This window comes from Cyprinus carpio, chromosome A23 (genome assembly GCF_018340385.1).
Source record: "Cyprinus carpio isolate SPL01 chromosome A23, ASM1834038v1, whole genome shotgun sequence".
NCBI classification, from domain to species: Eukaryota; Metazoa; Chordata; class Actinopteri; order Cypriniformes; family Cyprinidae; genus Cyprinus; species Cyprinus carpio.
Genome location: NC_056594.1, coordinates 20,456,337 through 20,520,075, shown reverse-complemented (window position 1 = coordinate 20,520,075; position 63,739 = coordinate 20,456,337). Strand labels below are relative to the sequence as shown.

General features: G+C 40.6%; 4 protein-coding genes across 4 annotated transcripts in view; 2 read left to right on the top strand and 2 right to left on the bottom strand.

Moving 5' to 3' along the window:
• Window positions 1-6,002: 6,002 nt before the first annotated feature.
• coro2ab (coronin 2Ab) lies at window positions 6,003-14,173 on the bottom strand. Its single transcript, XM_042713944.1, has 10 exons — window positions 13,376-14,173; window positions 9,744-9,860; window positions 9,515-9,664; window positions 8,872-9,039; window positions 8,683-8,799; window positions 8,504-8,608; window positions 8,247-8,343; window positions 8,059-8,171; window positions 7,152-7,245; window positions 6,003-6,274 (listed from the first exon to the last, which is right to left on the bottom strand). The coding sequence occupies exons 1-10, from the start codon at window positions 13,595-13,597 to the stop codon at window positions 6,003-6,005; spliced, it is 1,455 nt and encodes a 484-aa protein (XP_042569878.1). The 5' UTR covers window positions 13,598-14,173.
• A 1,258-nt stretch (window positions 14,174-15,431) lies between these two features.
• On the bottom strand, window positions 15,432-35,821 carry tec (tec protein tyrosine kinase). The gene is made up of 18 exons (XM_042713853.1): window positions 35,701-35,821; window positions 32,663-32,836; window positions 32,481-32,585; window positions 32,291-32,372; window positions 31,243-31,371; window positions 30,042-30,088; window positions 29,764-29,960; window positions 28,989-29,054; window positions 28,506-28,560; window positions 28,348-28,427; window positions 24,512-24,645; window positions 24,257-24,331; window positions 20,717-20,888; window positions 20,422-20,638; window positions 19,762-19,826; window positions 18,680-18,798; window positions 17,456-17,613; window positions 15,432-15,766 (listed from the first exon to the last, which is right to left on the bottom strand). Exons 2-18 carry the CDS (start codon window positions 32,798-32,800, stop codon window positions 15,686-15,688), a joined length of 1,920 nt encoding a protein of 639 aa, XP_042569787.1. The 5' UTR covers window positions 32,801-32,836; window positions 35,701-35,821; the 3' UTR covers window positions 15,432-15,685.
• Window positions 35,822-48,950: 13,129 nt separating this feature from the next.
• txk (TXK tyrosine kinase) lies at window positions 48,951-60,624 on the top strand. The gene is made up of 15 exons (XM_042713883.1): window positions 48,951-48,994; window positions 51,142-51,193; window positions 51,701-51,755; window positions 51,837-52,024; window positions 52,524-52,583; window positions 52,750-52,804; window positions 52,919-52,992; window positions 53,103-53,230; window positions 53,302-53,376; window positions 57,189-57,360; window positions 58,250-58,466; window positions 58,967-59,031; window positions 59,845-59,963; window positions 60,049-60,206; window positions 60,339-60,624. Exons 1-15 carry the CDS (start codon window positions 48,982-48,984, stop codon window positions 60,414-60,416), a joined length of 1,509 nt encoding a protein of 502 aa, XP_042569817.1. The 5' UTR covers window positions 48,951-48,981; the 3' UTR covers window positions 60,417-60,624.
• Window positions 60,625-62,254: 1,630 nt separating this feature from the next.
• g3bp2b (G3BP stress granule assembly factor 2b) overlaps window positions 62,255-63,739 on the top strand; it is an 8,963-nt gene continuing 7,478 nt past the window's right edge. Inside the window, 2 exon segments of the mRNA XM_042713943.1 lie at window positions 62,255-62,461; window positions 63,609-63,739. The exon segment at window positions 63,609-63,739 is cut by the window's right edge and continues 10 nt beyond it. Coding sequence (XP_042569877.1) covers window positions 63,655-63,739 — 85 coding nt within the window. The 5' untranslated portion in view covers window positions 62,255-62,461; window positions 63,609-63,654.

Here is a 63,739-nt window from a genome sequence, read left to right as displayed (position 1 = left end):
ACAGTAACTTAAACAACACTCGTACTCTTTCTGCTACTGTTGAGAGACTGACAACCCCCCAAGTCAGATTCCCAGTGAAATGCTCTCAAACAGCAAATGCAATGAGTTTGCTTCCTTCTTTTCTGAGAAGATCATTAATATCAGGAAGGAGATTAGCACATCCTCAAGCAATGCAGCGGTCAGACAGATCTGGACACAATATCAAAAAGATACTATGTCTATTTTTGAAGCAATTGATAGCAAAATTTTGGAAGAAATAGTGGAGCACCTAAAATCGTCAACCTGCTATCTTGACACACTTCCCACATCTTTTTTCAAAAGTGTGCTGAACTGTTTAGAAGCAGATCTCTTAGAAGTGGTGAACGCCTCACTTCTTTCTGGGACATTTCCAAACTCCTTGTTAGGCCCTCCTGAAAAAGAGCAATCTTGATAACACCATTTTGAGCAACTATAGACCAGTATCAACTCTTCCTTTTATAGGCAAAATTATATATAAAATGTGTTAAATGATATCCATATGGTAACTGACCAGGGTGATAGTATTGTATTGGTGCTGTTAGACCTTACTGCTGCATTTGACATGATAGATCACAATATTCTTATTGCCCGACTCGAGTCCTATGTGGGCTTGACGGGAACCGTTTTAAATTGTTTAGTTCCTATTTTAAGGACCGGAGGCTCTCAGTTCGACCAGGCACCCACATGTCACCAGCTGCTAACCTTCCATGGGGGGTCCCACAGGGATCAATACTTGCACCAACACTTTTTTCTCTGTACATACTCCCTTTGGGCTCTATTTTCAGGAAGCATGGAGTCTCGTTTCACTTCTACGCTGATGATACCCAGATTAATGGCCCACATAAACGCTCTGATAGCAACACCTTTGACACTTGGTTGGCTTGTATGAAGGATATCAAAATCTGGATGTCATCAAATTTTCTCAACATTAATGAAAAGAAAACTGAAATGATACTTTTTGGTCCCCCTAGTGACATTCCCTTAAAATATCTCAGTAATCACTTTGTTACATCCCAAGCCAAAATCTTTGTTAAAAACGTAGGTGTTTTGCTTGACAGTGAGCTGAAACTTGATAGTCAAGTAAATTCGGTGGTTAAATCTTGTTACTTTAACTCCCTGTATTGTGGAATGAATATCACTACCTTGGCCTGTCTCCAGTTGGTCCAAAATGCATTAGCAAGACTCTAAATGGGCCTACGTAAATTTACCCATATCACTCCTGTCTTAGCTTCTCTGCATTGGCTGCCTGTGCGTTTTAGAGTGGAGTTTTAAATTCTTGTTTTTGTCTTTAAGTCTTTAAACAACTTAGCTCCCTTATATTTATCTGAACTGCTTTCCTTACATAACCCCTCTCGAGCTCTTAGATCTAGTAATCTTAGATTGCTCACTGTTCCTAGAGTTAAATTAAAGAAAAGGGGTGAACGTGCTTTCACTGTTGTAGGCCCTAAACTCTGGAATAGTCTACCAGTTCATATTAGATCTGCTGCTACTTTACAGGTTTTTAAATCTCTACTCAAAACATTACTTCTCCATCGCTTACAATGTCCCTTGATGTTCCATCTCTGTACTCGATTTCAGATGACAATTCTGGTTTTATTTCTTCGATTTTGTTATATATTTTAAATGTAGATAAAATGTTGGTTTTTAGCTGTGAATTTATTTATTTATTTATTTATTTTTTGATGCTTTATTTACTGTTTATTTTATTTTGATTGCTTTAAAGCACATTGGTCAGCTGCTGCCGTTGAAAATGGTGCTATATAAATAAATTAAACTTGAAACTTGAAACTTGAAACTTGGCCGAATGCCTCAAGCGTGTGACGGAAATGTTACGCCTCTTAACATATTGTGATGCCTTATTGGCCGGAGACCCAGAGTGAGCCGCGGCCGGCTTGAGTGAGCGAAGGCGAGCGGCTTGAGAACGGTGCAGCAGGCGGATTCTACAAAGGAACGTACCTTGGTCTTGCAGCAACACATGTGATGACCCCGGGCTGGACTCTGCTTCGTCCACAGTGAAAGCCGATCCGGTGATCCACAGTGCAAAGTTGATGTATTTCCTCAGCGACCAGCACGGATCGGCTCCTGCATGACGAAGCGGATATCGTCCTCTTTTGGAAGGCCAAACTAAGTAGTTTCTCTTTCACAGTGAAACACACAGCATCTATACAACATGGTGGCGGTGGCGGCAACAACAATACTACAACGAGAATAAAAGGTACGCCTTCTTTCTTTGCATGAACATCTGGGCGGCGTTATGCAAATCTTCCCACACAGTGACGTAGAGATGTGGGGGCGTGTTAGAGCGAGCCGTTTCAGGGGGGCGTGGACGAGTCTCAACTTTTATAAAGAATATCTCTTTGGAATTGAGACTTTAGTCTTTGCAACTTCACAGATCTTATTTATTCACCAAGAGATCATAACACTACAAATATAAAGGAAATTAAAGTAAAATTAAATAAGCAGCTAACTAAACTCAAATAGATACCTGGACAATTTTCAGTCTGGTTTCCGACCGCATCACAGCAGAGAGACAGCGCTCATTAAGATAATAAATGATATTTGCTTAAATTCTGATTCTGGTAAAATATCAGTGCTGGTATTGCTAGATCTCAGTGCTGTGTTTGACACTGTTGATCATAACATACTTCTACAGAGACTGGAAAACTGGGTCTGGCTTTCTGGGATGGTACTCAAATGGTTCAGGTCATACTTAGAAGGGAGAGGTTATTATGTGAGTCTAGGAGAGCATAAGTCTAAGTGGACGTCCATGACATGTGGAGTCCCACAAGGCTCAATTCTTGCACCGCTCTTGTTTAGCCTGTATAATGCTCCCACTAAGTCAAAATAATGAGAAAGAACCAAATTGCCTATCACAGCTATGCTGATGATACCCAGATTTACCTAGCCTTATCGCCAAATGACTACAGCCCCACAGACTCCCTCTGCCAATGTATTGATGTAATTAACAGATGGATGTGCCAGAACTTTTCTTCAGTTAAACAAGGAAAAAACTGAAGTTATTGCATTTGGAAACAAAGATGAAGTTTTCAGGGTGAATGCATACCTTGACTCAAGGGGACAAACAACTAAAAATCAAGTCAGGAATCTTGGTGTGATTCTGGAGACAGACCTTAGTTTCAGTAGTCATGTCAAAGCAATAACTAAATCAGCATACTATCATCTAAAAAACATTGCAAGAATTAGATGTTTTGTTTCCAGTCAAGACTTAGAGAAACTTGTTCATGTCTTTATCACCAGCAGGGTGGACTACTGTAATGGTCTCCTCACCGGCCTTCCCAAGAAGAGCATTAGACAGCTGCAGCTCATCCAGAACACTACTGCCAGGATTCTGACTAGAACCAGAAAATCTGAGCATATCACACCAGTCCTCAGGTCCTTACACTGGCTTCCAGTTACATTTAGGATTGATTTTAAAGTACTTTTACTTGTTTATAAATCACTCAATGATCTAGGACCGATATATATTGCAGATATGTTCACTGAATATAAACCTAACAGAACACTCAGATCATTAGGATCGAGTCAGTTAGAAATACCAAGGGTTCACATAAAACAAGGGTAGTCTGCCTTTAGTTATTATGCCCCCCGCAGCTGGAATCAGCTTCCAGAAGAGATCAGATGTGCTAAAACATTAGCCACTTTTAAAAACTCATCTGTTTAGCTGTGCATTTATTCAATGAGCACTGTGCGATGTCCGAACTGATTGCACTGTATTTTACTTTATTACACTGTATTTGGGGGAAGTCGTGGCCTAGTGGTTAGAGAGTTTGACTCCTAACCCTAAGGTTGTGGGTTGAGCAAGACACCGAACCCCCAACTGCTCCCCGGGCGCCGCAGCATAAATGATACCCACTGCTCCGGGTGTGTGTTCACGGTGTGTGTGTGTGTGTTCACGGTGTGTGTGTGCACTTTGGATGGGTTAAATGCAGAGCACCAGTTCTGAGTATGGGTCACCATACTTGGCTGTATGTCACGTCACTTTATTTTGCATTGTGACATTAGTATTGCCCTAAAACACAATTAGTTTAAATTCTTATTACAGTAGCGTGACAAAAACAATGATCTATTATTTAGTATTTATATGACACAATTTGATGTTTAAATGTGCAGAAAATCTGAAAACTGGCTTCCTTTTCGTCATGCTAAATATGATTTGTTTGTTTTTGTCTTTTGATTTTGGGGTGAAACTTGTTTTCTCTGCACACATGAATGAACTTTTGGCCGGTTCAAGCACAAGAGTGATGCTTCCATATGAGAATCACATGACCTTTAGCAGGACGAGCACTTTGATGTGTCCAAACTTCCTGTTTCAATAGGAAATACGTCACCACAGGAAAGAAACTGTGGGCAGCTATGAAAACAAACGAAAACCACCCACACACACACACACACACACACACACACACACACACACACACACACACACACATACACTGTCTGATACTGTGACAAACCTCTGAGATGCTTTAAAAAGCAACAGGAAGTTCTCAGAACAGTACAGATTTCCTCAGAACCTTTTTTGACACCGCAAAGGCTCATGGGAAACCACTGCACAGAGCTAATCTGAGCGACAGAGACAAGTCGTACCTCTGACGGTGATGAAGTGTAGAGTTTACAGTCCTCCTCAGGGTATCAAGGTCAAAGGTCAAGCTTTGATTGGCACTGCCATCTTTAAACCAAACAGCAAGAGAGGTCATATCAAAGACACGACCCAGAATGCACTGCAGCTGACGGCTTTGGTTCTCCACTAGTCTTCCACACAACAAAGAGCTTATGCATTGCTGGACAGAACAATTAGCATGTTCAGATAAATTCTATTGCAATTCTGTTTTCTATCTTTTGATGTGACACTGTGAGACGTGATGAAATTTCTTCGTCAATCCCCAGCCAGTTCAAACCCTGCGAGACTCAATCGACCAGTCACTGACCAATCCACCAGTCAATCGACCAGTCACTGACCAATCCACCGGTTTCACCTGATGTGTGTTTAGGTTCAGCTGTGGTTGAAGCCGCTGGGTTCAGACCGAACATTACGAGCACTAACACAGATCCAGAGAGCTGAAGCACAGACAGAATCACCGCACTGTCAGCGTGATCATGTGATCGTTTAGTGTTACGACTCCTTTAATAAACTTATTCAAATATAAAGTGTTCTTGCTTATTGCTAAGTTTATCATTAACACTTGTGCATCCCTTTTTTAAATTGTAATTTTAATATTTCACCTTCATTATCTTTCATAAATCTATTTTCTAGATAGATTACAAAAAAATAGACATTCAGGACCTTCAGGACAAAAATATCCTCCGTAATATTTAATCCCAGTGCCATTTAAGCAATAAATCATGCATTCGTTGTTAATAAGCTTTCATTATGTTGATTTTTTTTTAAATCTGACGCTGCAAAAAATTAATGTTGTTGCTGATCATTGACTGCAATAATCCAAAAGCAATTCTGCTTAGTATTTATTATTGAAAATAATCGTTTTTTTCCCATTAAAAACAACATTGGAATTATGTAAACAAACATTTGAAAGGAAAAATCCTGGAAATTAATTAACTTTTTGTAGTTATGATCAGGAGCAATGTTGGTAAAAAAAAAATTAAATCATCAGTGAAAGCGGAAAAATATAATATGATCATTTTAGTTCAATTTTTTTAATGAACTATATTAGCGTCCACAGCAGTGATATGACTGGTCTGTCGTTATCGTTATAGCTGTGGTGTGGACTGTTCTCATAGACTCGTAGAGCGATTATTTAAACTGTTTGGTTAGAATCGTTGTCCTTGCTGGGAAAGAAGAGTAGTTCAGCCCAAAAATAAATCTCTTGAAACCAAATACCACTGAACTCTATAAATCAGAAGGAATCATATTTCCAGGCTCACAGTCATGATCTCGTCTGTGGTTGTGTGTGTTCATCAGCTCCAGCTGCCGGATTCTCTCGTCTCTGCTTCAGCTGTGAGAGTCACACGCAGAGCGTCACGACCTCTGACCCCTGAGTAAACCCATGACTGAGACCAGCGCTGACGTCCGTCTCCGGCGCCGAGGCTTCTCTGCGGCTCAGACTGACGCCTGACGAGATCCAGTCGTGGCTCTGCGTGTCGTCCTCCGTCCAGTCCCGCAGGTCAGCGATGAGGTCAGGAGGCGGTTCTGCGTGCTGATTGGCTGGTGTCTCTGGTTCAGTCGGCCAGGTGTCGAGCGCTTTGGCTGCAGGTCTCAGAGACATCAGCAGCGGCCCTACAGGAGGAAATACATGATCCTAACCATTTCATCCAAGTCTCCTGGACAGACTTGATCTAAATCAGGATTTTATAACAATTCTGTTTGTACTTAGGAACGAGTGTGAATAAATGATGACAGGACTAACCTCATGACAGCAGTTACTTGACCACTTTTCATGGGCAGGTACTCTGTCTATGTCCATCACACAAAATGTTGTAATTATAGTCTATCATCAGGCAAAAAATCAGAAAGCACAAGCTTGTGTATCTGGTTATGCTGAAATGCTAAATATAATGGAATATGGAATAAGGGACATGGAATGTTCTGAAGACACAAACGGGTGTAAATAATGTGCTTTTTGTCTTAAAATAAAGATAACTTTGTCTGCAGTCCATTCAGCATGCTGCTGTTTTTCAAAATAATCCACACATAATATAGAATCAGCAGACAGCATTTGCAGCTGTAGAAGTGAACCAGATATCCTCCTCTAATTTTAAGATGATGAAGAATTCTGCCATATTAAACTTCATGTATCTGCCTAAACTAGATCTAGGGTTAACGAGAAGCGCTCAAACACAGTCTTTGTGTTTACCGTTGAAAACATCGCAGAAGTGTAAAAAGAACGAAGGTCAATGTCGTAAAGAAGGACAGGTCTGACCCAACGCTTGTGTTTTTTGAGATTACATGCTGATTTCAGGAACCAAACAAACTCTGGATGCCTAGTATCCAAATGACTTGTGCCACAACAACACGATTTTACTATAATTAAGGGAATTTGCCAAAAAAGGAGGTTTGTATCTGACAGATCAGTAAAGCTTCACAGATAGAAACAAGGATTCTTTGATTGGCTCTTTGGACCCTCAGTCATTCACCTCAGTCCAGTTTGACTCACCTTTATTCTGTCCCATCAGCCACTCAGCTGCGGTCATGGCCGGCTCATTGGCTGCGGTCAGGGGGTAAATATCCTCATGAAAACCCTCAGACTGCTGTCAGAAACAAAACACATCACAATCCACCACAACCTCATTGATATCCTGGGAAAGCTACAGTTACACAGAAGCTACTCCTATATATATATAGTCACCTACTACACATGTCCTTCCCACACACAAGCTCCTCCCATACATACGAGCGCTTCTGATACGCACAGACTCCTCATAAATAGGCCCCTCCCACACATACAGGTTCCTCCAGCACCCTGGCTCCTCCCATACAGCCCCTCAATCCCCTACACAGACTCCTCCCACACACAAACTCCTCCCACACACAAGCTCCTCCCATACATACGAGTGCTTCTGATACACACAGACTCCTCATAAACAGGCCCCTCCCACACATACAGGTTCCTCCAGCACCCTGGCTCCTCCCATACAGCCCCTCAATCCCCTACACAGACTCCTCCCACACACAAACTCCTCCCACACACACAAGCTCCCTCCCATACATACGAGCGCTTCTGATACGCACAGACTCCTCATAAATAGGCCCCTCCCACACATACAGGTTCCTCCAGCACCCTGGCTCCTCCCATACAGCCCCTCAATCCTCTACACAGACTCCTCCCACACACAGGCTCCACCCAGACACAGGCTCCTCCCACACACAAGCTCCTCCCATACATACGAGCGCTTCTGATACACACAGACTCCTCATAAACAGGCCCCTCCCACACTACAGGTTCCTCCAGCACCCTGGCTCCTCCCATACAGCCCCTCAATCCTCTACACAAACTCCTCCCACACACAGGCTCCTCCCACACACCTGCTCCTCCCCTTCCAGTCGTCTCAGTCGGCTCTCACCTTGCGTGGCACACAGAAGCTCAGCGGCTCCAGCAGGTCTCTGACGGCCACCAGCCGGTAGAATCTGAAGATCTCGCAGGCGCTGGTGTTCAGGCCACGCTTGGGCATCACACCTAAACACATGAAGCATTGACTCTCCAGCCTGAGCACAGCAGCTCACGCCAACATCACGCTATATGAGTGTGTACCCAAGCCTCTCTGAGGGGATGCGGAGCGGTATTCAGACAGGAAGTGAGCATAGGGCTTCACCGCACTGACCGTGTAACAGCGGATGTTGCCGTCGCCCTGCGACACAGACAGAGAGTAACTATCTTCTGGATCTGAACATCTCATGGATCATCCAACAGAAAACAGACATCTTGATAAAACATCTTTTGCAAACACATGCATGTATGTAGGTGTGATCTAAGTGGCACACTGAGACAGAGAGTGAGACGTTCAACACCTTCCCAGCCAGATACAGCATGTGTGTGTCAGCGTCATAAAAGGGGAAAATCACTCCTGAGCCTCCATCCAGATCCTCCTCCAGTAACGGCTCAGACAGATCCTCCTGCAGACACACACACCCACCATATAACTCACCCGCTGAGTGTGTGTGTGTGTGTGTGTGCGCGCGTGCGTTACCAGATCCCACAGGACAAACTGTCTCTGGTTCCAGCAGGAGCTTCCTGTGGACACCAACATCTTCAGATCCCACAGGAACAGGATCCTGGACACTTTATGAGAGTGACAGCGAGACTCCTGGGCACAGATGAAGCTCAGGGCTTTATCATTAGAGATCATAAACACACACACACACACACACACACATACCTGCAGGAGCCGCCCAGTCCGTGGCTCGATGATTCGGATCTTCTTGTCTTTGCAGGCCGTGGCCAAAAGACTTCCATCTGCATTAAAACTCAAACACAGCACCAGCTCAGAGTGTGTGTTTATCACACACACCGGCACCTCAGCTGAGTCCAAACGCCACACCAGCACCTACAACACACACACACACAACAACACACACACACACACACACACTGATGATTTCAAGCGCTCTACACAAACAAGCGTGTCAGAAATATGATCCATATCCACCGCATCAGTACATCTGCCTGCATTCTCACAAGGGCTTTTTCTAGTTTTTTTCTACTTACACTAACTACTAGCAATTGGGCTGGTTTTGTTACGAAGACCTGGCAACCCTGCCGTCATCCTCAGCATTAAACCTCACTCTATGGTAAAGCACTACAGACATTATCACTTTTTTGTGTACTGTTGTGTACTGTGAAAAGCACAATATAGATACATTGACTTGACTTTGTTTGTCGCAAAGCATTGTGGGATTGCCTTCAGCATGAAGAGTGCGTGCAGGGCTTTGAATCTGGCCAAAACAAGCTATCATAGAGTCAGGAGTGCAGAGCTGTCTACATAGTCGACTCACTAGTGTGCGTGTGTGTGTGTGTCATACTCTGCAGTCGTAGGCGGAGCTCAGCAGCAGGTCTCTGGCGGTTGGATGCCACTCGATGATTGACACTCTTCGGCTGTGAGCGGTCAGATCTTTACTGGGCTCCACCAGATCATCCTTCAGTCCATTAGGAGGAATGTCCCACACCTTCACCTGCACACACACACACAACCGCTGTTGTCATGGAGACCACTTGCACAGCACACCTGAACAGGTCGCCATGGAAACTGACCGTACAGTCCTCCGAACAGGACGCGAGGCGTAGGTCGTTGAACGGGTCCCACTTGACGTCCAGCACAGGAGCGCTGTGACCGCAGACCCGCGCCTGCAGAGGACTCACACGGCCCGTCTGAAACACACACACACACACACACACTAGTCTTCAAGATGGCGCCGCTGAGTTCGGTCGCCGTCCAGGTCGCTCCGCTTAGATTGTGTTTTTATTTACTTTTTTACCTACTTTTGCTTTCTCTTTTTGCACACATAACCTCTGCACTGATCACTTACGACAAAGGAACACTTTTGGACATTGGATACCGCTTCACTAACCTGTTCCAGGACACTTTATCCTCCAACCCATCGTGGCCATCTGAGATTCTCCGGAACACCGAGATGAACAATGGCCACCTGAATAACCACCCGAGGCGACGGATCAAGAAACACCGCGGGAAACGTGCTGGGGTCCGCAACAGACTGAGAAAAAGAGCTCACAGTCCTCCTCTACCGAGCATTCTGCTCGCCAATGTCCAGTCTCTGGAGAATAAGATGGACGATCTTAGAGCCAGGATAAGTTTCCAACGGGACATTAGGGACTGTAACATCCTTTGTTTGTCTGAAACATGGCTCACGCCCTCGGTCCCGGACGCTGCTGTAACGCCGTCTGAAAACTTCTCTGTTTTATGGATGGACAGAACAGCCGAGGCCGGTAAATCCAAAGGTGGAGGAGTGTGTTTCATGATTAACAAGAAATGGTGTGACCCCAGGAATATCTCCACCCTGTCGCGCTCCTGATCGCCTCATCTGGAATATTTATCTATTATTTGCCGCCCATTCTATCTTCCCCGGGAGTTTTCATCGATCATCGTTACTGCTGTCTACATCCCACCACAAGCTGACACCGGTTTGGCTTTGTCTGAGCTTCACAATGCACTCAGCGGCAACATCAACAAACATCCTGACGCTGCTGTTATCATCGCTGGGGACTTTAACAAAGCCAACCTCAGGCAGGTTATGCCTAATTATTATCAACATGTATCCTGTCCAACCAGAGGACCGAATACACTGGATCACTGCTACACTCAGTTTAAGCATGCCTACAAAGCTCGCTCACTACCGGCTTTCGACAAATCGGACCATGCCGCCATTTTCCTCACACCGGAATATAAACAAAGGCTCGTTCAAGAACCCCCGGTGCAGAGGGTGGTGACGCGCTGGTCCGCCCACTCAGAAGCCATGCTACAGGCGGCTCTTGATGACGTAGACTGGGACATGTTCAGAGCGAGTTCCTCTGACATCAGCGAGTTCACGGATGTAGCATTAAGCTTTGTAAACACGCTAGCCGAACAAGCTACGGATACAATATCTATAAGGACCTTCTCTAATCAGAAACCTTGGGTGGACAGTACAATCCGTGCAGCAGTAAACCAAACGCACTGCTGCTTACAACGCCGGTCTTTTGTCGGGAAACATGAGTGAGTACAAAGCATCGTGCTATGCTCTCCGACGCGCAGTAAGAGCCGCCAAACTCAGATAAATCCAACGAATAGATTCACATTTCCAGCTCAATGACTCCCGACGCATGTGGCAAGGACTAAGAACCATCTGTGCCTTTGGAAATAAATCCTCTGCAGAGGTGAGAGCAGATCCGTCGCTGGCTGACGAGCTAAACACTTTCTACGGCCGCTTTGAAAGCAATCTGAGCAGCGCGAGTCTGCCGATCAGCGCGTCAGGAAACAGCATTCAGAGCAGCGATAATCATGTGATCACCGTGTCTGAGGACGAGGTTCGGAGGGCTCTAAAGCGAGTGAAAGTCAGGAAAGCAGCCGGACCTGATGGGATCTCTGGCCGTGTTCTGCGGTCCTGTGCAGATCAGCTCGCTGGTTTGTTTACATCTATTTTTAATGAGTCCCTTGCTACATCGGTGGTTCCCACCTCCTTCAAAAAATCTTTTATCATCCCTGTGCCTAAGAACAAGAACCCCTCTTGCCTGAATGACTATCGTCCAGTTGCCCTCACATCAATAGTCATGAAGGTCTTTGAGGGACTGGTTAAAAACTTCATCAGCTCCTCCATCCCGGATACTTTGGACCCTCTTCAGTTTGCTTATCGCCCCCAACAGATCCACTGAAGATGCCATCTCTCACATCCTGCACTCTTCTCTCACACACATTGACAGCAATAACAGGAACTATGTAAGGCTGCTATTTATCGACTATAGCTCAGCTTTCAATACTATAGTCCCCATCACCCTAGCTTCTAAACTCATGGACCTCGGCCTGAATTCTTCACTATGCGACTGGATTATTGATTTCCTCACCTGCATACCTCAAGTGGTGAAAGTAGGCCAGTACACCTCCAACTCCATCACCCTGAACATAGGAGCCCCACAGGGCTGTGTCCTGAGTCCCCTGCTCTACTCTCTCTACACACATGACTGCGTGTCTTCCCACAGCTCCACATCTATTATTAAATTTGCTGATGATACTGTGGTTCTGGGCCTCATTTCCAACAATAATGAGACCGCATACTTGGATGAGGTAGAGAAATTAACATCATGGTGCCAGGACAATTGTCTCTCTCTGAATGTGAGCAAAACTAAAGAGCTGATTGTTGACTTCAGGAAGAGACAGCAGCAGCCCTATACTCCACTTATGATCAGCGGGACCCCTGTGGAGAGGGTGAGCAGCTTCAAGTACCTCGGTGTAAACATCTCCGAGGACCTGACTTGGACTACCCACATTCAAACTCAGGTTAATAAAGCCAGGCAAAGACTGTACCATCTGAGACAGCTGAGAAAATTCAGGGTTTCACCTGCAATCCTGAAAACTTTCTATTCAGGGGCCATAGAAAGCGTATTGACTCAGTGTATCTCAGTGTGGTATGGGAACAGATCCAGTCATGACTGCAAAGCCCTGCAGAGAGTTGTGCGCTTAGCTGAGCGCATCTCAGGGTCTGCTCTCCCCTCTCTGCAGGACATCTACCTCAAACACAGCAAAAGCAGAGCTGTTAAAATAATCAAGGACTCCATTCACCCCAGTAACCATCTTTTCACTTTGCTGCCATCTGGTAAGCGTTTCCGTAGCCTGATGTCAAAAACTGGAGAGACTTAGGAGGAGTTTCTTCCCCCAGGCCATCAGGCTCCTAAACTCAAAAACCAGCCTCTTAACATCTTCATGTCTCCACTTAATATTCACTTTATCAGTAAGACATTCATCATTCACTACTAACTCACATTGACATACTGTAAGTGTCAACCTGTTTGCACATTTGCCTCTTGTACATTCCTGTGTATCTTATTATTTAAGACTACAGTTTACTTTCATGCACATTATTTTCCACTATATATTTAATTCTACAGTATACATCTCTTTATATATTTTATATTTTATTCTTATATTTTTATTGTTTACTTTTATTTCATTCTTTCATAGCTATATTTATGTATTTTTCATCTGTGTTGTATTCTTTAATAATTGCACTGTCCATGGAGCGGACCTGACTCACATTTCACTGCTGGTTATATATGCTCTATATAATTGTGTATGTGACAAATAAAAATCTTGAATCTTGAATCTTGAATCACATACACATGCTGACACACACACTTCAGCAGAGCAGGGTTGGGTCAAAGGGGTGTGGCCTTACTTTATGGACGGAAATGACAATGAAGGCCCCGCCTCCTGTACACTCGGTCACCACGGCGATGAAGCGTGGATTGACAGCACAGAATTGGTTGTCCTGGACACTGCGTGTGATTGACAGGCCGTGGTAGCACCGCCCCTTCACCGCCGCCTTCCCGATCACATGATGAAACGTCACACGGGAGTGATGCTGGGACATCTGAACACACACACACAACACGGCCATCAGTCCATAACGGCTGACAGGATGTGTATGTGTGTTTGAGGAAGTGGTGTTGTGTTGAAATGTTCATTTTAGTGCTGTAGTTTGTTCCTGTGAGTGTGGTTTGTGTCAAAATAATAATCCTTCTGCTGAAGATCAGCGTCACATTAGGGATTTTCCAGCACATGAATCATTGAAAATGCTACAAATTTGAGGAATGAATCTTTAATGCTGAAGAGAGATTGAGTTACAGAACAAGCCGTTACAACAGCGAACATCTGACATTTAACCTGAACGCCATTCTCACGCTCACACAACTTTCTCCATCAGCAGCTCGGTTAAACCAGCTCCACAGTCATCTCAGAGGCCTACGTTTAACTGAATCTGATATGATTCAAATGAATCTAATCCTGTTTAAAAGGACAAAAAGCATCCATTTAAGTTGTGGATGCTAATTCATAAAATGCTTCATAAATGTTCCGTTCAAACCCATTTTGCAACATTTCCCTTTAAGAACAAGCTTTCAGACCTCATCAGTCACCAGTGTTATTTTAGTATTATTTACTGTATATACTACTATAGTTACTGTTAATATCTGGAATTAGCTTATTTATATTTTCAATATTTTTTATTATTAATTTTATGTAATTTTAATTAGTTTTTGTAATTTTAAAATATTACTATTTAGGTTTAATTCATTTTTTTTTTTGCTAAGGCAACATTTCTAATTTTCATTTCATTTACGTTTTCATTTTTTTAAGCTTTATTGCATTTTTTTTTAACAGTCTTAGTTAAAGATAATAACCCTGCTTCTCACGCGATTCAAATGAAAAACATCACATTCATCAAAAATCTACAGAAAGCCATCACTGACTGTGAATTATGGGGTGTGTTGATTTTTACCAGGCACTGAAATGATGCATCAGGGTTATTAATGTGAAAACAGTACTAGTGCTGATTGTGGGTAATAGCTGAAGAATCAGTCATATTGGTTTGGTGTTGATGGTCCTTCAGTGTTTGTCTGATCACAGTTTGAGTCAGAAAACATGATTTCTCGTATGTTCAGAAGAAACAGTCCCAACATTTCCTGAGAATGAGCTTTAAATGGAAATTTCACCCAGATATCATCATTTACTTAAGCTGATGCCATTTCTCAAAATATCTTCGTTTTCCACAGAATGAACGACCTGAGGGCGAGTAAATGATGATAGAATGATCATTTTTGGATGAATTAAACATCCCAGATAGCACAGGTACGTCTGCAGGAGGTCTGTTAAAGATCTGCTGTGTGCAAACATCAGTTTTACATTCATTCTAAATCATAAACATCTTAAAGACATCTTCTAAACGTCTATTTGACATCTGATAGGAAACGTCCTGCAGACGTACAGGAGATGAGCAAACACTCTAAAACACATCTAGCAGATCTTGATACAGACTCAAACAGAGACTCTGTGATGTGCTATAAAGCTGCTGAGGTAATTATAGAGGAAAGACTCATATTTGCTTCTCAAACACCATAACGCACGTCAAGTCACGAGCGTCACGTGCAGATCAGAGGCACTTTCTCGAGAACTGATGTTTCTACATGAGCCACATCCTTCCGGTCAGCTTCCTTCTGCTTTCTGAGTGTGAGTGAGTTTAAGTTTGTCTTACCTTCAGTCACGAGGAACGCAAAATCACCGACCGACATCTGCAGCGACAGGAGTGTGTGTGTGTGTTCGTTCAGATATCAGGAGGCACATCTGATTAGCCTCAGTGTTCATGAATTAATGATGATTGAAATGAATGAGGAAAATACTGTGTGTGTGTGTGAGAGAGAGAGAGAGAGAGAGAGAGAGAGTTCAGTGACACCGACTCCATCAACACTCGTCTGGGGTTTATTAGACACTTTACAGCAGATCGACACACATTCAGAATGACTCGGTCACAGTCATAAATACAGACTCATATGAGGAGGAATCAAGCGCTGAAGCGTCTCACTGGGGCCCGGAGCCCTTCCGCATGGCCGGTGAAGATCTGGATCCGCGGCGCGGCCCCCGAGCCGATGCGAAGCCATCACGAGCTCACGAGGAGTGCGCCGATTGGAGCGTCAGGCCGTCCAATCAGAGCTCACGATGCGGGTCCGTCGGCCTCCAGCTCGTCTGTGATCATCAGTGAGAGCTCCGTGAAGCTCGGACGCTCATCCGGTTTCTGACAAACACACACGCATCACAACATTTGCATTTGACAAAAAGGAAAACATTGTATGTACAGGCGCGATCCGAATAAGTTATGCTTAAATTTCCATTGTTATTCAAACAGCGACTAAATTACATAGAGAAATCAAACAAAGCTTTCCCCATTCTCAATAATTCAAGTTTTTATATGAATCTCTGAAAGGAACAGACTGTCTTCAGAAAAGTGTTAGCTGTGTTTTAATTCTATCTGATAAAATCAGCATCTGATGGGTGGCAGCTGCTTTGTTTAGTGCCGTTACCGGGGAAACCGCTGTATTTCTGCCACTCTAGAGCGCCTCCTGCTGTCAGATAATGAATGCATTTTCAATAAGCCCGTCTGCAGTTTTTGTTCAGACCAGTATGAAAATCCACCCAGATAACCCAGGTTTAAGTTGGCATAACAATTTATACTTTAGTCATATAGTCAATGTTCTTAAAAAAAAAAAAAAAATTTGGTTTAAATGCTCAGTTGTGAGGTTTATCATTTTATCTTTTGTTTTTGTGAAAACCTGTATCTTAAATGTAAATCAGTTGCTATTTTGTGTTCTACAACACGAAAGAAAGCAATTATAATGTACATGAAAAATGTAGAAACACCGGACACAGCTATAGGGCACCATTGAGCAGCAGCATCACAACAAAAAAAGACCCTCAAAGTTGATCCAGGTGAATGTGTGCAAATATATAGGGACCTATTGTTATAATATGCGGCGCTTTAAAAAAAAGTAAAAAGAAATATGCAGCATGAGCAGATCATTGTCACTTAAGTCAGTTTCACTAAGGTGACTTAATTAGGGAGAGAGGGAGGGTAAACCATCAGGAGTCCAAATTAGGAAAAAAGAAGAGGGGAAATGTGCAAAGATAAACAGTATCTATAACTCATCTTGCTAATATATCACTTATGCTAGTCCGTCGTGTTTTCACTAGCTCAAAGTCTAGCAAGACTTCGACATAACACTCAACGCAAACAAAAACAGACAGTTACCAGAGTCTTCAGCTGGCTGGTAACGTTATTTAGCAACTATAATAACATAAAAATCTAAATAAAAGAGTGAAGTCAAAGAAATTGATCAGCTAAAGACACGATTTCCATGTCCTTCCTCATTTGTAAGTCATTGGGCCTCATCCACGAAATGATAAATTCACATAATTTGCGTGTAAAATCTATCCTCACGAACCCTGTTTAAATCTCAGATTTGATAAATGATTAAACAGATTAATAAATGTATGTTAATGAATTCCAGTCATTCATAATAGTGGACATGTTCACGTGTATTCACAATTAGCATAACCCTGCCCATGTGCACAGGAGCCTGTTTGATTTTCTCAGGCTCCAGTAATTTAGATAAATGCAAATAATACTAACTGTCAACTATAAATGATTCAATGAAAGAGTCAAGCTTGCAAACTAAATATTACTGGTGCTCAGAATAACAGTCATCGACTATTTAAGAAAAGCATTTTCACATTTGACTCATTATTTTGGTGAACCGTGTTATCAAATGCAGTGTTGACAGTTTGCCTACAAGAGCACGCCACTTTCATGAATCATTTGAATCACAAGCGATTAACCCCACGAGTGTGAATAAATCATCAGGAGAACGTCCTGAACACACACTGAGGTCCCTAATGTCAGTGAGGCTGTGAAGGACTCAGCCGTTACCTCCATCCAGCACATCTTCATGATGCTGTAGATGTGCGGAGCCGCTTTCTGGGGCCGATAGAGCCGGTGTCCCTGAGTGACCATCATCACTACCTCGTGGTTCTGATTGTGTTCGAACGGCATCTTCCCCTCCGTGAACACCTCCCACATCAGCACACCTGAGGAGCACACAATCATCATCATCATCCTCACATCATAATTACCATCATCATCACATCATCATCATCATCATCCTCACATCATAATTACCATCATCATCATTATCATCATCATCCTCACCATCATCATTACATCATAATTACCATCATCATCACCATCATCATTACCATCATCCTCACCATCATCATTACATCATAATTACATCATCATCACCATCATCATTACCATCATCCTGGGGAAGTCGTGGCCTAATGGTTAGAGAGTCGGACTCCCAATCGAAGGGTTGTGAGTTCGAGTCTCGGGCCGGCAGGAATTGTGGGTGGGGGGAGTGCATGTACAGTTCTCTCTCCACCTTCAATACCATGACTTAGGTGCCCTTGAGCAAGGCATCGAACCACCAACTGCTCCCCGGGCGCCGCAGCATAAAAATGGCTGCCCACTGCTCCGGGTGTGTGTTCACAGTGTGTGTGTGTGTTCACTGCTCTGTGTGTGTGCACTTCGGATGGGTTAAATGCAGAGCATGAATTCTGAGTATGGGTCACCATACTTGGCTGAATGTCACGTCACTTTCACTTTCACTTTTTTTCATCCTCACCATCATCATCATCATCCTTACCATTATCATTACATTATAATTACATCATCATCATCATCATCCTTACCATTATCATCATTATTATCCTCCTCACATCATCATCACCATCATCATTACCATCATCATCACCATCATCATTACCATCATCCTCACCATCATCATCATCATCATCATCATCATCCTTACCATTATCATCATTATTATCCTCACCATCATCATCACCATCCTCACCATCATCCTCACCATCATCATCACCATCATCATTACCATCATCATCATCATCATCATCATCATCATCATCATCATCCTTCTCATCACCATCATCATCATCACCACCATCTTCATCATCATCATCATCATCATCATCATCATCATCACCATCATCATCAACATCATCATCACAATCATCATCACCATCATCATCATCATCATCGGTGCACTCATGCAGCGTCACATGCTGATCTACTGACCGAATGACCAGACGTCAGATTTGCTGCTGTATTTGCAGAAGTTGAAGACTTCAGGCGCGGACCACTTGACAGGGAACTTGGCTCCAGAGGAGCTCCAGTACTGATCGTCCAGAACATACCTGCAGAAGAACACAGACGCTAGTGTTTCTTAAGCATGATCGTCTTTGTCTATTGATGAACTGTATTTTGATTCAATATTTACTCTTTCATATTTTGTATTTTCAGGGGATTTTAAAGTACTATATGGTGGTAAATAGTGAAGGATTTGTCTATATTAAATAAAAAAAGAAGCCTTTTTATATAATGCATTATGACAGTAGTTTTATAAAACGGTTAGTTCCGGTCCTTGATTCTGATCGGTTGAGCCACGTTCGAAACATACACCTTTGTTTACTTCTGTGTGTTGCTCGGCAACCACTTTGTTGCAACCACATCTGTTTCTGAGGAACTACATTGTTTTGTGGAAGAATACTTTTTTTATTAATATAATTACACTTTGATTGCTCTGTTTAATTTTGTGAAACCTTAATACGTATATGGAATAACCGTTTTATAAAAGGAAAAAGCCCCGTGAAGCCGTGGTTTACAGTGAATTAATAACAGCTAAGGGGGTTTACTCTTTATTACTCTACTGTTAATTATGAATACCTTTATAATGCATTATACATAAAGGCTTTAAGTAAAGTGTTACTAAATATTTCATATTTTCATTTAATACAGTGCTTCAGTTAAAAATATAGCAGAAGTATTTAAAATCTAAGTCAGGTTTAGCATGTGGATAGATGTTAGGCATGATCAGGGACGACTTGATTGTGGATGATTGATATTGCACACCAAAGAAATTGTGCTGTATTTTCATATTTTTCATTTCCTGTGGTACTCAGTTTTGACCGTGAACTATTTTTAAAAAACATTGTTTTTTTCTAAACATGTGCAAGACTTTTGTGTTCATATAGCAAGTGCAACAAAAGTCACTAAGTTTTATACCTTTCCAAATACAACACATCATTTTTCAGTCTAAAATGAGATTAGTTAACGAGCAGGATGTGTCTAAAGCAGTTATAAAGCAGACTCTCAGATACCTGGTCATCCCGAAGTCCGAGACCTTCACCACCAGCGAGCTGTTGACCAGACAGTTTCTGGCCGCCTGAAAAACACCAGAGCAGCCACGTGAGACCCAGATCACAGTAAGAAATTAATTTTGTAAACTGATCAAACGTGACAGTAAAGGCATTTCTAATGTTACAAAAGGTTTCTATTTCAAATAAATGCTGTTCTTCTGAACTTTCTATTCATCTGTGAATCCTGAAAAATAAAAAGTATCACAGTTTCCACAAAAATATTGTGCAACACAACTGTTTTCAACATTGATAATAATCAGAAATGTTTCTTGAGCAGTAAATCATCATATTAGAATGATTTCTGAAGATCACGTGACACTGAAGACTGGAGTAATGATGCTGAAAATACAGCTGCACATCACAGAAATAAATTACAGTTTAACAGAGATTCACACAGAAAACAGCTGTTTTACATTGTAATAATATTTCACAATATTACTGTATTTATGATTAAATACATGCAGCCCTGGAGAGCAGAAGAGACTTTGAAAAACATCCCTGAGTCCAGATTGTCTGAGCGCTGCAGTACTACAGAGTTTTCATACTCGTGTTGATAGTTGGTGTTTTATCTGAGCAGACACTGACAGCTTTGTTTGGTTCAGTGTGTGTGTGTTTTCTGACCAGGTCTCTGTGGATGAAGCCGTTCTGCTCCAGATGCTGCATGCCCTGGCTGACGTCGTGGCAGATTCCCAGCAGGTCCTGTGATCCCAGCATTCCTCGGCGCTGACGCAGGTAGTTGAGCAGGCAGCCCAGCTCCATGAACTCCGTCACCAGGTAAATGGGCTTCTGCTGCGTGCAAACGCCGTACAGCTGCACCAGGTTCCGGTGAGACAGGTTCCTGAGAGCACGGGACACACGTGAGGAACATCTGCTGACCTCTGACCTACATGTGTGTGTGTGAGAGAGAGACGCCTACATCATGATCTTGGCTTCCTCTATGAAATCATCTTCACTCATGGCTCCTTCCCTGATGGTTTTAATGGCCACTTTATGCTGCGCCCTCCATTTGCCCAGCCGCACCACTCCAAACTGACCGCTGCCCAGCTCCTTCATGAAGGTCAGCTCAGACGGGTTGATCTCCCATTTATCTGCACACACACACACACACACATATGCAGTTTCTTCACTCGTCACACCATCATCATCATCATGCTCCCAAACGACTTTGACAGCCAAACCCCTTTCCCTGAAACTTCAAGCTAAGGTTCTCTTAATGATCACAAATATATTATTTCATCTTTTTATGAAGTGTTTAAAGGTCAGTTCATTTCATTTCCTGAAAGCAAGCTGGTAGCAGCATTTAAACAAAAATGCATTTAACCCTCTGCTGTATCCAGAGTATGTGAGCGGAGTGGGGGCGGAGCGCGGAGGTGTGATTTTGACTGGAGAGAGGAGCAGATTTTTTAAAAGTCGGAGTGTTGTGGATTTCACTCGCTCCAAGAGCGCTCCACCACGAGTACAATTCATGCCAACGGCCCGTAATATAACTGCACATTTAGCAAGAATTCACGTTAAACATAATTAGCTAGAGCTTGATACAGATGGATCTCTCAAATCAGAAGGTTAATGACGGCAATAGCCGAGCGGGAAGTTACAGGCTAGTTCTCAAGGAGATTGTCTGTTCCTTTTACTGAATATTTTCGGGTTAAAGCATGATTTAAACAGGTACAGCACATTCACACACAATCGATTTCGCAATAATGCATTCAAACAAATGTAATCTTATAGTGCTACTTCATCTGTATCTGATTTTGAATGAGCAGAAATCTGTAACAAATGCATCGATCTGTAGATAAAATAACTGATGAAAATGTACTGTTATTTCCCTCACAAACAAAATTTGCACAGGAGAAAACAGCAATTATACCTTTTAATGCTGACAACCATGTTAATAGTTTGGCATGTGGTAGGAAAAAAATGTTTGCACACAATAGCCCACTTTGAAACTCTCCTGTTATTTTATTTATTTTATTTTTTATTTTATTATAGGCTACATTATGAACATAACATTTAAAACATACTAAAACACTTTAGCCACGGAGCGAAGGCGGAGCGGTGTTTCTGGTATCAGTGAGTGTGGAGTGGAGCAGGAGTGGAGTGATTATTAAATGCTCGGAGCACGGAGCAGAAATTGTTGCCGCTCCACTCCGCTCACATACTCTGACTGCATCAGAATGGTTTCAAACTTGGTAAAGGTTTTGGCACTTGCTGTGTGAACACACACACACATCATGGATATGATTAGAAAAGGTTAAGGTCCTGAAATAAGTATTCACACGTGTACTGTTCATGGTGAAAAATGACAGAATAGAAACGAATGGAAACAGATTTCACCTAGTGGAAACGTTTGGTACGGCAGCCAAACAAAGTCCGACTGAAAGATCTTTTTTTTGTGATATCAACTTCAAATTTGGAACACAACTCGTTTAGATTTTTAGAGTAGAACATGTATTGAAAAATATATTTCATATAAAAATGTAAACTTTTTTTTATAGCTTTTAACAAGTAATAAGTGGATCATAACTATTCCATAAATATAATTTAGTATCATAAAATGCCCTAAATATACAGAATAATAAACAAAATCCAAAAAATACCTGGTTGTGAAAATTTACACAACAGCTCAGTCTCCTTATTTAAATGTGACAGTTGAGAGAGACGGCAGCGGGTGGGCGTGGTTTCAGCGCTGCCAGAGGACACGCCCCCAGCGTTTGAGAGCAGAGAATACTGCTTACTTTTTCAAGATTCTGATACCTTATTTTAATGGCGTTTGTTATCACTCAGATTTGGTTGGTTGTGACAAACTCAAGAGTACACATTTAATATTGCTGTACATGGACTTTAAGAGCAATAAAAGATTTTTTTTCTTTTTTTCTTTTAAAATGAAATTATTTTAATTTACTACTTTTATGAGTTAATTAATGATTAGCTTTCCATAAACTCTGGGAAACTAAAGCTAGAATACACAACATGACGTTTGCCCTGGTTTACAGTCTGCAGATGTCGGTCAGTCAGATCTGGAAATCGTGTAGAGTGTGATGTCCATATTGTGAGTGAAACACATCATCAAAAAAAAGAAGAAAATATGTAGGGCAGGTCTTGATTCTGTGCATCAGTTGCTGATTGGATGTTGAGATGTGGGCGTGGCACTCAGAAATGGAGGCGGATCTGAACGTGACGCTGATTATTTTATCTTCAGACTGTAATTCCATCCAGTCAGAGCAGATCAAACATGTCTGATATTTTGAGCTGACATATATTGTGTGATGATCAGTTTCTCTCTTTATTCATGTTCAAAGTCCATAAGAGTGTGTTTTAAAGGGGTCATATGATGCTGCTAAAAAGAACATTATTTTGTGTATTTGGTGTAAAGAAAAACACATTAAAATAAAAAAAAAAATCATTATTCACAAAATAAACAACATTATTTCTCCTCCACTACCCCCCTCCTTAAGAAACGCGTAGATTATTACAAAGCTCATCGTTCTGAAAAGTTAAGTGTGCTCTGATTGGCCAGCTATCCAGCGCATTGTGATTGGCTGAATACCTCAAGCATGTGACGGAAATGTTACGCCTCTTAACATACTGTGATGCTGTGTCCCAGCGCGACGAGACAAAACCAATAAAACCCATTATAAACAAGGCATTTGTTGCATCCAGTGAGGACATAATTACTGATTATAATGACTTATACTGCCTTTTTATGCGTTACGTATCACGCATTGCGCTGCGTAAACATAAAACCATGTCTGCATTTGTGATCGGAGAAACGACAAACGACAAGCGCTACTCTACACTGCTCAAAACTCACATCTGAATCATCAGTGGCAAATTCTTTAAATATGAATAAGTACTTACAGGCTGTGAGTCGGAAGCGCCAGACTGTCCTTGCAAATTTGGAACTGCCCCACTTTATAGAAACAGACACTGGCATTGTAGGCTACTCTTACAGGAAACTGTCCTCGTCCTCCGTAAAATGCGCTGCACACATCTGAAGATTTGGGTTGAACTGTTCTGGAACAGTGTTGTAAATACAACTTAACCACTGATTTCTAGTGTCCTCTTTTGGAAAACCAAACAAAGTAGTTTTGCTTTCACAAGGAAACACACTGTGTCTCCACAACATGGCACCGGTGGCAACAGCGAGAATAAAAGCCACGCCTTCTTTCTTTGCGTGAACATTTGGGCGGCATTATGCAAATCTTCCCTCATCGTGACATAGACATGGGGGTGTGTTAGAACGAGCCGTTTTAGGAGGGCGTGGACGAGTCTCAACTTTTATAAAGAATATCTCTTTGGATTTGAGACTTTAGTCTGTGCAACTACACAGATCTTCTTTATGCACCAAGAGCTTGTAACACTCCAAAGAGAAAGGAAAACTTGAAATCGCATCATTTGACCCCTTTAAGATCTGTTGAGGATGTGTTTTCCAGCCATTAGTGTGTGACTGTGTTACCGTAGCTGAATCCTGCTGTTTTAGGAGCTTCTCTCGTCTGATCGCCGACAGGATGACGGAGCCTGGAAACAAGTCCTACACACACACGCACACTATTACACATTTACACAAAAATGTGTCTGCTTTGCTGTAACTGTAGGCAGTCTGTGTGTGTGTGTGTGTGTGTGAGAGAGAGAGAGAGTGTGTGTGTGTGAGAGAGAGAGAGTGTGTGTGTGTGTGTGTGTGAGAGAGAGAGTGTGTGAGAGTGTGTTGTACCTGCGGCGTTGTGTTTGTGGTACTCTATGAGTTCAGGAATGCTGTTGAAGATGTATTTCTCAGCCAGGTAAAACTGTTTTGGTGAGCCATTTGTTTCTTTAATCTGGTAATGTCTGACTGTAGCTGCTCCGTCCCTGAAAACCAGTACATTTAACACACACCATCAGCACCACATCATGCAGACGTATGTGTGTGTGTGCGTGTGTGTGAGAGCGTGTGTGTGTGTGTGTGTGCCTCTTCTGACTATTATTAATTCACAGTGGTGTATAAAGTACCTGAAAGCCATACTCAAGTAAAAGTACAGATATCTTACCAGAAAATGACCAGAAAAAGACTAAGTCACAAGTTAAAGAAACCGTACAAGTCAATGCAAAATGGAAAAAGAAGCAAATAAATATATATAAAAAATATTCATACACAGCTTAAGTAGCAAGATTGTGTTCAGTTTTAACTCTTTCTTCCATTTTGTATTTTTGGGTAAGAATAAGAAGCACTTCATCTGGTGTCTTTCATTCCAACATAAGAAAACATTTCTGGAATCTGCATCTGAAATAGCATTAAGCATTTACGGTCTCAGAGGGGACATGGATGCATTTAAACTGCAGTTACAGATGCATAAACAGACCTATTGTTTTGTATTTTTAACAGTGAATACTGACATTTGAAATAATTTAAAACATTAAAAAAATGGTCAAAATGTGAAATTAAAACCGCCAGTAGGTGGCAGCAAGTGACTGTTAATGAGTGAGTCATTGAGCTTCAACCGATTCATTTAAATGGATGATTCTTTCAAAAACAAAGCATTTTACTGTGTTAATGAGTGAATCACTGAATCATTTATTCAACCAATTCATTCAAAAAGCTGACTCATTCAATAAGTAAACACCGTTTATTGTTCAGAGATGCAAAGCAGTGCTGTGATCTTTGTTTGGAACTATTTTCATTGGCAAAATTGAGCAAAAACAAGCTATATTATGTCTAAAATGTAAGTCACATTGCTTTACTGAACTTACATAAACTGATTATTAAATGTGTTTATGGCACGCTTATATCTGCAGAAAAACGGTACTCTTTGTGTGATTAAGGTAACTATATTTAATTATATAAATATAAAAAGCATACAGAAGCATTTTTGGCATCTACAATTTAGAATCCCTTGAATTTAGAGTTTTAAAAGATTAATAAATCAATATGCGTGCACTCTGTGTGTGATTTGGTGATATAGCCTACTTGATAATGTCAGATCACACATCATTACAACAACACTTAACCATATTATTGCAGACGATGCTGTATCACACACCCCAGACTCAACTTGAGAAGGAAATGAAATCAACCGCAATTGTGTGCGCACTTGTTTGCACATGAGCATGATTCTATCTTGCAAACGGCAGATAATTGATTCGTCAAACCTGCTTTCCTGCAGTCCATGTTCTTCTGACTATTTTGTAGTAGGTAACCAATATGCTTCAGGGAAATGTACCGGAGTAAACATATACATTTTAATTAGGAAATGTAGTGGAGTAAAAGTAAAAGTTGGCAGAAATATAAAAACTCAAGTAAATTACAGATACTCCCAAAAAATACTTAAGTATGGTAACAAAGTATTATTACTTTGTTACATTACACCACTGTTAATTCATCATTGTCATTTCGATATGTCCCCAAAACCTTCAAACTGGCTGTTATTAAGCCTCTCATCAAAAAACCACAACTTGACCCCAAAGAACTAGTTAATTATAGACCGATCTCGAATCCCCCTTTTCTGTCCAAGATACTAGAAAAGGTAGTATCCTCACAATTATATTCCTTCTTAAAGAAAAATGTCATCTGTGAGGATTTCCAGTCAGGATTTAGACCGTATCATAGTACTGAGACTGCTCTCCTTAGAGTTACAAATGACCTGCTCTTATCATCTGATCGTGGTTGTATCTCTCTATTAGTGCTATTGGATCTTAGTGCTGCGTTCGACACTATTGTCCACAACATTCTTTTGCATAGACTAGAACACTTCGTTGGCATTAATGGAAGTGCATTAGCATGGTTTAAATCATAATTATATGACCGCCATCAATTCGTACCATTGAATGAAGAGGTATCATATCTATCACAAGTGCAGTATGGAGTACCTCAAGGCTCAGTACTAGGGCCATTACTCTTCACGCTTTACATGTTACTCTTGGGAGATATCATCAGGAAACACCGTGTTAGCTTTCACTGTTATGCTGATGATACTCAGCTCCTTATTTCTTTGTGGCTCAGCGAAACATACCAATTTGAAAAACTAACGGAATGCATAGTCGATATAAAAAACTGTATGATGAGTAATTTCTTACTGCTAAATTCTGAAAAAACAGAGGTGTTAATTATAGGACCTAAAACCTCCAGATATAATAACCTAGAACACTGTCTAATGCTCTGTCAATTCTTCGTCATCAGTTAGGAACCTAGGTGTGCTATTTGATAGCAACCTTTCCTTAGAAAGCCACGTTTCTAGCATTTGTAAAACTGCATTTTTCCATCTCAAAAATATATCTAAATTACGGCCTATGCTCTCGATGTCAAATGCAGAAATGTTAATCCCGCTGCGTTTATGACCTCAAGGTTAGATTATTGTAATGCTCTATTGGGTGGTTGTTCTGCACGCTTAGTAAACAAACTCCAGTTAGTCCAAAATGCAGCAGCTAGAGTTCTTACTAGAACCAGGAAGTATGATCATATTAGCCCGGCTCTGTCAACACTGCACTGGCTCCCTATTAAACATCGCATAGATTTTAAAATCTTGCTTAATACTTATAAAGCCCTGAATGGTTTAGCACCTCAGTATTTGAACGAGCTCTTATTGCATTATAGTCCTCCACGTCTGCTGTGTTCTCAAGCGCCCAAACTCTGGAATAACCTACCTAACATTGTTCGGGAGGCAGACACACTCTGTCAGTTTAAATCTAGATTAAAGCCCCATCTCTTTAACCTGGCTTACACATAACACACTAATACACTTCTAATATCCAAATCCATTAAAGGATTTTTAGGCTGCATTAATTAGGTAAACCGGAACCGGGAACACCTCCCATAACACCCGATGTACTTGCTACATCATTAGAAGAATGGCATCTACGCTAATATTAGTCTGTTTCTCTCTTATTCCGAGGTCACCATAGCCACCAGATCCAGTCTGTATCCAGATCAGAGGGTCACTGCAGTCACCCGGATCCAGTCTGTATCCAGCCCAGATGGTGGATCAGCACCTAGAAAGGACCTCTACAGCCCTGAAAGACAGCGGAGACCAGGACTAGAGCCCCAGAGACAGATCCCCTGTAAAGACCTTGTCTCAGACGACCACCGGGACAAGACCACAGGAAACAGATGAGTCCTCTACACAATCTGACTTTGCTGCAGCTACTATTGTCCTTCTGCATTGACACTATTTTCCTATTTAATACTGTAAAGTTGCTTTGACACAATCTGTATGGTTAAAAGCTCTATATAAATAAAGGTGACGACTTGACTTATGTGTGAGTGTGTGTGTGTATGTGTGTGTGTGTGTGTGTGTGTGTGTGTGAGTGTGTGAGTGTGTGTGTGTGAGTGTGTGTGTGTGTCCTGTGTTGAGTGTGTGTTTGTGTGTGTAATACTGTAAAGATGCTGTGAGTGCGTGTGTTGTGAGTGTGTGTGTGTGAGTGAGTGTGTGTGTGTGAGTGAGTATGTGTGTGTGAGTGTGTGTGTGTGTGTGTGTGTGTGTGTGTGTGTGTGTGTGAGTGTGTGTGTGTATGTGTGTGTGTGTGTGTGTGTGTGTGTGTGAGTGTATGAGTGAGTGTGTGAATGTGAGTGTGTCTCACCCTGTATTCCTGGTGTACAGTGACACAGTGTACGTCCCTGTATTACTGGACACTCGAACCATAAATCCACCGTCTTTAGCCTAAATACACACACATACACATTAATAAAATATGTTTAACACAGTAACACTGATACAGACACACACAAACACACACACCTCTTTCCTGAGCTGCTCTTCAGCTTTGTTACGATTGACATTTTTACAAAACCATCTGAAACACAAAACACAAACGTAATCAAGTGAAGTTTAAAATCTGACCATAAAATACTACCCTAAATATACAGACAGACAGTGCTTATGCGTTTGCACACAAGTGAACGTTTCAATCACTATCTGAAGCTGATGAATGTCTAAAGAGAGCAGAGCTGGAATACACTGAAAGAAATCTGGTGCTGGATTCACTTTGAAACCATTTTCACTCAGAAATTGCTAGTAAATTGAACAAATGATAACAAAAATCAGCAAGTAACGCATTGAATTAAACCCGATAGTTACAAATTGAACTCAAATATAAGAGTTTTCCTTTGTCACACATGTTCAACATTACATCATTCCCTGACCTCTGTGTGATTTCCTAACAGCATTATCACTGCGCTCTTACTCTAACACGAGGAGAATCATGTGATTGATTTGACTCACATGAACTGCTCCAGCGTGTCTGATTCCTTCTCAGTCACATAGTTGCTCGGGATGTAGCCCTCCTCTCTAAAACACACAACAACCACAAGAATCACACACTAAAAACATACACAATTGAACGACCAAATTAAGAAGAACATATTAAAAAACCATTCTATTAACCATACCATCACTTTGTCATAAGCATCACTGGACTTTAGGTCACATTATAATTATTACCACATGCAATGATGTTACACTTGACAGGTCCTGTATTGCTCCGTTCAATAATGTCATAAGGCTGATTAAAACATCTCAATAATCCACAAGTAATCCACACTCATCCACATCATTATGAGTCTATAATCCATAATAACACTTCCTGCAGTGAAAAAGTGCATCTGCTGTTGTCTCTCACATCAAAATCCAGACACATATTTGTTTAGAGCTGTTTAAACGCTGCTTGATCTGTGCAGATTTCTCTCCTGATTCACACCAGAACACTTTTTCACTGGAGGAAGTGTTATTATGGATTATAGACTCTGTGTATTTGAGTTAAAAACGTCTTAATGCTGGATGTGTTTCATCTTTTGTCTTCTCCAGATGTTCACTGATGGACTGGAGTGCTGTGGATTACTTGTGGATTATTGAGATGTTTTTATCAGACTCTCATTCTGACGGCACCCATTCACTGCAGAGCATCCATTGATGAGACACTGATGCAGTGCTACATTTCTACAAACCTGATGAAGAAACACACTCATCTACATCTGAGATGGTCATTTGTCAGACGCACCCGTGTTTGTTCCGCGCTTTGTACCAGTTCACGTCACACTTCTCCAGGATCACATACTCCTCGCCCTTCATCAGCGTCAAATCATGAGGCTCCAGCGCCTCGAAGTCATACAGTGCGATGACCACTTCCTCTTGAGGGTCCGCCTCTTCCTGTGCCGTCTCAACTGCGGGTGGCGGGGGAGGCGGGGGCCGGCGTGTTTGGGTGAAAAAGGACTAATTAATTATGTTCGTATGCTTTGAGGAATGACTGAAGTGACACAGCGACAGACAGAAGCTCACCGTGCTGCTCTCGTCTCCAGGAACAGGAGGAAGAGGTTTGCGTGAAACTGTGAAGATGAGAAATAATTATTTCTGACTGTTTAAGTGTTAAAACATCAACTTCCTGTAGCAACACTAAGGCTTGTCAGCCACTTCCTGTGGGTGCCACCCCATCAATGTGAAAACACATGCAAATTTAGAGAATATTTAATGTGAAGCTGAACAAATGTAAATGTAGTGTGAAGAATCGGCGTAATAACCAGCGGCAGACTGATTTTCTCTTCTGTAAGGCGTCTAGCAAAACAAACAAAAAAAGTAGTGACTCGTTTTTTCATCAGTATCGTAAAATATATTCAAGGGGAGCAGATCACAGAAAATAAAAGAATGAGGGCGGGACTTGTTTCTGTGCACCGGCTGTTGATTGGATGTTGAGATGTGGGTTAGTGTTATTTTAGTATCTTTTAGAGATATTATTATGGATTTTACTAGTATTTTTAATTTAGGTTTGTTTTTGTTATGTTTTTACATGTAAATATTTGTAGTTTTATATTTCTATAGTATTTATAGTTTATACAGTTTTTATTTCATTTCAGTTTTAATGTATAACATCAGGTTAAACAAAATAAAAAATAATGCATAAACAAAATTAAAAATATCACATATATATATTTTAACATTTCATTTAACATCAAAAATAAAACAAGAATTGAAAATTTCTGTTTTTATTTTTAGTTTCAATTTAGTTAATTATAATAACCCTGATGTGGGTGTGGCTCTCAGAATTGGAGGCGGGTCTTAATGTGACCTTGCAGTGGATTATAATAAAGGGGCGGAGTTTAATAGTGTAAAAAAGATGATTCCATAAATAACACACAAATTTAAAAAAAATAAAACATACAATAACAAACTGATCAAAAAAAAATCAAAAAACACACAATTAAAAATTACACAAAAATATAAACAACATGCATTTAGAAATTAGCTAAACATGTATACATTTTCAATGTAATGTATGTCCAAAGTGCACACACACAGCAGTGAACACCTCAGTCTTGGTATTGCCGGCCCGAGACTCGAACCCACAACCTTAGGGTTAGAAGTCTAACTCTCTAACCACTAGGCCACGACTTCCCCAATTTGTTATATGTTGATTCTGCATTCATTTATCTATCCTGTGAAAACTGTTCATATTTCCCTGCTGGAAGCACTCCGGGACTCTTACTGTCTCCGAACAGGTTGTATCCCTCGCAGCCCGGGGCCAGTTTATCCACCTGCCCACAGCACAGCCACTCGCCCTCCTGCCAGAACTGAGGGTGGAACTTAGCTGCGATCTGAACGTTATTCCTGATCTCTGGAGGACAGGAAAACACGTCAGAAACATATCACATCATCACATCATCTGAAGACCCGACGCGACTTCCTTCATAACCCAGCGAGGCAGAAAACAATCAAGTCAAAAAAACAGCATCACCAAATAAGGTATTACTTTTAGCAAATCAGCTGAATTTTTTTTTTTTTTTTTTTTTGTTATATGTCAGGTGTAGATGTGGGTGATTTTTGAGCATGTGTGTAATGTATATCAATAAGCTCTCACATTTACAAGACACAGTGTATACACTCAAAACCTCTGAAACTACTGAAGAAATAGTCTCACTTCCACAGAGAACTACTGACACACTGTTGAAGAGAGAAGAGGTCGTAATATACCGAGGCACAAATATATATATCCAAATGATTATCAATAAAAACTTTTTATCACATACAGATTTTTTAAAACTAAATAAGAATGAAGATTTTTTTTAGATGATATATATTTATCAGCTTTAATGCACTTATCAAAATAACAAAAGCAGTCGAATGTCAAAAAAATTCTGAGAATGTATCTTTTTTTTTTTTTTTATACAATACGCAAAAGAGTGGAAAAGAAATCAGTGCTAGTCATTGTGTGCAGTAGTTCATGCATGTGAAAATGAGCTGAGAACTGAACAAACGGTTCTAATCTTGATCAGATTCAGACAGGAATCATGTGTTTGTGGTGTTTTTCTGCTGATTAAGTGAAATCACAAGACTTCTTCACCACACAAATGCTTGTCAAAAGCAAAACTGCTACAAAATACAGTTAGAAAGTGTGACTTGAAAGAGCAAAACATGCATTGCAATATGCTTTTTTTTTTGTTTTTTTAATCAGCACCCCAAATTAGATGCAGGGTCATGTGATCAGCCAGAAAACAGAAGTTAAATGAAATATGTATCAAGCGAATCCCACTGACCTTCCTTGAGGTTCTGGACCCAAACGCTTCGACTCTCGTTACTGGGAGCAAAAATATACAGCGTGATGGCATCATGAATAACCTGCAGACAGAGAGACAGAGAGACACGATTCCTGATGGCTGTGCCAGTGTTTCCGTACTTCTACACACTATGAGCACTGGTAATGAGCAAGTACATACTACGTCTGACCTGGAAGGGATATTTGTTCTGGCAGGGGATGATGGTGGTGTTGTTCTTCACGATCTCCACACACCTGATCCGCTGCAGATCCACCGAACCCTTCTTGAACCTCTTCTGTAAAACACGCAGGAACACGTGAACACGCTGCGCAGCGCTCCTGATGCGTGTTGTCTCGAGCTGCGTTCGCTCACCTCGGCTCGGAGCTCATAGTACGTCAGCTTGCTCTTGGTCAGCACAAACACTCTCTCCTTATAGTTGAGCGGAGACGTTCGTTTCTTCTGCTGAGAGCGTTTGATCAACGTTTCTTCAAGAATGGGTGCCAGACTCATCTCTGAGGGATCTGAATGCCCAGAACTGCCATGGGCCTTCTGCAGATCAGCTTTCTTAATTGCTTTATCTGCGTTCTCTGCAGAGCAGATTTCTTTTCTCGAATTGCAAAACAACAACTTTCTTAATTTCTATATCTCTAAAAATCCAACCACAAAACAACCAAATATTTATGTGTCGAATTGCAAAACCACCAGGTGGTTCATTTTTATTTGTGTCAAAAGGCCTCCATTTCTGATCTGAGGATGCTCCAAAAACTGATCTCTAGAGCACATGGACCACACATGACTCTGAACGTCAGTCCACCTGTCATGATCAAATCACTCAACGGGTCACATTTACGGTCAGTTTATAAGAAGAGTCTCAGTCCTTCATTTTATGGAATACCATGATAAATATACGTCACATCAAAGCCAGACTACATTCTGCCCTCTCAGACTTTGCTGTGTAAATTGTGCCACGTCTGAGCAGTATTACACCGTCTGCGTAATGTCTATTCAGAAGCACTTCTGTCCCAGCTTTGCAGTGTACATTTGGCATTAGAGCACTAAAAGCCTCAAAGCGTCAGCTGGACAGCTTAAACTAGCAACAATTATATCCTAAAGGGACAGTTCACCCAAAAATGAAAATTACTCCATGATTTACTCAGCCTCAAACCATCCTAGGTGTGTATGACTTTCTTCTTTCAGACGAATCCAATCGGCACGCTTACTCTATTCTTTATAAAATCCTATATGGGTGAGGGCTGGCGCGGTTTGCTTCGTTAGCTTTCTTGAGTTGGTAAAAATCCCCGTTCATCTTGGGCGCCACTCCACCCATGTATCCTGGATACAGTAAACAGGGTGTTATTTTTCAGATAGTCCAAAAGAAGTCCAATAAGCAAGGCGGAAGCAACCATCCCCTGTACAGGCAAGACTAAAAAGTGCTCCCTACATCGGCTTTCCGGATTCCAAGGCTGGCCCCTCAATGAAGTGAATCAATGCGTTTGTGTAAAGAACAAAACAGCCGTATAAACGTCCCGGGGCAAACTTTATTGAAAAGTAGAGTCTACTAGTCTTCCGCATGACTGTCCTGCACACGTGTCAACATGGCGGCGGGGTATACTGTTCCCCCATACGTAGACGACGCAGTCGAAGTTCCGTGGGAACGTCTCAGAGACGTAACCATGGTTCCCTGAGTAAGGGAACAAGACACTGCAGCTCCCTGCCATGCTTCGGAGAAGCTTCAGCGAAATGTGAACGTTTTCCCGGTGCCGGTTTTTATAGTTGCACACGTCAGAGGCTGTCGCCGGCCACGTTGGTGTTTTTACATTTGAATGCTTCAGACACGGTCACGACGAGGTTCTCCCCATAGCGAACAATAGAGGACGCTGGTTTTCCCTACTCAGAATGAGCGATAAAATCATGAGTTGTTTTCCTAGAATGGCTTGCGGGCGAGTAAATCATGAGGTTATTTACAGTTTTGAGTGAACTATCCCTTTTTACTTAAGAGCGGTTCAAACACAGCCAGCTGCTGTTCACTCTGACAGACAAAAATGAGGCTTTAAATTCCAGGCTGATTATCTCTGGTGGGTCCAGACAGACTTGGAAGTTGTTATGTGTTATATGTTAAGTGTTATCCTGGTCATTTCTCAAAGTACCTGAATAAAACAGGATTTTCTTCTAGTTCTAGCTCTGAAACCATGGAATCTCAAACAGCCACAGAAAACTTAAAACATGAAAAAATGAAGACAAGTCTCAAAGCTGAAATGTTCTGCATGCACACTTCACTGATATTAGATGTTCCCTAAAAAACATGAGTGATCAGGGTCAGTCCAAAACTTGTTTACTGTATACATAATGTATATTAATATAACAAAACTGACCGTTTTTATTTTTATCTTGCTTGGTTTAACCACAGTGGCCATCTCTGAGTCAGAATGCACAACTAATTTTGGCTGTAAAGACGGAAACCTCAATATCTGAGCTCAGGATGGTCTCTAGTCTTTTCACACAATAGACTTTGAACTTCAGTCCAAATATCAGGATCAGACACTCAAAAGTTCACTCTCAGGATCATGATGGCTAGGGTTCAAGTCTCAGTAATAAGGCCTAGGCTGTGCCTGTTGTTGTTGTATGTGTTTGTTGTTCAGTAAAATGAACTAGAGAACAGTCAAGAAATTTAACTCTTTTCTATCATAATAACAACACAGGCCTATGATAATAGTTGCTTAATGTCTTTATAATAAACTCATCAATGCATCATATTGTATTATTTGTCTGATGATGTTCAATTATCCATGTTTCCATCCATCCATAATCAAAAGCATTTTACTATCGCACATGAATCAAGGTGATTTTGGCCTTTTATCAGAGACTTTTCAGTGTCCCACATCAGAAGCTGCAGGTTTTCTTTGCACTAAGAGCACTAATATGTCTATAATTTATTTTATGAATGTGTTATCTGCATTTTCTCTTTTGATTTGATTAGGACACATCCTGGGGTTTTTAAATGGTATTGGTTGTGGATTTAATGTTTTGGCTACACATCACAATATTTTACACAAGTCTGAAATGCAAAAAATGTCCCACTTTAGGGCAATTCACCTATGACTAAATGGAATGATTATATTCATTTAAACAGATTTTATTACAGACTTCACTTCAATATAACATAAAAAAAATCAGCACTAAACAAATAAATCAGATATAAAGACGATATGATTCCGCCGACAGCAGTAACATGACAAACCTGCTGTTTGTTTGTTTGTTTGATTGTTGAACAGAAACTCAGATAACCGCACATAAACTCATTTCACACATATCTGAACTTTCACTTTTACATAATCAAATAAATAGACTATGATGTTTTAATGACGCTCGAGCGCTTTACGATCAGCAATAAACATTAAAATAATTCTTACCTCCGCGTTCAGTTTTTCCGCGTCTAGACGTGTGTGTGTGTGTGTGTGTGTGAGAGAGAGAGAGAGAGAGAGAGAGAGAGAGAGAGAGAGAGAGAGAGAGAGAGAGAGAGAGAGAGAGAGAGAGAGAGAGAGAGAGAGAGAGAGAGTGTCTGCGGTCAGTGATCAGCAGGAAACATGAATCAAGGAAGTCCAGAGACTCGCGCGCGTCTGCTATTTATTTAACTTTATGTTTATATGTGATGCCCATGAAAACTCATTCTTCACCGTTTTGTTGTTTTTGAACATAGTAGTTTAATAGTTAATCTGACAGATGATGTACGGGTTAATTTGAAAGTTCCCGACAGTCAGATCACGTCATTTCCCACAGGCCACGCGCTCGTGCTCGTGCCCGTGCGAGTGAGTGTGTGTGTGTGTGTTTCCTCTTTGTTCGGTATGTGTGTGAAGGTTTGTACAGTAATATGCGTCCCAGTGTTTCCTACTTTCATACTACGCCCTTAAAATATGCACTCTTTTGATGAAGAGAGAGAACAACAACAAACTATCACGTCACAAAATTCATGTAAATTTCATGCAATTCATGTAACTTCCTGTCAGAGAGAAGCAGGTTGATCTGACAGTGACAGCCGTGGGTCTTTATGTGGAGAACTCTGCTCATAGTTTTTGTTTTGTTTTGTTTTTTCATAATAATGCATTTAAGAGTTAATGGCCAGACGGATGTTTATAAATGTTCACACTGTTGTTATCAGGGGCACAATTCAGGTCTGACTGGATAATGTTATATGAAGCACCAGTACTGCAAACAAGTTATACTTGTAGCCCGCCCTCTGAGGAATACTGAAAACATTATATATTCCTTCCTTGTATAATGTTATAAATTGAAGCAACACCTCCCCCTTTACCTACCTCATGTTTATAACAGTACTCTTGGGGTGTAGACTCATTTAAAATAATGTAATCATCAGGTTTCTGTCAAACAGAGCACATCTAGGTCATGATCAGTGATCATATCATTTACAAAAAGTGCTTTCATAGAAAGAGATCTGATATTCAATAAGCCAAGCTTTATCATTTGTTTATCCGTATTGCATCTGTTTTTAATTTGTTGAACCTCAGTTAAATTCCTACTCTTAAATTGGTTTGGACGTTTTTTGTATTTTCTAGTTCAGGGAGCAGACACAGTCTCTACGGTGAGCGTGATTTCACCAAACATCATGTTCCTGAAACAACATTCCAATCAACCAATCAGAACTGAGGGATAACTTTTCAGGAAATATCTGTTTTAGACTTACGATCGGGGTTAGGTGCTTCTACACTCTTGTTAATCAGCAATCATTTCACACTGATTTTAGGAATACATTATAGCTAGGGTTAGGGGTAGGGGTAGGGATTGGGTTAAGTCTATATTTTTGGACAGGGTTAGGGTTAGGGACAGTAATGTTGATCCAGGAACATGTCTAACTTGGCAAAATCACAGCAACCCAGTCTCTATTGCAGGGTTCCTCAATTAGTTTTCACAGAGGGCCAAATTCTGCCAACAATACCAAGCCAAGGGCCACTGAACTATAACGCAATGCTCTACCACTGAGCCACAGGAACACTGTGTAATAAATGGTTAATCTGACAAATGATATAAGACATATATATATCAGTGGTAGAGCATTGTGTTAGCAGCGCAAAAGGTTGTGGGTTCGATTCCCAGGGAACACACATGGTAAAAAAATGTATAGCCTAAATGCACTGTAAGTTGCTTTGGATAAAAGTGACTGCTAAATGCATAAATGTAAATATATATATATATATATATATATATATATATATATATACACACACTATATACACACACACTATATACACACTCACTGGCCACTTTATTAGGTACACCTATTCAGTTGCTTGGTAACACAAATCAGCCAATCACCTGAGGATACAATTCACACAGGCTCACCAAAACTGGACAACAGAAGATTGGAAAAACGTTGCCTGGTCTGATGAGTCTGGATTTCTGTGACATTTAGATGGTAGAGTCAGAATTTGGTGTAAAACAACATGAAAGCATGGATCCATCCTGCCTTGTCTCAACGGTCCAGGCTGGTGGTGGTGGTGTGATGGTGTGGGGGATATTTTCTTGGCACACTTTGGGCCCCTTAGTACCAACTGAGCATGGTTTAAACACCACAGCCTACCTGAGTATTGTTTCTGACCATGTCCATCCCTTTATGACCTACAGTGTACCCATCTTCTGATGGCTACTTCCAGCAGGATAATGCACCATGTCACAAAACTCAGATCATCTCAGACTGGTTTCCTAAACATGACAATGAGTTCACTTTCTCAAATGTCCTCCACAGTCACCAGATCTCAGTCCAGTAGAGCAGCTTTGGGATGTGGTGGAACGGGAGATTCACATCATGGATGTGCAGCCGACAAATCTGCAGCAACTGAGTGATGCTATCATGCCAATATGGACCAGAATCTCTAAGGAATGTGTGTGTATAATTATTATTATTACAATTATTATATTATTGTTGCTTTTGTTAAAATAATCATAAGATGGTCACAAGATAAATATTCAGATTATTTCCCCACAGTAGTCTGTTTTATTCAAACAATTATGAACATTTTTACATTACAGAATACAGAAGTTGTGGGAGTTGGGGAAGTCGTGGGCTAGTGGTTAGAGAGTTTGACTCCTAACCCTAAGCTTGTGGGTTCGAGTCTCAGGCTGGCAATACCACGACTGCTCCCCGGGCGCCGCAGCATAAATGATACCCACTGCTCCAGGTGTGTGTGTGTGTGTGTGTCACTGGCTGTGTGTGTGTGCACTTGTGGTGCATGGGGTCAAATGCAGAGCACCAATTCTGAGTATGGGTCACCATACTTGGCTGTATGTCACATCACTTTCACTTTCAAAGAAGAACTCTGCCTGTTGAATATTAAAAACAAATGAACAAACAAAATCTGGATCTCCATGTCTGTCATGCAAATCAACTGCTCCTGCTCATCTCCAGACTGGATCTCTCTCCGCTTCCCCTTATTGCAGATTCAATTATTAGATCTGTCAGTATTAATATTTTTATAGCCTACTTAGATTTTTGGGGGGATCAAACAGTAACACCGTGTGTCCCAACCAGACATGACGCGATAAATAAATATTTTGTTGCATCGCGACGCTTGCGTCAGGTGTAGACACGATATAAGTTAATGTCGCTTTCTGATGCTGCGTTTGAATTCTCATGCCACATTATTTGAAATTAGCGTGGGCCGCCTATTGAGGAACCCTGCTGTATAGTGTGATATCTAGGTGAAAGAGTCTCTATGTGTTGAGAATTAATGTCTGTATGTGTGAACGGGGCTATTACAGTTTTTTACAGCGTAAAAAGTGGACTCCCACCTGTCCCCTTTCTCTGGCACCAGTCTTTGGTGTAGATCTTCTAAAATCTCACATTTATGCAGGAGTGCACTTTTCATTACATTTACATTTACATTTAGTCATTTAGCAGACACTTTTATCCAAAGCGACTTACAAAATGAGGACAATGGAAGCAATCAAAATCAACAAAAGAGCAAGTGCTATAACAAGTCTCAGTTTGCTTACAATAACACAGTACACAAAGCACATTTTTACTGTAAATTATATAATAAATAAAAAGAAAACAAATAGAAAGAATTTTTAAGGAAAGTATTTTTTTTAAGAAAACAAGCAGTAAATGAATATAGTACAAGTCTTTAGTACAAGTTTTTTTTTCTTTTTTTTCTTTTTGTTTAAGGAAAGTACTATTCCAGAATTTAAGAATAATACTTTTCCACACAAGATCAGCCCAAAGAGATCCTCTTTTACTGTATATCATAAGGTCATGCGATTGAAAGAATCTCAACACCTGAGTGTGTTCTCTAGATGGGAATAAGCTGTAATTTGCATAATTTCAATCAGCTAATTAGCAATGGCATAAAATACAGGAGACATATTAGTGTTTCGATTCACAACATGAACAGCCATTCACTTTGACTTTAGCCTATAAGTTAGTTTTAGAAAATAATGTTATCTGATCTTACATACAGTGTGAAAGCATTTGAAAATTTGGCTGTAAAATTTACAATTTAAAATTGTTTTGGTCTTGGTTGAGCTTATGTGTAAAAGAAGTTCAAGCATTTTAAATTTGTGTTAACTCTATGCATTTTGTGTCAAAGCAACAAGAAATCTGTTAATTGTATAGTCTACACAGATGGATGTTGGGCTAACTGTGTTAAGAGTTTAGGAAAAATTGTTAAAAGTATTGAAAAAAATTGTCATAACGATTGTAAAAAACTGAAAATGGTAAATGAAACAAAAGCGTAACGAAACGGCGCTACCGTTGCGAGCTCAGAACAGGTTTACTCAGGGATCAGTACTCATATCACTACACAATTAAAACACAACACACAGAAAACCAGAAGTAATAATGCTAACTATAACCATCTGCTGTTGTGACAGAAACAGTCGAAAGTTATTCATTTCAGGGTTTGCGCAGCCTTTTAAAAAAAAGAAATTCAAGCACTTGAATGAATTTAAAGATTTCAGGGTTTGCGCAGCCTTTTAAAAAAAGAAATTCAAGGACTTTTGAATGAATTTAAAGTATTTTACATGACTATTTACAGCACTTTAAAGCTCTAAAAATGATTAAATGTTATTTTTAATGGGATGACCAAAATTTACTTTGTGGTAAACAAACACTGTGTAGAAATAAAAAATATATATTTCAAATTACAGAATATAACACTTTTTCTCATAATACTCTCACATCTCCCCTTTTCTTTATATATATAAATTATAAAATCACTATAAAATATCAAATCATCTCTTTATATTTTGAAATGATAAAATCACTATAAAATATCAAATCATCAAGGAATCAAATTATTTAAATTTTGCACTTTTTTTTGCAAATGACTATGATCATGGTTATCTATAGACATAGCACAGGTAGGTCTGCAGGAGGTCTGTTAAAGATCTGCTGTGTGCAAACATCTGATAGACGTCTGTAAGATGTCAGTTTTACATTCATTCTAAATCATAAACATCTTAAAGACATCTTCTAAACGTCTTTTTGACATCTCATCTGATCGGAAACGTCCTGCAGACGTACAGGAGATGAGCAAACACTCTAAAACACATCTAGCAGATCACGATACAGACTCAAAAAAAAACAAACTCACACATAAAAAAAACTAAAACAAAAAAATACACTCACACACGCTCACTCTCACTCACTCACTCACACACACACACGCACGCACAAACACACACACACACACACACACACACACACACTCACTCACACACACAAACAAACACACACAAACACACACACACACACACACACTCACTCACACACACACACACGCACACACACATACACTCACACATACACAGACACTCACACACACACGCACACCACGCTCACTCTCTCTCACTCACACACTCACTCACACCACACACCTCACTCACTCACTCACACTCACACTCACACTCTCACACACACACACACACACACACACACACACACACACACACACACACACACACACACACACACACACACACTCACCACACACACACACACACACACACACACACACACACACTCACACACACACACACACACCACACGGTTCTCTCTCAATCACACACACACACACACTCACTAACACCACACACACACACACATACTCACACACAGACACACACACTCCTCAAACAAAAAAAAACAACGCACACGCAACAAAAACTCTAATAGGTGCTCATACTTCATTGGCCAATGGCAAATTACACAAATATCCTAATAGACAATCCTATGGTGAGAAAATATAGAAAATCCTAGGGAGAATTATGCAAATGTCCTTATAGGTGCTCGTGGCACTGTGGACAAAGACACTGCATACCAATTTTCATGTTGATTGGACAAATGGTTGTGTAGTTATTGCTATTTTTATGGTTTTTCCCTCTTATAGCGCCACCAAGTGACCAAGCTCCGCAATTTTTAAAATTTGACCAAAGATTGAGCTCTTACACAAGTGTACAGAGTTTGGTGAAGATATCTCATTCCGTTCATGAGTTATAGCCATTCCGGTGAAAGTGACCCCGTTCAAACCTTTTGGTACCTTTGTGACGGTGAGATGAAAATTCAAATTTTTAAATAATTATTGATATTCACTCTCCATGGAATATTTCTGCACTGGTTTGGTTCCGATCAGGCAAAAAACCTGCCCTAAAATTTCACCAGGCGCCAGTTATGAGCGATTTCATACTTATGATCGCTGTAGCGCCCCCGTCAGGCCGATTGGGACACGTCTTGGTGACGCTACAATACAGGTCCATATAAAAATATAATACTAAACAAAAGTTCATTTATTTCAGTAATTCAACTCAAATTGAAACTATGCCTCTTATTCTCAAAACAGTTGAAACTTGTGTATTACAGTTTTTCTTGATTGCTAAACCATTCACTCTTACTGAAACTATGCCTCTTATTCTCAAAACAGTAAACACAAATCCATAACGTCTCACCCAATTCCCCAAACATCCTATTTTCAGGTAAAAATGAAGCTCGACACTCAAAACCATTCACTCTTACTGAAAAACCAAACTTTGCACACAAGCCCTCAAAAACACACACTACAACCAATGTAAATAAACTCATATGTTACCCCCACCTTTCCCCAATAAATTTACAACACCCCCTTCTCAAATAATTCATCTTAAACCCATCCTCACCAATGTAAATAAAAACACACCCTAAACAACCAAAATAAAAACATCTCTGAAATACAGCAAAATATCACAAGGTCTCTGAAATCCACAAAAAGGACCCTGTCTGATATGTGTGCAGTACGCAATACTACAGTCAGTGAACAAAACGTACCACCACAGATTCATGCCGCAGGACTTTCACCCTGTCTGAATTTCTTTCAAATGACACTTTATACAGTGGTTTCATCAGAACTTGATGTTTTTTAAGGATACGGCTATTGTTGACAGAGAGATCTCTTGGACATTATTGAAAATTGGGGGATCATTGACAACATGGGCTTGAATTTCTCTAAGTCTGATTGCATTATTGGCCAAAAACGAGGTTTATGATCTCTCTCTCTTGCTCCTGTGTGAATACATGGCCCCTCCCTCCTTGGTGTTCTCGACATTCAATCCTATGTTGGCCAAACTAAATACATGTAGCTTACTGTAAAATGATACACGAATAGACACCAAAACTGTTGATATAGTACATGCAGTAAGCTATGGATTTTCTGTTGACAGAAAAAAAGTTTCTCACCTCCACCATCTAAGATAAGTCTGAACTCTGATGATTGGTGTACCTGCTTAGGTTAGCCTGTACTCTCAGTCCAGCCTCCCTCAGTGTTAGTCTGACATCGTCCATTTTTGTTGAAGACAGGTGAACTTACCTGTTGCCTTCTTATAGTGCTTAAACCTGATTGGTGTGTCTACAATTAATCAGCAGTGTGTGTGCACACCTGGTGGCTGTGTTTAACCAATTGGTTCATGGGTGTGTTTTTTAGGTTTTGCTAATTGTGGGAAAGTTTTTATTTTAGTGTGTAAGCAATTGAAAAAAACTGTAATAGGTTGTGTTGCTTGTGGTTCTCCCCCTCAAGGAACTTTTCACACGATGAACACATGTATACATTTGCACATTTTCTATTCCTTAATGTACTGTACAGTCCAATACACCAAACAACAACAAAAAAATATTCTGCCCCAGCATCACATCTTTGGTCTGGGACAGACATCACAGGCTACACGGGCCCTAGCCATGCAGCGGGGGGGAAATCCTCTCGCATGACTGATCCACCCTGTCACACATCACCTGTAATGTAGAGTCAGGCTTCTTCCATTCCATCATCTCTGTGTCCTACAAATATATATGTACTGATTACTGTAACTGTAACACATCCTTTTTACAAAATGGAAGCAGACAGAAACTCTATCTGTATGTAAGGTAATTTTATGCATGTGTTGTAACAGACTATTGTTGTTGCCGCCATGTTGTGGAGACGTGGTGGTACATCTACCTGTTTTCCTCCCTGAATGTTCTCATGATCGAGGTGACGGTGAAGCAGCTTAAAGGGGTCATGTGATGCGATTTCAAAATTTCCTTTCTCTTTGGAGTGTTACAAGCTCTTGGTGAATGAAGAAGATCTGTAAAGTTGCAAAGACTAAAGTTTCAAATCCAAAGAGATGTTCTTTATAAAATTTGAGACTCGTCCACACCCCGCTGAAACGGCTCGTTCTAACACACCCCCACATCTCTACGTCACTGTGTGGGGAGAGATTTGCCCTCAACACCGCCCAGATGTTCACGAAAAGAAAGAAGGCGTATATCCGCTTCGTCATGCAGGAATTGTTGTTGCCGCCATGTTGTGGAGACGTGGTGTTTTCGTTGTGAAAGTGAAACTACTTTGTTTGGCCTTCCAAAAGAGGACGATATCCGCTTCGTCATGCAGGAGCTGATCCGTGCTGGTCACTGAGGAAATACATCAACTTTGCACCGTGGATCACCGGATCGGCTTTCACCGTGGACGAAGCAGAGTTCAGCCCGGGGTCATCACATGTGTTTGCTGCAAGACCAAAGTACGCTCCTTCGAAGAATCCTCCTGCCGCACAGTTCTCAAGCCGCTCGCCTCCGCTCACTCAAGCCGGCCGCGGCTCACTCACTCTAGGCCACAGTGTGTGACGCTGTTTCGTTGAGAAAGAGAAACTACTTTGTTTTTGCCTTCAAAAAGAAGACACGACTAGAAATCTTGTTTATATCATGTTTATAATGGGTTTTATGTTATGTCTTAACAGTATGTTAAGAGGCGTAACATTTCTGTCACACACTTGAGGTATTCGGCCAATCACAACGCGCTGGATAGCTGGCCAATCACAGCACACCTCGCTTTTCAGACCGATGAGCTTTGTAAAAATCGACGCATTTCAGAAGGCGGGGCATAGAGGAGAAACAATAATGTACAGTATGTGGAAAATAATGTGTTTTTTTAACCTTAAACCGCATAAACACATTGCATTACACCAAATACACAAAATAATGTTCTTTTTAGCAGCATCATATGACCCCTTTAATATAGGCTGAACTCATTACCCAGCCTCCCTCATAGTCATACCATGGACAAGGACACGGTCAACTAGTGGCACAAATTTCATCTGAGACTCATTGTCTCCTTGCCCCTCATCCTCGTCCTCTTCCTCGTCCTCTTCCTCCACTCCTTACTGCTCTTCCTCCTCTCTGGTGTCCTCGACCTTTTCAGTCACGTCTCTCTGAATCTATTGTTCCAAAACTGAATGAACTGAATGGGGCTCTTTTATCTATCTACTGAAGGTTCTGACTGGTGTGTGATAAATTTTATCTCTTAGTGTTTCCACGTGGGTATCTGTGTGCTAACTAAGCTCAAGTTATGCTGACTTGAGTGAACAATGCTGAATGCTAGTGCTTTCTAAATGACCACATGGTGCAAGCACTGAGACATGTAGGGATTTGTGTGTAGAGTTGTGCAGTAAAGTTCACCAAATCTGACTCATGTGTCTAAAGCAGGGGAATAGGGTTGCCAGGTTTTCAGCAAAATGGGTGTGCTTTTTGAAAAAGCCCAATGGCGTTATGGTTTTGAAAAAAATGTTAGTTTTTGAAAAGCCTGGTTTTTAGTAGTTTAAGTCCAATTGAGAAAAACTGTACATAAATTCAGTGCACACAGACTGAAGTAGTTTAAGTCTTTGGTTCTTTTAATTGTGATGATTTTGGCTCACATTTAACAAAAACCCACCAATTCACTCTCAACAAAAATAGAATATGGTGACATGTCAATCAGCTAATCAACTCAAAACACCTGCAAAGGTTTCCTGAGCCTTCAGAATGGTCTCTCAGTTTGGTTCACTAGGCTACACAATCATGGGGAAGACTGCTGATCTGACAGTTGTCCAGAAGACAATTCAAACAAGTCTGCGGTTGTTTTTCCATGTCCGCGGGTTGACCCCAATACCAATAACGTGATATTTAGCCCCTAAAATGAGAATTTTACCAAGGCAACCATGCCAAAAAACGTAAGTTTTAACCCCAGGATGCATTTTTTATCGGGGAACCTCCTGGAAACGCAATTGGGCTAGTTTTGGACTAGTTTTGAGAAGCAACTGGGCAGGATTTGTTGTGAAAACCTGGCAACCCTGATCTGAACGTACGTGCTGGAGATATACTACTGATTACAGGAGCGTCTTTACTGATGAGATGCGCATGAAAATCACATTCGATTTTTTGCACAGCCCTATTCTCTTCAGTTTTATGAAGCTGTTGAGGAGAATGGTTGAACAGAAATAAAATGTTGTCAGGCATGATTTTATTTATCTTTAAGGTCAAATTTGTACTTAAAGTGTTTTATTTCATATTTGAGTCATAAGAGACATAGAGTTGATGAATAATTGCAGTTATATCGAAACTCAATGTCGAGCACGTTAGGAGCACATGGTATTTCTATCTTTGTATTTTCTTGTTGGTTATTTTTACATTTATATTTATTTTTGACAGTTACGTGACCCGGATGGGAGTGAGGTTTAGGGGGGTTTAGTGTAACGGAGGCCAGCGAGTGGGTGCTGTGCAGGTAAACCCCGGGTTGAGATCAGGGGAGTGAGGTTTACCTGCACAGCAGCTACTCGCTGGCCTCCGTTACACAGCCTTATGAGGATTGTCAAGCAAAATCAATTCAAGAATTTGAGTGATCTTCACAAGGAATGGACTGAGGCTGGGGTCAAGGCATCAAGAGCCACCACACACAGACGTGTCAAGGAATTTGGCTACAGTTGTCGTATTCTTCTTGTTAAACCACTCCTGAACCACAGACAACGTCAGAGGCGTCTTACCTGGGCTAAGGAGAGGAAGAACTGGACTGTTGCCCAGTGGTGGTGTGTAGTAGAAAGGGAGTCAACACAAGAAGTTGAGAAGAAAATTAGAGCTGCTGTTTACTTGACAAAAGCAAAGCAAGGCAAGTCAGACATCTGGAAACAATTCTCATTTGTCACTGGAAAAAATGGGAAAGAGCGATTTCCTGTTCTCAAAATTACGCATCTAATGCACAGAGAGGTGTATGGGCGGATCTTGCAGAAAGACGCACACGTCTGGGACCGCAGTCAGTCAGCAATATATTTTTCCTTCATATTAATATTAATATGGAGTAATAATGCAAAGTTATTTAGTTACGACTAGACGTTTGGTGCATTTATTTCGTTTTGTATTTATTTTGTTAAAATTATATCTAGGTATTTTCAAAGTTCCATGCATTTATTTTATGTAAAGGTCTATGCCCATGCAGCGTTTAAAAATCGAGGTGCCGCTAGTTGTGGTTTTGTTTTAACGTCATAGCGATTCGATATGAGGCAATACCGTTTATATCGATATGCATTAGTTTGATACGAGCGCATCTGTAAATATAACGGAGGACACAGAGCTGCTGCGGAGAAAGTGCATAATCCAATCTGTTCTAAAAATGTGATAAGCTTCAATTTACGGCCTTTAAAAACTAGTAAGACATAGTTTATAGTTTGGTTTGGCATATTAGTTTAAGCGGCTCGATCCGTCAGATGCTCGGACAGAAGACAGAGACACCACTCGCGCTGTTTCATGTGTTTGAGAGTGCACGAGCCTTCTGGGATTCCCCTGAACTTCAGTCTTCAGTGAACAAGCGCCGCCGCGCGCCGAACACACAGAGCTCACTTCAATAGGAGCGCAGTCATTTTGACTAAAATATACATTTCGCTGAAATATTTTTAGTTGGACAATAAATGTGACATGTAGAATTTTAAACCTACAAGTAGGCTGTCTATTTTTATGATAGCACTGACTGTAAAGTGACTGTGATGGGGCAATCAAAATAGCCTAACAACTCTCTGCTTTTGTTCTCATTTATTTTTAGTTTTAGTTTAGTGAATTTATTTTGTTTTTAGATTGAAATGTTACAGTGTTAGAATGAAATGTGATTTTAACCATTTTTTGCACATAATACAGGCCTTACATAGTTACATTCTCTTTATTTGTTTTCATAGACTTTTATATGTATGGTTTTGAATCGCAAATCCGCCAAAAATACCGAGATATGAATTTTTGCCCATATCGCCCAGCCCTACATTGTAGACGGAGTGAGTACTACCCTCCCTCCAAGTTTCAAGTCTCTGTGACTTACAGGTTGGTCTCCAGTTTAATGTGGAGATTGCTGATCCTTGGCCATTTTAACAATTACAACAGGACTGCAGCTACACGCTTGAACCCCTAAACAGGCCTAATGTCCACCTTAAGAGGACACATAGGACGAATATAGACATGCGTTTGACTGCTTTAGGATGAACAGAGCTTAAGATAGTTTCCATACACTTGTCTAGATCAACGTTGAATAAAGAAAATAGAGATTATGTGGAATTTAGCTAGCAGTAACACAAGTTGAGTTATATTTCCCTATATTTTTATATATTTTGAGTAGTCAAACAATCCAAAGAAAACATCTTTAAACCAGCAAAGTTCACAATAAACAACATAGTTACAGTTTATAACATTTATAAAATAAAAATACTATCTAGCATAGCAAAAATGTGTCAAGTCATTTTTATTTATATTGCATTCTACAAAATTAGAAGCAGCTTGTAAAATTTAATAATTATGAAACTAATTCACACAGGAGACAATCGAGTCATTATTCAGATCAAGTTTTATTCTCATCTGATAATGTCAGTGCATTAAATCCATAATATTGGTGATTATTACTGATTAATTATTATTATTATTATTAATTGTAATATTAATGTTATTTTAAATCCCAAATAAACATTGATTCTCTCTCTTTTTTCATCTGTTTTTAATAGATTGACCAGTAATGAATCTGATTGGTAAATTACTGATTGTAAGTCATTAGAAGAGTTTGGGTAATTTGCAGTATTAATGTGAAATGAAACACATACATGCTGTTATGATGGAGATGAAGAGCTCTCAAAAGAGTTAAAAACCCAAGAGAGAACTTCAGTGCCAATTATAAACTGTGTGTGTGTGTGTGTGTGTGTGTGTGTGTGTGTGTGTGTGTGTGTGTATTGTCTTCACTCTGCTTCATGATGTGGCATCCTGTAGCGGAAGGACTGCATGTGCATGTGTGAAGTACGTCACCTTTTCCTCCCATCTCATGTTCTCTCACACACACACACACACACACAACAACACAAACTCAACAAACAACTCCAGGACGGACTGACAGATTGACGGCAGTGTAATGATTCACTCCAGTGAGTACCAGAACATTTCACTTCATATTGATAAGATTATTGAACAGATGAATGACTGATGCTCTGAGTTTAATACTTGCACCGAAACTCCGGGTGTGTGTGTGTGTTTGTGTCATGTTTATCTGTATGGTGCTTTTACATATCCATTCAGCAGCAGCTTTACACGTGTGTGTGTCAGGGACAATATGAGCAGTGTGTTAACAGGAGCACTGATGTACGAGCACATCTCCAGTCGCTCAGCAGCTCTGTGAATGACACTCATCAGTCATGTACTGTTTCATTACTAACACTGAAGCAACCGTCCTGTCTTCCTTACCTGACTTGATGTCTTCTGAGAAAGTGTTTTTTGTCAGTGAAGTTTGGACGTGTGAGTAAATGATGATGGGATGTTTATTTTGGGTGAACCGTCCCTTTAACACACTTCGACTAATGCTAAAGTATTATTTATAAGTGAACGTACATGAGCTGCCGATCTGTTCCGTTTTATAAGTCTGACTGTTTTATTGATGAAGGTTATTAAAGCACTCGACTGCTCTTCATTTGTAGTTTTGCCCCCGTCGCAGTTATTTTTGGGTTCTTTATGTTGAATGTTGGAAAGTGAAATTCCCCTGAGCAGTGAGAGTGAGTGAAGTGTTGTGTGGGAGTGCGACGCAGAATCATGTGAACTCCAGTCTGGCTCAGACAGGACAACAATCAACTGACAGAGATATTAAAAAAAGATCGATCTGATTGATTGACTCCAGCTGATTGATTATATTGAGAAAAAAAATTGTATTACAAGTTTTCTAAAATGTAATATTTAAATGGGAAAATTATGCATTGTCTAAATAAATATACACTGATTATCATACATTTCCAGAATATAAATCTGAACACTGAATAAAATCAGGTTCAAATATCTAGTTTGATTTTGTCTCATTTTAGAGTTGAAGGTTTTTCCAGAGTGGGTACTGGATTTCTCTTTTTATCACTTTATAACTCAGAAAATACTGTCAACAGACAGAAATCAAACACATGTTCACCATGTTTCAGGAGTGAAATGTTGTATAAATCAGTGTGAATGAAATATGAACAAAGCTTCAGATTATAGACAGGAATAAAACTGTAAAGTTTGGTGTTTGTAAGAAAACAAATCTTTAAAGATTGAACTCTACAGACGCAAACAGATAAAGTGTGATAAAATAAACACTTCAAAGTCTATTTGGATGTTTTCTTTCCACTAGACTGAAAAATGACTTTCAAAAGCCTAAAATCTCAGAACTGACCAGTGCATGAAAAACACTGTTTTCCATCCAAACATTCCTACACTCTCAGAAAAGCAGGAACAAAAGCTGTCATCCTTTCAAAAAGTACATCTTATTTGACCTAAAAGGGTGCATTTTAGTACCTTAAAGCTACACATTTGTACCTAAAGTGAGCATATCGTTGCTATTTTGAAAGGAAACCACAGCAGTGAGAGCTTTTGTAGCTTTTTCTCTCGGAGTCGTTTGATGTGTGCTGTCAGGTGCTCAGCTTGCGTTCAGGGCTGTCCGAGGCTCGCTGATGAATCTCTCACCGGACGCTCTTCACCTTTCTGTTGACAGGAAGTGTGCGGTTTGTGCAGCTGGTCATTGTGTTGCAGCTGAAGACACTTCACACCCGTGTTCTCGAGAAATGCTCAGCTCTTACACACAGAACTGACAAGATGTTGAAGATCTTGTGTTTCTGTGATGAATTTGCATGACATTCGTGATGTTTTAGGATTTGGTAACACACTTTGATAAAGTTTAACGTTGCTTTGACTGTTGTTAGAGAGGATTCTGTAAAGTCTAATTCGGATGTTGTTACATAATTAATAAAACAACATTTGACAAGAAAATAGTATTAGTCGTTCTACCTCAAAATTTCACTTTTAATGTGTACTTCTGAGTAAAACCTGTCTGAAGGGAAATCCTACGCTAATGTTCTGTCAATGCTTCTGAATGGATTACATGAAAGTAATGATGTTAAACTACAAAATACATCTGAGACGAGTGAAAAGCTGAAGTAAAGATTTAGAAGGTCCTCTGAAACCGGTGTTTTGGTGGTTTTCTGGGCTGGTTTTGAAGTGTCGTGGTTTGGTGAGCGTGAAGTGTTTCTGCAGCTCATCTTCTGTTTCTCTTCTCCAGATCAGTCCATTCACTCCATCTTCTGCTGCTGCTGCTGTGCTCTTCAGACCAGGTACGATGTGCTGCGATGTGTGAAATGGTCTAAAACCGGTCCACGTGTTTGGAACCAGAGGTCAAAGGTCAAAACACCATTAGAACGAAACAATCGCTGAGAACAGCTGACGATGTTCAGCTGCTGGTCCTTCATTTGTCCTCTGCATGCTTTGTTTTCCTGTCTGTCTGAAATACAGTTTTTACAATCTCTAGGACACATTTCTTGATACTTAAGTCACTTTATCTAAACTCTTCACACTGCGAGGACAGCATCAGCCTCTGTGACTAAACTCTGGATCATTTCTCATTGCTTTGGCACAAAATTAATTCATTGATGACATCTGTCAAATTACATGAATTATTTTCTCACTATGACACAAACACCACCAAAACTTAATGTACCACTCAAGCCAATTTGCACATGTTTACACACTGTTTGCAACATAAGTTTAAACCTAGCACAGTACAAAACTGAATGAGACAGAAATGAAGCCCCTAACCGAGTCGTGATCTCTGTGTGTCTCAGAAGCAGCACTCGTGTGGATGTGAACACCAGCAGATATCCAGGATCCGTCTATACGGTATACAGTCCTCTGCTCGTTCATTCTGTGATTCGCTCGTTCATTCCGTGCTCCTGCAATGCTTCTCTCCTCGTGTCTCAGACTCAGCTGTCTCAGAAGAAGCTCCCTCCGTCTCCTCCTGAGGATGATGATAGCGGAGTGATGAAGGTGGTGGCCATATATGACTTCACAGCCAGAGAGAGTTCAGACCTGACGCTTCATCACGGAGAGACGTACATCATCCTCCACAAACAAGACCAGCTGTGGTGGAGAGCCAAAGACAAGCACGGGTGAGTGTGTGTGTGTGTGTGTGTGTGTGTGAGTGTGTGAGAATGAGTGTGAGTGTGAAGTGTGACGTGACATACAGCCAAGTATGGTGACCCATACTCAGAATTGGTGCTCTGCATTTAACCCATCCAATGTGCACACACACACACACACACACACAGCAGTGAACACACACACACACACAGCAGTGAACACACACACACACACACACACACACACACAAACAGCAGTGAACACACACACACACCGTGCACACACACCCGGAGCAGTGGGTATCATTTATGCTGCGGCGCCCGGGGAGCAGTTGGGGGTTCAGTGCTCAGTTGTGGTATTGCCGGCCCGAGACTCGAACCCACAACCTTAGGGTTAGGAGTCAAACTCTCTAACCACTAGCCCACGACTTCCCCACGAGTGTGTGTGTGTGTGTGTGTGTGTGTGTGTGTGCGTGTGTGTGTTTCTTGAGTTCAGATATCTGCTATTCTCTCTCTCTCTCTCTGTCAGGAACAAGGGCTTCATTCCCAGTAACTATGTTACAGAAATTGGAACTATAGAAGCCAACGAGTGAGTATCGACCAATCAAAGTCACTCCGGATCTCTTTGATTATCTCCATATTTGTATCAGTTCATTCAGAGTTCACTGATCAATGACAGTGTTTTTGTGTGTGTGTGTGTGTGTGTGTGTGTGTGAGTGTGTGATGATGATGATGATGATGTTGATCTTCATCAGCTGGTACTGCAAAAACATTAACAGAGCTGAAGCAGAACAATTACTCAGACAAGAGGTGAAGAAGCCCATTCATCAATCGTCAATAACTGATCCGTCATCATCATCATCATCATCATCTGCCATTCCTCGTGTGTGTGTGTGTGTGTGTGTGTGTGTGTGTGTGTTTCAGGGGAAGGATGGAGGGTTTGTGGTCAGGAGCTCCAGTCAGCCCAGCAGCTACACCGTCTCTGTTTACACACACAGGTAAAGATTCTCCATCAGTTCACTGACTGATCACCTGATCCGCTGACTGATGGATAGATGGATTGATTGATTGATTGATTGATTGATTGATGAATTGATTGATTGATCAGTTCAGGTAAAGGGGAGGTGAGGCACTACCAGATCAAGCAGACAGACGCGGCTCAGTTCTTCTTGGCAGAGAATCACGTGTTCAACTCTATTCCTGAACTCATCAACTACCACAAACACAACGCAGCAGGTAACTCTGTTCACCTCTGCTCTGTGGTTCTGCTGCGACGAGCCGCTGATGATCTGTCTGTGTTTGATCAGGGCTGGTTTCCAGACTGCGATATCCCATCGGCCCCTTGGGCACATGTCTGCCGGCCACAGCGGGATTCAGCTCAGGTCAGACACACTCACACATGAACGACAAACACACTGATCAACTGAACGGCAAATTAAACAACAGTGATAAAGCGAGAGCCTGTATCTTAAGACACTTACAGACTAAACCTGTTTTTTCATGATCAGTTTTGCTCTGTTTTGCTTCCATATCATGTTTCTTCTTTCAGTCTAGTGGAAAGAAAACATACAAATACACATTGAAGTGTTTATTTTATTGCTTCTGTAGATTTCAATCTTTAGAGAGTTTTTTCTCTTACAAACACCAAACGTTACAGTTTTATTCACCTTTATTTATGTAGTGCTTTTAACAATACAGATTGTGTCAAAGCAATTTAGAGTAATAAATAGGAAAATATTCTGTCAATAATGCAAAATGATAATAGTAAACACTCAATTTTCAGTTAAAGGCAGTTCATCTTTGAATTCAGTGATGTCATCATGCAGCTCAGTTCAGTTTAAATAGTATCTGTGCAATCAAGTCGACGATATCACTGGATATTAAGTGTCCCCAACTAAGCAAGCCAGAGAAACCAAAACTCCATCAGTGACAGAACAGAGAAAAAACCTTGGGAGAAACCAGACTCAGTCGGGGGGCCAGTTCTCCTCTGACCAGAAGAAACCCATGGTGACCCTGCTGACAAAAACCATGACCATCACAGAAATTTGAATGATTTCCACTACAAATACCATTACAAATATTACAAACCATCAACTTTTAACCATTAAAACCATTAAATAATGGTTCCCTGAAGTGTGGTTTGGGACATATTACATTAGGATTTAGTAACTTTAACAAAAGCCATGAATATAGGGTGACCAATTACCAGTATACACCAGCAGGCACCATTACAGTTTCCATTTAAACCAACACAATTTTAGACAATTTACTTGAAATCTACATAAAAAAAGAGCAGAATGATAAATATATAATATGACAATGATAAACATAAACCTAGAATCTAGAAACCTGAAACAGAATTCTTCAATTTGAGTATTCATATGTGTGTGTGTGTGTGTGTGTCATGTTAATTAGACTAATCATATTATAGGCTACTTCATCGCTGATGTCTCTTTATGTATGATTGACTGGAATATTCATGTCAGACAATGCAGAGTAAAAAATAGCAGTGAACGTTCGGACTAGGAGTGTCCTGGGATTTTATAGGCTACATGCTCTATATAGTGAGATTGGCAGGCAAAGGTAACTTAATGTAACTGTTCGCTTTTTTTTTTTTTTTTTTTTTTAGCTTCTCCCAACCACCTTTATCTTCAAGTTTTTGCTTGTCATCATGAGTCCACTCTCCATCACGTTAGTTTCGGTTTCTTATAAGCATTAAGCAAAAATAGATTGCATTAGCCTGGCCGACGGCCATTCTATACTTCTCCAGAACATCCAGACGGCCAGTCCGCCCCTGGTCATACTTCCTGGTTCTAGTAAGAACTCTGCATTGTGAACCAGCTGGAGTTTGTTTATTAAGCGTGCAGAACAACCACCCAATAAAGCATTACAATAATCTAACCTTGAGGTCATAAACGCATGAATTAACATTTCTGCATTTGACATTGAGAGCATAGGTCATAATTTAGATATATTTCTGAGATGGAAAAATGCAGTTTTACAAATGCTAGAAACGTGGCTTTCTAAGGAAAGGTTGCTATCAAATAGCACACCTAGGTTCCTAACTGATGACGAAGAATTGACAGAGCAGCCATCAAGTCTTAGACAGTGTTCTAGATCATTACATGCAGAGTTTTTAGGTCCTATAATTAACACCTCTGTTTTTTTCAGAATTTAGCAGTAAGAAATTACTCATCCGTTTTTTTATATCGACTATGCATTCCGTTAGTTTTTCAAATTGGTATGTTTCGCCGGGCCGCAAAGAAATATAGAGCTGAGTATCATCAGCATAACAGTGATGATATTTCCCAAGAGTAACATGTAAAGCGTGAAGAGTAACGGCCCTAGTACTGAGCCTTGAGGTACTCCATACTGCACTTGTGAACGATCTGATACCTCTTCATTCACTGCTACGAACTGATGGCGGTCATATAAGTATGAATTAAACCATGCTAATGCACTTCCATTAATGCCAACAAAGTGTTCTAGTCTATGCAAAAGAATGTTGATAAGAGCAGGTCATTTGTAACTCTAAGGAGAGCAGTCTCAGTAATATAATACTAAAATTTAGATGCCGTGTCTAAATCCTGACTGGAAATCCTCACAGATGCCATTTTTCTCTAAGAAGGAATATAATTGTGAGGATACTACCTTTTCTAGTATCTTGGAAAGAAAAGGGAGATTCGAGATCGGTCTATAATTAACTAGTTCTTTGGGGTCAAGTTGTTGTTTTTTTGATGAGAGGCTTAATAACAGCCAGTTTGAAGGTTTTGGGGACATATCCTAATAACAATGATGAATTAATAATAGTCAGAAGAGGATCTATGACTTCTGGAAGCACATCTTTTTAGGAGCTTAGATGGAATAGGGTCTAACATACATGTTGTTGGTTTAGATGATTTAACAAGTTTATACAGTTCTTCCTCTCCTATAGTAGAGAATTAGTGGAACTTTCCCTCAGGGGATCTATAGTGCACTGTCTGATGTGATACTGTAGCTGACAGCTGCATGGTTACAATTTTATCTCTAATAGTATCGACTTTAGAAGTAAAGTAGTTCATAAAGTCATTACTGCTGTGCTGTTGGGAAATGTCAAAACTTGCTGATGCTTTATTTTTCGTTAATTTAGTCACTGTATTAAATAAATACCTGGGGTTATGTTTGTTTTCTTCTAAAAGAGATGAAAAGTAATCAGATCTAGCAGTTTTGAATGTTTTTTGTAAGATAGGTTACTTTTCCTCCAAGCAATACGAAATACCTCTAGTTTTGTTTTCCTCCAGCTGCGCTCCATTTTCCAGGCTGCTCTCTTTAGGGTGTGAGTGTGCTCATTACACCACGGTGTCAGACTGTTTTCCTTAACCTTCCTTAAGCGTAAAGGAGCAACTGTATTTAAAATGCTAGAAAAGAGAGAGTCCATAGTGTCCTATGTGACAATTGCTTATTCCTCTCTATATTCTGAAGGTTTGTTCATATTTCATTCACACTGATTTATACAACATTTTGCTCCTGAAAACATGGTGAAAATGTGTTTGTTTTCTGTCTATTGACAGTATTTTCTGAATGATAGAAAGAGAATCTCTAAAATGACGAAAAAAAAAAAAGAATTTTAAACCTGACTTTAGATTTTTGTTCTGGAAATAAATGCAAATTTAAGTAGACAATTGCTTATTTAAACATAACATTTAGGAAAACATGTAATACACAGCAGTTGTCTTAATGTGGTGTGATTAATAAACTAAACTAATACAGCTGTATGTGTACAGTTCTTATGAAAAAATGAATAATCAATTAATATAAAGCAAGATAGGGTTTGGGTTAGTTAGGGTTAGAAGTCTTTGTTTTCTGAGAAACTTTTATGATTAAAACAAGAACAAATATTTCTCAACAGGGTCAGAACAAGCAACTTTGCTTTGAATTCAGTTGATCCCATTGACTAAAAATAACTCTTTGCATGTCATTTCCTGTCTAAGTGGGCAGATCATTTACACCTCTGCATTTGGCAGACACTTTTATCCAAAGCAACTTTAATTGCATTCAGAGTATTTACATTTTATCAGTTTTTGCTTTCCCTGGGAACTGACCCCATGACCTTAATGTTTCTAGTGCCGTGATCTGCTCTCAGAGCGACAGGAAAACTCACGACCACCTCACACTCTGATGTTATGTGTGTGTGTGTGTGTGTGTGTGTGTGCAGATAAATGGGAGATCAGCCCCTCTGAGCTGACCTTCATGAAGGAGCTGGGCAGCGGTCAGTTTGGAGTGGTGCGGCTGGGCAAATGGAGGGCGCAGCATAAAGTGGCCATTAAAACCATCAATGAAGGAGCCATGAGTGAAGATGATTTCATAGAGGAAGCCAAGATCATGACGTAAGACACACACACACACACACACACATGCACTGAGCGAGTGGAAAGTTGCTGAGAAGCTGGAAAGTGTGGTGGGTGGGTAGACATCTGTGTGTGAGACTTCCTGTGCTGCGAGCGTCAGATTCTTATCTGTCCTTCATTCAGCGTGTGTTTCTCGTTCTACCTGCTCCGCGGGTCGCTCAGATGCTCTGGAAGCATCCGGAGGTGTGTGATGGAAACACTGCTTCAGTATGTCACCCGTCACAGGAAAGAGCAATGATGAGTGAGATCTCAGTCAGGTTAAACAGAGATCAGATGGAGTCTGATCAAAAATATAATATAATGTTATTTAAAGGTTACAAAACATTTCTTACAAAGTTCTACTAATTTAACTTTTACTCAAAATATAACGTTATTTGTGCTTTTATTTTAAATATTCTAAGAATATTCAAATGTCTAGTTTTCTTGTCATGAATATGACCTTATTTAAAGATTACAAAAACATTTCTCACAACATTTTACTATTATTATACTGTTACCTTTATTTTCACTCAAAATATAAAGTTATTTGAACATTTATTCTTGATATTCTAAGAACGTTAAAATGTCCAGTTTTTGAAGGACGTTTAAAGCATGCGGATCTCAGAACGTTTTCTTTCAGTGTTATGTATGTTACGTGTATCAAATATGAATACAGCTGTAACAATGTTTCGTAAACATTACTTTAAGAATTTTTTGTCCTAACATTTATAATCCGTTACTGAAAGTTGTCTGACAGCTGAGTTTAACCCGTAAATCAGAAAGCAGACTCTCCTTGAGTGAAATTCTCATCTTTGTTGATGAAAGGCTGTGAGCTACACCCGACCGGCAAACAACACGTGTGTGTGTGTGTGTGTGTGTGTGTGTGCAGGCGTCTCTGTCACCCGAAGCTGGTCCAGCTGTACGGCGTGTGTGTCACGCAGCGTCCCATCTGCATCGTGACAGAGTTCATGGAGAACGGCTGCCTGCTGCACTTCCTGCGACAGCACAGCAGAACTCTGGGCCGCGTCCAGCTGCTCTTCATGTGTCAGGACGTCTGCGAGGGGATGGAGTACCTGGAGGAGAACAGCTTCATCCACAGAGACCTGGTCAGAGACAAACCACTCACACACACACACACACACACACACACTGAAGCCGGTTTTAGCTGAAAATGTATTTATAATGAACAATTAACACCAACATTAAAATTATCAAACAAATTTAAAAAAAAAACGTTTTTCACAACAAACGTTAATGTTTAATGTTAATAGACGGTCAGATAAACACCTTCATTTGTTCTTTATACAGCAGAGAATGATTCAGAGCAGTATGAAGAGTGTGTTGTGTTTCTCAGGAACAGCACAAACTGATCTCAAAGTTCGCATCGAATCAGACTCCAGCAGAAGTGTGAATGTTGTGTTTCCGGTTGGTCTGGCTAATGCTCACACTACCGTATTGTGCTGATGTGTGATTACAGAGAACACCACAGCCGTCAGATGAAGCCAGAAATGATGTACAGTCACAAAAGACTGCATTATATCAGGGACTGATGAGAGGAGTGTGTGTGTGTGTGTGTGTGTGTGTGTGTGTGTGTGTGTGTCTGCAGGCCGCGCGGAACTGCCTGGTGAACGAGAGGAACGTGGTGAAGGTGTGCGACTTCGGCATGACCAGGTCAGAGCCTTAAATATTAACCTTAACCTTAACCTTAACCCACTATCGGTTCTCACCACACTTCCTCAACATCCACCTGCTGATCTCCGCCCAGCTACAGGGATGTTCTCAGAGCGTTCCGGCAAGGTTATGAACAAACGTTCTTCCAGTAACATTAATAAAACTTCATTCAAAGTTTTCTGGTCTTTAATAATGTTCTCAAAATGACGCCATGTCAAGTTTAAACTTTAAAAAGAGTTTTCAAAGAATTTCAGCTTTTACACGCAGCGCCGCTCATCAATGTCAGTTCCAGAACAATAGACCAATCAGAAGACCCCGGAGGCGGGGCAAGCGATGCAAGCTTGTTATTACAGTAGCAAGTTGGCATGTTAATGGTTTTATTTGATGGCAGCACGATGGAGGAGGCAGTCGTAGTGGCTGTGTGCGGATACGATGAACATGATCAAGTCTGGAGAGAAATATTTCCGTTATTGCATCACGTCTTGAGACCCTCGCGTTCTGTGCTTAAAACCATTCCTGAGTGCTGCCTTCTGTGTGAACAGCCCCTTAATGTTCCTGATGTTTTGTACATTCAGAGAACATTCAGAATAATGTTTTCATAATATAATGGGAATGCTATCAAAACATTCTTAGAATGTATTTTTGTGCCAGATAAGAAGAAGAGCCAGTCGTGTAATGAAGAAACAGTATCCTGACGTCCTTCCTGTTCAGTATCATGTTCTGGTTAGATGTGTTTTGGAGAATGTTTTTAAATGTCCCGCTGTGGCATAAATGAGCTGAACGTGAGTGAAGCTGACGGGTCTCGTCCCGCAGGTATGTTCTGGACAATCAGTACACCAGCTCCATGGGCTCCAGGTTCCCCGTCAAATGGTCTCCTCCTGAAGTTCTTCACTTCAACAAGTTCAGCAACAAGTCAGACGTCTGGTCATTTGGTGAGGACTGGAGGTCAGGAGGTCACGTGTGTGTGTGTTGTGTGTGTGTGTGTGTGTGCTGATGCGTGTGTGTTTGTGTGAACAGGTGTGCTGATGTGGGAGGTCTTCTCGGAGGGAAAGACGCCGTTTGAGAACCGCTCCAATCTGGAGGTGGTGGAGCAGGTGACGCAGGGCGGCCGTCTCTACAGGCCTCACCGGGCGTCTGCGCACATCTACAACATCATGTACCGCTGCTGGCATGAGGTGAGACACACACACACACACACCTCACAGTCCATACACTACACGACCCCTGCGCAGATTTTCATCACATCATCACATCACTCAAATTACATTAGTGCTGTGTGTGTGTGTGTGTGTGTTTCTTGTTTTCAGAGACCTCATGGAAGACCATCTTTTTCTGAGCTACTGCAGATTATCAAACAGATCACTGAAGAGGAGACGGACACATGAACACACACACACACACACACACACACACACACACACACACACACACACACACACACACACACACACACACACACACACAAGCTCAGCAAACAGGAGGACTGCTGAGGACATAATCTTCAGCATGAGCTGATGTGTGTGTGTGTGTGTGCGTGTGCGTGTGTGTGTGTGCTTGTGCGTGTGCGTGTGTGTGTGTCTGTCTGTGTGTGTGTGTGTGCGTGAGTGTCTGTGTGTGTGTGGGGTGTGTGTTCATTGGATGACTCAGGTGTGTGTGCGCGTGTGTGTGTGAGTGTGTTTCACTGGAATTTCTTTAGAAAAAGCATCTCTACCAATAAACCTGTGACATTTCTGCTCAAGTCTGTGGGTTTTTTGTCATTTGTTAATCAAATCCTGCCAGTGCTGACATGTAGAACAGCACAGTTTCGTTTGTTTCCAGATCTCAAGACACATTTTATGTCTGATATTGGTTGTCTGAAGAGCAGGAGATGCAGTGATGATCAGAGTAATCTTATACCAAATTTAAACTTAAAAATTCTCACAAAATGGCTCCTGCATTTACGTAGCAATTACAACTGTATACTTTGATACTAGGGGCTGAGGTGGGTTCAAATGCATTTAGTAACACTACAGTAACACTGGAGCCTGCGGCGGGGCAGAGCTGGCTTAATTTAGTCTGGATTTAGTCAGCATAACATCTTTACACAGAATTCAGAGCAGGCACAGAGCAGCCTTAATGTGTAAAGATGCCTTTAGTTCTCAAAGTTTATTCTGACTTTGTCCTGAAAATAATTCAACAAGTTTTTTTTTTTTTGTAACCAGATCTAATTACTTTGAAAGCTGTCAGCACTCGTCCATCACAGAGTCTCTGTTTGAGTCTGTATCGAGATCTGCTAGATGTGTTTTATAGTGTTTGCTCATCTCCTGTACGTCTGCAGGACGTTTCCTATCAGATGTCAAATAGACGTTTAGAAGATGTCTTTAAGATGTCTATGATTTAGAATGAATGTAAAACTGACATCTTACAGACGTCTATCAGATGTTTGCACACAGCAGATCTTTAACAGACCTCCTGCAGACGTACCTGTGCTATCTGGGAGGAGACAGAAAGGAAACTCTCCACTGCTGAGAATGAAGACGAGTGAATGAATCTTTAACAGCACACAGCATTATTACACAGAAGAGGTCATTTCACATCTGACCGCTCAATCAGAATCAAACTGTAGTCGTGTAATAGATTCTCTTTGGGTTTTACCGTCAAACCTGTCAGCCATTCATTCACTTCAAGAAAAAGCACTGAATAATTCATATTCTATACTACTTAAGTTAATATTCAGTGCTATTATTAATTTGACAGCACTGACATCGTTGGATAAGAATAAAGCAAACTTGACCTGCACTGCTCTGAATACTGAACTATATGACTGAATCTAAACAAACACTGAACTGAACTCAGCTGAATAATGACATCATTGTCTTTTTAAAGATGCTTTATTGCAGAATTAGTCTCATATTTGAAAGAGCTCAGACAGTTTCTCTTGAAAACACTCTGATATTTGTGTGAAGTGTTAGTTATTTCAGATATAATAACTGGCAGGGTTGCTTGTACACAGCAGCAAAGCTCACAGTGGAATTATTTCATTTCACAATCACACGTCAGTAGAAATTAAAACTGAACTTTTTTTTGAAGAATGTTTGAACATTATAACAAATCAGATTATAAACATACATACATATATTTAATAAAAAAATAAATAAATAAAAAAATTAAATAAATAAACAACAACGACTGCGCGTGACGCGTTTTTGCCGTGCCCGCGCGCTCTTCTGCGTCACATGTGTGCGTGCGCGCGCGAGAGAGAGAACGAGCGAGAGTGGCGGACGCGTGCACGTCTGCCTCCGTGTGTGTATATTTCGGCTCGGCTGCTGTCGGTCGGTTTTTCCCGGATAAAGAGGGAGCGGGTCGACGGTCCTTCGCTCGAGTGTGTGCGGAGAGTGCGTGCGTGCGTGCGGAGCAGCCGCGCGGCCTTTAACGGTTTCTGTCGCGTCAGGTGAGTCTGAGCGCGGTTAGCATGAAGCTAAAACACGCGAGCGCTATTGTCTGTCTGCGGCGCGCGCTCGTCACCTCTCTCCCTCTATCTGTCTATCTGTTCGTTTTTCTTTCTGTCTGTCTGTCCATCAACTTACTTCTGCACATTTATGTTTATTTGTTTATCATCCACTCATCTTATCTGTTTTTCTGTCTGTCTGTCTATCGATTATTTTGGTCAATATTGTAATCACGATTGTGAGTGGGCCACATGACCAAAACTTTATATGAGTGATTTATTTAAAGATAGCGATATATCAAATATATATTTTCTGTAAATAAGTTTGCTATGACAACTACATTTTAGAGATTTAGAGAAAGTTCGCAATTCTCAATGTCAGGGCAGAATACTGAAAAAAATACCTAAGTAATTACTGAAAATAATAATAACATTTTATTATAAATAATAATAATAATAAAGGAAATAACAAATACAATAGAAAAAACATACAAATAAAACAATCAGTGCACGTCTACAGTATTCAGCTAACAGTCTACTACAGAAATTATAATAATTGAATGATAAAACAGTATAGTCTTCACTGAAAGAATTAAACACTTTGTTTCTTATTAAAGCTACAGAAGTGCTTCGGTGGAGAGCAGCGAGTGGTTTCTTTTATTGTTTGATTAATATGAAGCACACGGTCAGCAGCAGGAATATCAGGCTGCTGTCACTTTAAGAGCCGCACAGCACAAACTTTACTTCTCAACTCTTTGTGTTCATTTATTACACAACCGACAAGGGTTCACGTGAATAATCACGAAGCGTTGCATTTTGACACGTTTTTGCTTGTATTTGAGCGTTTAGACTTCACTCGTCCTGAGCAGCAGCGCTTTTAAAACATAAATCTGATCAAAATCAATCAATTAACTCAACATAAATTAACTGAACTGAACATCAAAATACATTGGGCTTTTATGGAGGAGCAAAAGAGAAATCTAAACTGTATTTCGATTAATTGCACAGCTCTGCTATCTATCATCTGTCTATCTCTCTATCTATCTATCTATCTCTCTATTGTTCTGTCCATCTCTTTCAGTGTTTAAATACCCGTCTGACTGTGTTATGATTAAAGTTGTCCTGTTCTGCTGTGTTTCTGTATCTCGTGTGTGTGTCAGTGTGTGTGTGTGTGTGTGTGTGTGTGTGAGAGAGAGATGGTGATGGAGAAGCCGAGTCCCCTGCTCGTAGGACGTGAGTTTGTGCGGCAGTACTACACGCTGCTGAACAAAGCTCCGGATT

Excerpts from the sequence above, each read along its gene's own strand:
- coro2ab (XM_042713944.1), bottom strand. The coding sequence starts at position 13,597 with ATGGCCGTGTTGTGTGTGTGTGTTCAGATGTCCCAGCATCACTCCCGT. Across the intron at positions 9,665-9,743 it reads CCTGTTCGGAGGACTGTACG|GTGAAGGTGTGGGACATTCC; the intron begins GTCAGTTTCCAT and ends GTGTGTGTGCAG. Across the intron at positions 8,172-8,246 it reads ATCCCCTCAGAGAGGCTTGG|GTGTGATGCCCAAGCGTGGC; the intron begins GTACACACTCAT and ends TCATGTGTTTAG.
- tec (XM_042713853.1), bottom strand. The coding sequence starts at position 32,800 with ATGAGTCTGGCACCCATTCTTGAAGAAACGTTGATCAAACGCTCTCAG. Across the intron at positions 20,639-20,716 it reads GAGGAAGCCAAGATCATGAT|GAACCTGTCTCACCGGAACC; the intron begins GTAGGCGTCTCT and ends CCGTGCTCTCAG. Across the intron at positions 17,614-18,679 it reads ATCTGACGTCTGGTCATTCG|GTGTGCTGATGTGGGAGGTG; the intron begins GTCAGTAGATCA and ends TGTGCTCCTCAG.
- txk (XM_042713883.1), top strand. Across the intron at positions 57,361-58,249 it reads GAGGAAGCCAAGATCATGAC|GCGTCTCTGTCACCCGAAGC; the intron begins GTAAGACACACA and ends GTGTGTGTGCAG. Across the intron at positions 59,964-60,048 it reads GTCAGACGTCTGGTCATTTG|GTGTGCTGATGTGGGAGGTC; the intron begins GTGAGGACTGGA and ends TTGTGTGAACAG.